The 72,089-nt window shown below is 42.5% G+C and overlaps 2 protein-coding genes across 6 annotated transcripts in view; one reads left to right on the forward strand and one right to left on the reverse strand.

The window, feature by feature from the left end:
• Positions 1 to 17,449, reverse strand: part of LOC118301398 (gamma-aminobutyric acid receptor subunit beta-2) — a 50,251-nt gene extending 32,802 nt beyond the window's left edge. The window contains exons 1-3 of the mRNA XM_035626877.2: positions 16,761 to 17,449; positions 16,479 to 16,576; positions 15,710 to 15,777 (exon numbers count right to left, since the gene is read on the reverse strand). Coding sequence (XP_035482770.1) covers positions 15,710 to 15,777; positions 16,479 to 16,576; positions 16,761 to 16,843 — 249 coding nt within the window. The 5' untranslated portion in view covers positions 16,844 to 17,449. The remainder of the gene's footprint in view (positions 1 to 15,709; positions 15,778 to 16,478; positions 16,577 to 16,760) is intronic.
• A 4,555-nt stretch (positions 17,450 to 22,004) lies between these two features.
• gabra6b (gamma-aminobutyric acid type A receptor subunit alpha6b) lies at positions 22,005 to 53,223 on the forward strand. 5 transcript variants are annotated; one of them, XM_035626242.2, is made up of 12 exons: positions 22,005 to 22,019; positions 23,096 to 23,149; positions 27,018 to 27,063; positions 29,119 to 29,243; positions 29,665 to 29,732; positions 30,797 to 31,017; positions 31,508 to 31,590; positions 32,690 to 32,833; positions 33,191 to 33,343; positions 37,726 to 37,988; positions 44,726 to 44,982; positions 51,262 to 53,223. In XM_035626242.2, the coding sequence occupies exons 3-12, from the start codon at positions 27,035 to 27,037 to the stop codon at positions 51,272 to 51,274; spliced, it is 1,356 nt and encodes a 451-aa protein (XP_035482135.1). In that variant the 5' UTR covers positions 22,005 to 22,019; positions 23,096 to 23,149; positions 27,018 to 27,034; the 3' UTR covers positions 51,275 to 53,223. The 5 variants fall into 5 exon arrangements, with proteins under 5 accessions (XP_035482135.1, XP_035482136.1, XP_035482133.1 ...); XM_035626243.2 differs by lacking the exon at positions 22,005 to 22,019 and adding an exon at positions 23,868 to 23,972 and having other exon boundaries at positions 23,105 to 23,149; XM_035626240.2 differs by lacking the exons at positions 22,005 to 22,019; positions 23,096 to 23,149; positions 27,018 to 27,063 and adding an exon at positions 28,721 to 28,939.
• The last annotated feature ends 18,866 nt before the right edge of the window (positions 53,224 to 72,089 follow it).

Below are 72,089 nucleotides of genomic sequence, written 5' to 3' on the forward strand. Positions count from 1 at the left end.
GTTGAGACCAATAAAGTATGAAGTAGTTGATAGTGCTGCTCAGCAGAGAGTTGAGCTGTTGCAGCTACATCATCATCAAAAGCCTGCAAGAGGTGTGCCCCACTGCCAGCAGAGAATTGGGTGCTGAAAGATCATCTCTGTACTATGTGCTGACTCCGCTCACCTGGCCTGCCACCGACATACACGGCTGCACTGAGAGAGGCACCGTCATCGCCGCTCTGCAGTGGCTCGTAGCCATCGCAGCGAACGAAGGGCCTATGAGACAGGGTACACTTATTTTCCGGCTCATATTGAAAGAACAGTGACCTGCTCATGATATCGTGTCATCCTACCCCGAGCTACAAATATGTTTTCTCTATTCCAAAAATAAAACTGTTGATCGACTGTAATGTCTTCCATGCACCAAAAACAACGCGGCGCAGCGAAGCAAAGTAACGTATTGCTACTGCAATATTGAGTTGCACTGGCAAATGTAACCTATATTTAGGACAGCATGTCCTTCAAAGTTGTTTATGGGTTCAACTCAGGTCTTTCTGCTGCTGGCAGATTCTGGCATCCTTTTTTTTTAGAATTAAATCGCATGGCTTGATGTCGGGCTGATGAAATGTCGGCGTTCTTCAGCTTAGCACTCTTCAAGTTCAGTTAGGAAACTCGGCTCTGACATTAGATTCAGAAGAAAAAAGAAAAAAAAACTAATGTGCAGTGAAACAGATAAAACAAATAACACATGTAAGGGCTGGGCTGCTAAAGGGATTTCAGCTCGCCATCCACACATTTTTCGATCCCGTTGCTATGCCGCTTATCCTTTGAGGGTCATGGAGGGGCTGGAGCCAATCCCAGTTGACGAAGAGGCCTGGTACACCCTGAACAGATCACCAGGACATCACAGGTCTGTCATACAGACACAAATTACCGTTCACGTTCACACCTCCAATCAACCTGACCTGCATGTCTTTGGACTGTGCGAGGAAGCCAGAGTACCAGAAAAAAACGCAGGCTGGGCGGGGGTAAATGAAAGGCATTGGAAAGGCTCAGTGGAACAGTGATGCAAATTGCTTTTACTCTTTATTCTCCCAGCTCTTCACTTCGATCTCCTCACCTACCCCATCTATTCCCTCTCCGTCTATCCATCACAATCTCAGGGGAGCTCCTGTTGCATTTATTTGCATGCAGTATGGGGGGGGGGGGGGGGGGGGGGGGGGGGGGGTACGAGAACACACTGCGTGTCAATGACTGAGTGTCAATGGCTCAGATCATTACCACCAAACCGAACCAGCCAAGGGAGCCGTCTAGAAAACATGACAGATGTTGGATCAGTCTGAGGTGCCAGATTGGTTCTGCCAGGGCCTGTGAAAGATTTTGATTCAAATAGCTCCTCCCCAAAGCAAATATTTAGCATTTAGGTAAAAGGGCACCCATCAACCAAATGATTGATTCGCAAGAACGGACTGCGTATTTTACATTGACAAACCGATGCGATGGCATTTTGATCGTGAATAGTAGGTGTTCTTTTGGTTTTTTTTGCTTTAAATTATTTCTATAGTGCGCTGACCTTGGAGAGTGGGGCTGAATCCTAATGCAGCCTGCCTCTGCCTCCATCCTCTCTGCGTCTGTCTCACGCTCTCCTATCCTCCTCTCTTTGAAGTAACTTTAGCGGGCAGGGTAATATGATCCCACCACCACTCAGCCGTGTGTCCACACTGCACTCTATATCACCCAGCTACTTCAGATCCTCCAGAAAGCCCTCCAACAACAAGTGGTTTTCAAGTTCCTGTCTCACATTGGTCCTAATGCCGTGAGCGACAGGATATGAGGGACCTGGCACAGGGCGCAGAATTTGCAAAGAGCCCTAATAATAAACATGCCGATCCCCACAGAGCTGAGTGACATATATTCCCCAGCCTCTGGAGACGTGTGTATGGAGTCTTTAGGATTCGGCGCTGTATCTGGAACAGCTTGTGCGCTGCGTGTAGTAAATCTGCAGCAGGAAAGCACACAGTGGCTGCTGCAGGGGTTGCATTTGGCCCATTTGCTCCATAATAAATTATGCCAGTATTTTTTTTTAACTCAATAATCTAAACCTAAATCTGAATAGACTTAACACGATTTTAGAGAGTGTCAGTACATAATCAGTCCATCAGAGAGCCAAAATGAGCAATTATGCAAGACGAAAATCTTGCGTGTGTGCATATTGTCTGCACGTGCTTTAGGGATGATTCGCAAGATTGCTGGTCAGCCGGACGGTGAGTGCATGTGTTCATATTCGTGTGTTGTTCAGGTCTTCAGATTGAATTCCAACAAGGGCATTACTCTGACCCAAGCTCTTAGTCGCAGTACAAATTGTTTTTTTGTATTTCCTTCCATTAGGACCATTTACTCCTGGCATGTTGGAAACAAGATGATGGATTTCAATGAAGCCGAGTCCTTTTTTTTGGTGCTTTCTTTTACTTTGTCTAACCTCACTTTTCAGAACAGTGCTCATTTCTCTCTTTCTCAGTGTCTCCCACCCCTCTCTCCCTCTTTTCATCTATCTCCTTTTGCCTCCATACTCTTTCATCATTTACTCTGCCCCGGACAGAGCTATAGCCTAGACGTCACTGCTGAAGGTGAATCAAATTTCCGAGGAACCTAACTTAACCTTTTTTCCTTTCTTTTTTCTTCTCAAGAGTTCTCCCAAAGCAGAGGTTCACAGCTTTGCCAGTTGGCAGTCGTGCAGCTTAACTGACTGCATACAATTTATTAGAGTCGATCGGAGCATCTGCAGGCCCCCTTTCGTGTCCCTGGAGAGGAGTGGAGTGGAGTGGCAATTCAGAGACGGGTGGTGGTGGGGAAGGGACGGCCGAGCAGGACGCAGATTGTTAGGCTGCTTTTTGAACGCCACTTGAAAACTGGGGGAAATTGATGGAGGTTTCAGCCTCAGCCGTCAATCATATGAGACAGAAGTTTAGCTGGCCAAAGACGAAGGAGGGCAGACAATAAGTCCACTTACTGCTTCTCCTGCATGAAGAAATTGTGTATGATTGCATATTGTCACACACACACACACACACACATATATATATATATATATATACAATATGTGTGTTTGTGTGTCTACAAAGATTTGTTGGTGTATAACTCTTTTATGACATGCTTGCTAAATATTCAAGCCGTCTCATGCTGCAAAAGCAACGGACAGCTGTCCTTTGACTATCCAGCGCAGGCAACACACATAAAATATACACTGGTCCACTGGAGGAATCCTCATGCATTATGTAGCAGTGAGGAAGAAGCTGATTGCTATTCAAACGGAGTACCACCAAGAAGCACACGCCACATCTACACATTGTCAATAATAAGATAATGCAATATATAGACATCTGCGGATCGATTGCACATACACAGCCTGAGTGACTACGGTAAACTCGTTATCAACCACTGTATCTCAACCTCCAATTCTGTTTTTGCAGCACGTGTGTCTCCTGGTGTGTGCCTTTTTTTTTTTGCATCCAGATTCCATGGCCTGCATACAGTGTCTCCTTGAGCAAGGACACCTTTGAAGAAGCAATATCTCCTCACAGTTGGACCGAGCTACAAGAGATGCAGGGGTTTAAGAGGGTGTCAACTTGAAGATGTGTTGTGTGGGCGTGCGTGCGTGCGTGTGTGTGTGTGTGTGTGTGTGTGTGTGTGTGCGTGGCAATGACACCATAATAATATTTTTTTTATAATAGTAAAAAAGTGTTACGTTATGGTGGAAAGTAATTCAGTCAATCTTTACAGTACCACCTACAGCCTAAACACAAAAGGTGATGGATGCGACATGAAGTTGAAATGGTTGGCTATATAAATGTAAAGCCATTCTTTAAGAAAAAACAGTGGTTTTTTTCCAGTGTTTTGAACTATGTCCATTGTCCAATGGTTTTGAAAAAAAAGTTCAATGGCATTTCCTTCAAAGTGGCTTGAATGAATCCCCATGAAATCTCCAACGGAATTTTCTTTTAACTGTGACTTATGAAAACAGTTGGCAACAATGTTTGACTATTTCATGTAGAATCTGAATCTGACATTGTGGTCTGTGGAATATCCTGCGTAACATTTGACACTTACTGGCATTTACATTTCAGCTCTCTAAATGGGAAAATAAAATCCCCTTCACCGCCACTCCATTGGAGTTGTGTCAGAGGTGTCATGCAATGATTGCGCTTCAACCTGAACAAGATGTAAAACATATTTATCTCACTAAAATCAGGTCTTTGATTCTAGTGTGAACCTTGTTTTTTTATCGACAATTCTGTCCAATTTCAAAGACTAAGCCACTCTGATTGTATTCGATGATAAATCTATGAAAATGCCAAAGACACTGGTTTCTCACATGCTACAAAAAAAGTAATAACAACTTGATGTGAGCATGAAGAAGCCTTAATACCCAGAGTACTCGGAAATGAAAGAGGATCTCACACAAAGCCAAGCGTGCATCGTGAACAACACTAATCCCCGCAGTGGTATTTGTTTTTCCCAGTGAGTTGTTCCTCTCCTCGTTTCACCCTAACCGACCTCTTTAACTGGCGAGACAGACAAAGATTATTGAAATGTTTTAGTTGTTGTTTGTTTTAGTTTTTTCCATTTTGTTGCAACTGGCAAAAAAGAAAGGGAAACAACTCTACAATCCCAATTTTGCTTATAGTATTTTTAACTTTTTTGGGAAAGAAAAAAAATCCTTTCACACAACAAAAACAGATTTTTTTGTATTTCTTTCCTGAACTTTGTATATTGATCAAACAGAGAGCAATCTGGGTTCATATTGAGCAGAGGACGTAACTTAAACTGCATTGTTCTGTGTATCAATATAGAATACATTCATAGATATATATTATATTATTATATATTAATATTATATTCATCCACGAACAGGCAACGCACGAGAGAAATTAAGTTTAAACGGCAGCAAAGCATTTCAAAACTCTTGCACGCCTGCCTAACCTCTCCCCGGGTTTCCTTTTCCATCTCTATCTTTTCCTTTTTCTACTCTGCCACAGCTGACAATTATAACACTGGGAAGTATAATAGCAAAGAATACAATGGCAGCACTCGTTCTCTGCTTCATTGTCCCAGCCGTGCCACTTCGTGGAATCAAAAGGCAGACGAAGGAACAACGGGAGCTTTTAAAAACCTCGAGCCACAACGTGGAAGACACAGCGATCTGCTTGTTTTCCTCATTTTGCACTGGAAAACATGGATATTTCCACTCAAACTCAAAATATGCCCTGGGAAATGAAGACTGTGAAAATGTAGTTCTACAAAAGAAAAGGAAAAAAAAAGGCAGACTGCTGAGGAATGTGGAGTGAAAAGTATCCCTAGAGAAGAAGAAACTGCTGCATTATGCCTCTCTACCCCATTATCAGCTCTCAGCGCATGTTCAGCTGCTGTGAAAACCAATCCACACCCGCCGCCTCTCCTGTTTGGCCATCATCAACTTCTTGTGTTCTGACAAGCTGTGATAAAGCAGCATATAGCCCCGTGCTCCACTGACAGCTGGCCGCGCGAGTTTCCGACACACTGTGAAATCTGTGTCCGTGCCAGACATGAGACAAATCACGGTGACCCACTTGACCAATTATAAGGCCGCGATGACGGGACAGCGGTCATCTTGTCGGAAATTCGATTCCAGCGACTCAAGAAAACACCAAATCAATCAAACACCAAATCAAATAAAAAATACAAAGACCTTTCAAAATGCACAATTCATCTCTGTTCAAAATGGGACTTTTTTTGAAATCCAGTGAGGATACGTTTAAAACTGCTGGCCTCAATTAGGTGAGGAAATTGGCTTAAGCATTGACTGCATAAGCATTTCTATGCTGATACACTATTAAGAAGCCCCCAAATCTATCTGTGACTACTATTATTGGTTATTTGACAGCAGACAACAGACCAAATACACACACACACATCCGATTTTGACTTGGGTTAGGTTTCTGAAGGTGGACGAGTCGGAAATGAAGTAATCTCACTCAGCTCACACTTTATGAGATATCATACTGAGTGTGTGAGTCTGAACATGTTACCTTGATTAACAGTCTAAAAATAGGGTCCGAGAAAGTGATGAGTGTTATCCCCTCTACACAACAAAGAGCAGGGACGCTGGCGCATCCAAGGCTGGAGTGGTAGAGTGTTTGGATATGCTGGGAAGAATATATATATATATATATATATATATATATATATATATATATATATATATTGTATTTTATGGAGTTTATTAAAAATAATAATTGTGCTTGAACTCATCAATGACTCAATTATTGCTAAGGCTGTAAGGAAATGAGGTCAAACCACAATTGACCACATTTGTCCCCGACCCCCACTGATCACCAGTTTCTCAGTGACCAAGCGTTTAGAGTTAACGTGTTAAAGTTAAGTTTAAATTCTTCGCGTCTCGACAACAAGAGTTGCTCCTGTCTTCGGTGAAAAGGCGCAACATCGCTGCTCTCAGTTTCCGATCGCTGAAGATGAAAACGGATGACACAATACTTGATATGTTGACAACCTCAATTAGCTAATGCAATTCGTATTCATTCAAATGAAATGAAACAATATTTAACTAACAGTTTGCCTCTTCATCAACCCAGAAAGCGTATTCGCAAGAACTGCCGCAGGGACGAGTCTGAAGACACTCAGGGCTTCTGGACAGATGTGGGGGGGGAAACACTGGAGACCACGTTGTCTGTTTCTCTTCTACCCGGCTGGGAACTTTGAGCAGGTCGGCGTGAGTAGTAGCACACAAACAAATGGAGCAGGTGAACTGAGAGATGCTTCCTGAATTGGTAGCCGAGCCGATTAACCCGCTTCGATTTGTAACTCTGTCTAAACCCCCCCACCTGCAACAGCGCCCCAGCCTTCTTCATTACCAAGCAGGCAGAGAGCGTGTGCGAGTGAGACGGAGTCGGAGGAAGGGAAACAGGGACAGAAAAATGTAACAGAAGACAGTAACACTGTCAGCTTGACGTGTAGGACAGGTGGGAAAATTATTGGCCTGCGACGAGCCAATTGGAACAATGGCAATATGGCGTCAATTACCCGCGCTCCGTCCGCCGACGAGGAAACAAGATGTCGCTGTTTGAGAGTCAGACCTCCAGCTGCAGGGAATGGGGCGGCTGTCTGGTGGCTAAACATCCACTCCATCATTCACTGTCACAGGCGGCAGTGAATCAGATGCCTAACTGGTGAGCTTGTTTAACCTGGGGGAATTGATTGCACGCCGCCCTTCCCCTCGCATTAAGAGCTGTGTTACTAATTGTACAATAAGCAGTGTCTGTAACATTAATAATGATCTAAGCGGAATGCTTTACGGGGGTGTGTGTGTGTGTGTGTGTGTGTGTGTGCGCGCTGCGCATGTGTGTGTGTGTTTGTACTCTGTTAGTTGTCATTCCATTTATCAGTTAGATATTGCAGATTATGCTGAAGGCATCCAGAGTTTATTAGTAGCACAAGACACAAATAGGCGGTGTCTATAATTTCTGGCAATTAATCATACAATGTGGTCTAATCACATCTTTGTATGTGTTTCGTATGTACCGCTTATGAGATTTTGACAGCACGAAAAATATAAAAACTGTTGGTAATCTTGTCATGCCGACAGCTGCTCCATGTACCTCCCCTCCCTCCCCTGCCTCTAGTTCCTCTCACTATCCACCGTGTTCCGAATACTGACCCCCCTTTCAGATGTGCCTCACTTGCCCATAGCCGTTTTCTCCAACTATGGGCAGCTATGCGGTAACCCAGTCACCTACACGCCCAGTTGTGCCTCATCTGCAATTTGCTCCAGTACATGTCTGTTGATACTTTCCATGTTGCCTTATTGTTCTAGCGTTTATTCTGTCCCTCCCCGTCCCTCCTTACACAACCACCTGCCTGCATTTGGACTGACTGCCTGTCACCACCTTGGATGTGTTTGTCATATCTCATTGACTTGGTTTTCAACTGTTAGCATGTCTATGGACCACATAAGGACTTGGTTTGGTACCAGAGTTTTGCAGTTGCTGCAGTCAAGTGTTAAAACTCTCTGTATGATCATTTCTGTGTCATAATAAATTATTATTAACAAAATGCCAGAGAGGAGAAGAGGTGCAGTTGTGGCCATCCCATCAGAGAAGTTAAAACTGAAATGGCCCTTAATAGGAGAAATGTTCCACACCCCTGCTGTACAGCAGATACATCCTCAAGATGATCCACCTGTACAATATCCTAAACAAAAGTTGGCCCGAGTAACCTCCACACATAAATGTTAAATCAATAAATTGTGCATTTTTACTGCAATTACTGAATTAGTACAGGTTTGGTGCACTAGTGAGCATTAACAGCAGCAGGACAAAGTAACAGTATGTGGGAACTACTCAAAACGGCAGTACTCATGTTGACTGTAATAAAGAAATATATTACCCACAGTGGCTCATTTGCATATTTTAATGATTTTCCAATATAGGTGTTTGGCACAGAGGGGGAAGCTAGATTTGATAAGGCCTCCTATGTAATGGCTCCGGGATATAAACTATAGACAATATTAACAACGGGCAACTTTCAGTCCTGCTGAGAAAACACTTGCCTCGTGTTGCTCTGATGATAATGCATGTACAAAATGTGTGCTTGCACGTTCTTGTACATCGTTCTTGCACATTCGCCTTGCAAAACTCACACCCAAGCCGGCAGGGAATTGATGAAGTGCTGTGAAGTACGCACAACTTCAACTTGTGACCACAGTAGGAGCAATGGAAGTTTTCTACCTGAACTTGCCATGTTGGAAGCGGGTACTCACACTCATCTAATGTCCAGTTCTCTTCATATGAGGGAATAGGCCACGTGTTGTTGCTTTCATATACTGTACATCCATCTGAGTTTCCTTTTTTCTTGTTCATCTTTCTCCACATGAGGAGGGTTACAAAAATGTTTTTCTTGTTCATCCCCTTACTCTATCATCATGATCATCCCAGCGACACAAACGTCACCTTCATCGTCATTTACATAAGGTTAATTGGTTCTGCTAATGAGCAAACACCATATGTGATATATTTCCGCGGGTGACACAAGAAGCCTCCTGTCAGTATACAGCATATGCGAACCATTTAATATATTTTTTACTGCGTTCCACTCGCACATGTGTAATCTAAATGGATTGCTTAAAATTCTATAGGGAGGCACGCTGTATGTATCTAAACCTACCATCATGAATAATGCAAGTTGGAGCTTGGTTTGTTTCAGTGCTCTACTCTCTCACAATTCATCCACTCCCTCCACCGTCCCCATGTGATTTGCCTATACACAAGATTTTTGTATACATATGTATGTATGACAGCTATACAATTTCTGTGTATATGGTTTTTTTTTTATCAATTTTTTTGCTGAACTTGTTGATAAGTGTAGAAGGTTGGGAAAGACTTATCACAAATAAAATGACTAAAAATGTAGACAAAGACAAAAAAAGAAGAAATCCCTGCATATTCTAATGGTATGGAGTGATTGGAATCCACCTTTGTGTAGATATTTGGTGATATTTGTTCTACTGACCTCCAAGTCCACTGGGGTTCGAGATACTGCACGGAGAAACATATTTCCGCACAGGGCAGTGAAGAGTTGAAGTAAGTTCCTTTGGTTGCAATTCTTTACAACAGAGAAAGAAATCCAGTTTACACGTCTGGCCTCTCAACTACACTGTGTGACAGCTGTTGTCCAAAAGTGTGCTTCCACCATGCATATCTTTCAGCCCATTGTTTTAGATGTATTGCCCACCTAAACCATTGCTTAAGTCCAGCCCCTCCACACTATCCTCTTTCCAGCTGCAGCAACCTGTTTTCAGAGAGAGAGAAAACAACAACCCTGATAGACCCACTGGATACCAAACAGCAAACAGACAGATTCACTCCTGATGAACATAATGGAGTCTGCACTTAGCAGCTGCAGAGCCCGACACCCCCCCCCCCCCCCCCTTCCCCCCCAGGAGTTGATTAAATACCAAAACAGGGCTGAAAGTCGAGTGAATATTGAACATACATTTCATTCATTTGATTGCTTATAATGGGTGCTTTATTTTGTATCTTCTAGATGAGTAATGAGGCAACAGATGTCGACTTTTGAGAGGGGATGTGTGTGTTCAGGTTGCTCTTCCATCTTCAAATGGCCAAAACAATCAAAATCAGATATTTTTTCAAGGTGGGTTTTGTGGTCAACACATGGTAAAAATGACCACTCCATTTTTAAGGAGATCACTATTGTTTATAGCTAATGTTAAATAGTAAAGATGAATAGGCAACAAAATGTAATTTCATTCATCATTCACTCCAACAGTTGTTGATGCTTTTGCAAAGAACTAAAACCAGCCTATTAAACGTGGAAAAAGCTAGTTCATCCACAAAGCCAGTTGGAAATGAAAGCTTGCTTAACTACCTTTTCAGACATTAGACTTTTCATTTGCACGACAACAGGTAAATGACATCCTTCAAAACACAAAGTTGATTGAATCATTTTAGTTTGCCCTAAGGGCTTAATACCATGGTCCTTTCTACCCATGGTATCGATGTTTATCTCACCGCCGCGTAATATTTTTCAGACTAACATTTAGACTGAAGTATTTCAAACATTTAATCACACGTGCAGTTAAAGTCGACTAATGTGTGCAAACCGGCCCACAGTAGGAACAGTGGTTACGTGACCTTCGCGTCAAGCAACAACTTAACCGTGCACGTCTGTGTCAAGCTAATTTTTAACAAAACGATCCTAAAACAGAGGCCCCTTAGACGAGTCTACAAAGTCTTTTTAAGCCAGACGGACCACCTATTCCTGAGTAATGGAAATAAATCAATACTGTTACCGTTAGAGGCTGGCCTCTCTTCATACATTAAATTGCACTCTGGTTCTCTCCGTTAGAGCCCGCGAGTCAAATCCTCACTGAACCCTGGTTGAGTTTGTCTGTGCTGTGTCCATTACGTAATTCGAACAGCAACTTTCCCGGCGGCTATGTTGGGATAGCAGTGTATGAGAAACCATGACAGAAGACTAGTCGGGGATTAGGATTTGTGTGTGTGTGTGTGTGTGTGTGTGTATGTACATGAGAGACGGAGAGGCAGTGTACATCCTCACTGGAGACTTCCTAAGAGTACAAGTACTGTATGTCCATGTCTGACCCATATGCTAGCGGTCCTTATATACAAGGGGGACACTTTCACCGCATGTGTCAGTCCCAAGGACTTTCAGTAACAAAAACTTTGAAAGCAGTAGTTTCACAGCCCTCTCATTCATTTATATCGTTCTACTTGTTCATATGATGAACCACAGCGCTGCACAGTATCCAAAACACAATATCCAAACCAGCCAACTGCAGCTCCTGCGTCCATGTTACATTAATATCTTAAACTGTACTTGTCTGCTAAATTCTTAATCACCTAGGATTACATCTGTGGACTGAGGTCAATCCCCACTTGCTCATTAGCTTGTTATGAGTTACAAATATAGTGCGGGGATCATTTTAACGTGACAGTTCAATTTTTACAATGACGAACAAAGTTGGAGCGTCTTAATAGAATCCTCGCACTTCGACTGAGTTGAGCACATTACTTATTTTATTTATAAAGATGTTATTCAGTCTGTGAGTCTTCACACGTTGCCTCTCATCACTCATTAGTCACCACATGTGCACGACGTGCACGGCGTCGCCATGGAACTGGGGCTTGGTGATAATTTGAGGACTGACAGAGAGTGCAGTGATCAACTCATCTTCATAAAGCCGTGACTAAAGTGAGCGTGCAGTCACTAAGGAGACAGTAGTGTCATTTAAATGAAGCTGCATTGATTGTGTTGAGATCATTTATGTCATCACCCATTTATTGGTGAGTATCATTAACGTTTACAATGCGGTGGTTGAGGTTCAGTTTACCTGACCATCGCCATTAAATACTGGGCATTAAATGTTTAAATGCTATGAAAACTTGTTTAAATAATTTCAAGTCAGCTTATTAGCTGATGTCAACTCCATATCAATTTACAGTTCTGCCAACATCAACAGCGGAATGTGGAAGGCAGCTGTTCAATAGAGTCCGACACAAGATGCAGACTTAACTTGATTGTGAAGCTCTCAGGTCTGAATGAGATATTATGCAATACCGCATAAGCGCTTCCACAACTTGTTTTTCCCTCTCATTATCAAATGGCAAGCAATAGATCCATGGCTGTCAGCCAACATCCATTATGATGTCTCTTATCTTTATAATGTAGAATCTAGTCCCTGTTTTCAATGCAATCTTGATGCATTTGCAGCAGACATCCCATCGGGTAGATCTTCTGCTGAGAGCTGGATATAACTGGGTACTAAAATGTGGGGGGCACTGAATGCAGTCCTTCTCCAACAATCAATAAGCTCTTCTTGACCTTTATGTGCATCAATAATGGTATTTCTGCCTTTTTGCCTTTTGGATGAGGATAAGAACTTCAGTTCGTCCTCAAACAGGAGTATTTCTTCTCCCCCTGTGGAAACTGTTGGCTTAGGATTCAAGTGCTCAGGAGCTCAACCAAAGGCAAATATTGAGACTTCAACAGCAGTGCATGAAAAGACTTTTGCTAGGAGAAGAGAAAAAAGACAGGATCCAAACAGTGCCCCAGCATGCATTCATTATATTTTCCATTCTTCCTTCCTTCCTTCCTTCCTCGCCAAGCAACCTGCCTTGGGGTGAATGTCTAACATAACATTGGTATTCAGTGTGTGTGTCCCTCTCTGTATGTCCACCTCTGCCTTATGCAGAATGAAGCCTCAGCAGCACTAGGTACATGACCTTCCCTCCAATACCAGCTCCACTGCTGGCTCCGCACGTGATAACTTGTTAGTCCGAGCTCTCTCTCTCTGTGTGTGCGTGCGTGCGTGCGTGCGTGCGTGCGTGCGGTGGAAGATCTGACCCCTAGGTCTCACACAAGCTTATTCTATTTGCCTTCACCCTCCAAGGTTTGGGACTTTGGCCCCGGAGCAAGTGACCTTTCATTGGAATGTAATGAACACCAGCCACGGCCTCTTCATTCCGTATCTGGCTCCAGGCCTAAGTGACATGTAATGTTGGTATTCCAATGTTCTCCCTACATGCTATATGACTCAGGACAGAACAGAACACCCGATATCATTGGAGGGAACACGCATTACAGCTAAACAGTCATCAATTACAAACTTTTCCCCGAGGCTGGTAAGAGTAGGGTGGAAGCTTTGGGGGGGGGGGGGGGGGGGGGGAAGCCCCGCACTCTTGCCTGAATCCCCGCAGTGCATTTGGACTTCACAACTGATTATGTGACCAACAGCAGAGAGGACTTCACGTCCTCTGGGCCACTCAGGCTCGAGGGCTTGCATTCATACTTTGGTGACTCATCTAAAATGAGTTGAAGGCCTGTGTTGCTGCTTAATGGGTTTCTGCTCTGTGACCTTGGTAACAGTGATAAAACACATGGTTTAAAAAAAACCTGTTTACAGTTTCTTATTATAATGGCGCCTCCAGAAAAAGACATTTTTTTACAATGTCATTACAAGCTCATGAGTTTACTTGTCATGTGAGAGCAGCAATGTGTAATAACGATAGAAGAATATATATTTTCTTAGTGTAAACTAAATCTTGAATGTCCCACCCTGTCCTATTGGCTAATAGGGCGCCGCCGGACACATTCCTCAGTGACATCTCTCCATTATCCACAACCCGCAGCCCTATCTGTTCTCTAAAGGAGAGTACACAGGGCGGCTCCATCCTCTCACCAAAATAAGTGGCAGACAGGGAGCCAGATGGGGGAGAGGAAATGGAAGAAAGGAAAGTGCTCCTACGCCAGCTGCTATCCTGAAAAGTGGTTACACTTATAGGAAGGGGAGCAGATCAAAGATGCTGAAAACCATTAGGCGCACACGTGGCCTCCTCTTTACAAGAGACTCCAATGGGTCAGGTGGCAATGGCTCCCCTTTCACATTTTGAGGGTGTTTAGCAGGCCAAACCTCACAAAGGGATTGGGATGATGAAAGACGCTGCGCAGCGCTGGCTTTGTGTGTTTGGATGGAGATTCTTTTCTTTTTTCTGTGGCCATGTGTGTGGGTGTGTGTGAAAATAAACCCCGGCCCCTATGCACTTCTGGTGAATACACTTGTGTTTTTTCCTGAAAGTTATTACCCTCAAGGCGATGATAATAAAAGGAGAAAATAGTCAAAAATATGCACCAAACTCTGGGGCGTCCCATTGGCTCAGTCGTAGGACGCGTACTACTACTACTACTACTACTACTGTACATCATATATTTGCAACAACATGGCTTAAAGTCTAGCTTGTTTAGTCTTTTGTCATTCTTTTTGGGGGGGATATCAATCTGCTCTGTGCTATCTAAAAAGTGCAATTACCCCATACATATCAACATCCAATTGTTGCCTAGCTTCAACTGAGTGAGAAAAGCTGCATGTGAATGGGATCAAAAAGCTCTTCAGCATCAGGTGATGTGGAAGTTAATACAAGTAACATCTTATATAATACTTGCGTTTGATTCCTGGAGATATATCCCATGTCCCCCCACTTACAATAAATACACGCACACACCCACAGCTACAATGTAACACGGGTTTCAAGCCCTTGCGTTGTATACACAGGGAAGATTTTGCCCTTAATTAAGGATTCAACGCGACTGTGGAGGGCTCTGTGGACCTGCATTGTTTATGCGAGTGCGTCAGTGGCTGTGCGGATCGTCTGTGTAAATACATGAAACAGACATGGCATCGTCTTGTTTTTCCTTCATCTTTACTCATCAACATATTCCACAGGAGCGCAAAAAGATAACAACATGAGCAACGTGCCTTTGGGGTGCCGCTGCCAAAAATACACCCGGCATGTAATCATTCCCTGATATCACAGCATGACTCGCGTCATGGAAACACCAAGACCACTGCAGCAGCAGCAGGACACATCTGTGCAAAGCGTATAAAGGAGCTGCACATCTTTAACATATGATAACTCCACAACAGTGCAGGTCCAAGAGACACTGATGCAAAGTAATAATGGATACAATGATCGTTAACCTTTCGAAATCTCCCGCGTGAGCATTTGCTCGGCCGCTCAAGCGCAGGGCGAGTGCTTGACTTGACCTTCCACAGTGGAGAAATGCAGCTTTGCGTTCCTCTGTCAACGTTGGTGCAATTCTGACATCTCATCACTAGGAGGTGCACTTGTATGAAGCAAAACTTCCCCTCCACTTCTCATATGCAGGTTCCTCCACTGTCACTACAACATCTACAGAGGGATGGGGGCACGGGGCTGTGGTTGCCTATCCCCACTTTCCCTACAAGGCATTCAGGAGACGAGTGCACATTTGACCCGTCTTCCCCCTCTGAATGGATGATTTTGAGGAGTGTAAGCGATGCCCGTCTGTGTATGAGCAACAATCAGAGCATGAGACCAAAGACATTTCCGACGTCCATCAATCGATTTCTAAGAACCTCCAGGAGAGAGAGGTTTCGGTTCATAGCATCCACCCCATAATACAATATACACAAGAAAATGTGTGTGTGTGTGTGTGTGTGTGTGTGTGTGTGTGGGGGGGGGGGGGGGGGGGGGGGGGGGGGACACGCTGACACAGAGCTGCATGTAGAGGGGGTTTCCCCCGATGCCTTGAGAGAGGGTAGTTCCCCCTGGTAGGTGATGCACAGCGGGGGTCATTACAGCGCAAACGGGGGACTACTTACCATATTCACTTCTGACACCATGTCTATACTGGCTATGTCTATATTCATCCCCACTCCAACCGGACGACCTGGGACAGATACAACAACAACAACAAAACAAAAACAAAAAACAACAACGGTGAGCAAGAGGAACACCAGATCGCAGCCTTTATCTCTACGATGCACTGAAACGCTTACGAGAATCGGTGTGTGTGTGTGTGTGTGTGTGTGTGTGTGTGTGTGTGAGATCGGAAACACAGATTCATTTAGCTGTCGTCAGCCCTAATAATAGTTTCCCGGGTGGTATTAGATGCGCTAAAAAACAAAAAAAAGTTGTTATCATAAAACCATCCAGCACCTACACAAGTGTACCTGAGACGGAGCATGGACTATAAACAATATTATGTGCACGTGTTTGACTATACTCCAAAAGACAGTGCACCGGGAGATGACAGACACCCCCCCCCCTTTTTTTTTTTTTAACTGTAGTGATGTTTCATCCAGATCATCCTAGAGTCCCGTCAGTCAGACGTGTCCCCCTCGGGTTCTCCGGGCAGGTCGGACCCACTGTAATTCTGCCTCGACTGCATCGCGCAGAAGAGGCAGACCCGCATGCAGCCGAGAAAAGAAAACCAACGTCTCCCTTCTACTTCGCGAAAAAAAAAACAACAACCCGCAAACCTCACTGAGTTATATATATATATATATATATATATATATATATATATCCCGCGATTGCCGTGGCGCGCGGAACACTTGCGCTAGTTGGCGAAAACACGACTTCGTTTACCTCCGAAATCTGGCCTCAATCGTATGTCATAGCCTTTCAACAGTCTATCCACCGTTTCTTTGACCAAAGACATATTGCTCGGGTCATTGGCACCGACACTATAAGAGAGAGAGAGAGAGAGAGAGAGAGAGAGAGGAGAGAACAGGGAGGATATCAGATTAAAACAGGAGATATTGTTGGACCACGAAGTGTCCAAGTATGTTCCATGCCGCCTGAAACACGGTCACACTTAGTGAGGGAAAGAAAAAACCGAGTGGAGCATCCTCCGACCCGTTCACTTACCCCAGGGCGCACACCGCGGCCACTACCAGGGAGAACAAGCAGACGCCAAAACACCTCATCCTTCGTATTCTGAACACTGCCATGCTTCAGTTGTGCGCTTTTTTCTTCACCCCCCTCTCTCTTTTTTTTTTTTTTTTTTTTTTTTAGTGAAGACGGACGGTGTCCAACTTATTCTTTCCAGTGCAGTAATTCCAATGCCGGGCGCATGCGTATTCCCGACCACAACATCCAGGAGCAGCGCTGCTGCTGCTGCTGCTGCTGCTGCTGATGGCAGTGGCAGTGGCAGGGGTAGTACCCGGACCAGGGAGATTTAAAGGGGAATCGAGAGGCTACAAGTTACTCATGGGGGGCACACGCGCGGTGCTTTCCCCGGTTCCATCTGTCCTACCCGGTGTGACCGTTCGAGAAGCGGCGAGCGTGACGGGGCAAAGTCGGCGGTTCGAGTCCACGGAGGCGAAGTGGGAAAATGTGGGTGTGGTTGACTCTCTCTCTCTCTCTCTCTCTCTCTCTCTCTCTCCGTTCGCTCTCCGCTCACCAGTCAGACCAACCCCCTGAGCAAGGCACTTAACCCCGCTGCTCTGGAGTCTGGACTTCGCGACGATCACGCTACTGTAACTGGACGCAAGGCAGCACCGGAACTTTCCCCAACCATGCTGTCCGAGGATAGACCCCCACCTCAAACTTTCACTTTGTGACTTGAATGCACATGTGAAAGGATAATTAATAGCCAATTAAGGGTATGGCTTACTGTAACTGTGCGCTACGTGGTTCTTCTTTTTATTGCGAAATATCAAAAGTCAAAAGGCAATAAACGATGTCAGGTGGCCGTGAACTTGCTGTTCTTTTATTTCAGGTGAGTCGGTCACCTCAGGTGTGAACAGGCGCTTCAAATGTGGACGCAGGCGCATCGCGCGATCTCTCTCTCTCTTTCCCTCTCTCTCTCAAAGAAAGAAAATGGAAATGAACTCGTTAGTTACTGACTCTGTACATGGTGCTGAAATTCAGTGACTTCCTGTCTTTCACACAAAAATGGGGCTTCCGTGCCATAAATGCATCACTGCTGCACCAACAGTTGCTCACCCATCGATCCCCACGCACTCGGGCCTCTGACGAAGGCGAGGAGCGTGGCTGAATGCCCCCGAGAGCCGCGGTGCCAAGCGCAGCGCCTCGGGGCTGGAAGCGGGAGTGCGTAAAAGGCAGCGCAGTTTAGCCAATGCACTGGAGCCCGTACACACTCACACATCTCTGGCGGCCATGCACGCTTATGTGGCTCCACGCAACGGTGAGCAGGATGTGCGCTACACTGCGTAAACTCTGACGCGAATCACCGTGGATGCGATGGGGATCAGAGGCGAGATGCTGGAGACAGGGAGCCCCGCCTGGGAGTCCGACAGCGGCTCTACTGCCCGAGGGAGCCGCTGCAAATGCAGGCTGCTGTAAAAGCACAAATTAAAAAATCCATGTTAATCCACTTGTCAACATTGCATTGATTTGTTAAGATTGACATTTGGAATGCACTGTGTTATTAAAACATCATTTACCCAATTTGACCTGTTGGGGCGCTGCAATTAACTTTCAGAGAAACAAATTGGTTATTTATCTGCAGGGGGTGGATATGAAATTGTTGAGGGACAAAGATTTGTTTGGCAGCTGCATTTATTTTTGGAGTTTTTTTAATCGGCCAACACAAATGTAAAATAAATAAATAATACAATTAAAAGTTTGGAAAATTTTCTGGCATCTCACTGTCTTGAGATTTTTTGTTGTTGCATTGTGGCAGATGTGACCAAACCATCTGAAGTTTCTTCAAAAAGCTTAATGCACAGAAATGTACTGCTTCATCTTAAAGAAGCACAAGCTATAGCTTGGCGATGCAGTGCCTCCATCACAGACATCGTCGTGGCTTTGAAGTTGGTTTTCCCTGACATATGAACTCATTATAAAGTTTTAAATTGTGGCACCGTCGCAAACGATTTGGTCCCAATGAAACCCTGAATACTCAAATATGAACAGAGCTAAAATTACTTTTTAGAAATTGTTTGCATCAGGTGTCAACATGTAAATGAGGTTAATGTAGTCACAAACCACTGTTGATGGGTTCCGTCTTTGGGTTTTCCTTTGATATAAATTATTTATTAGACATTTCAAAAAACATACTGCATCATAAATGGTCTGAATTTCACTGATATAATGCTCTTATGGAATAAGTCTGTGTATCATCAAAAACAAATTGTGCCACAACATTACTTTTTTGGCCCTCAGTGGCAAATAAGCTATATATATATATATATATATATATATATATAGTTTCTTTGCTGTGTGGCGGCATATTTTCTTGCTGGGTGAGGCTGCTGCCGGCGGAAAGTGCCATTGGGAGCGTCTGCAACAATGTTTATGTGGGCGGTTTGTGTCAAAGTAACACCCAGATGAACGGTGGGAGCTGAGCGAGGTTTCCCCCCAAAAAACATTTCATTACAACGACATGATCCTTGTTCTCCAATTCGCCTGCCAGTGGTTTAAATGTTGTGGCCAATCAGCGTACACACTGCCGTGGTTTTGCAAGCAGGGACTCTCAAGTGGGCTGCAGAGAAGATTTAAAGCACAGATTCATTAGAGTTCGGAATAGCGGGCGCGCGCACACATGAACAGAGTGTTGTGCGATACCTGCCCACCGACTGGCGGGAACATCGAGGACCCTGCTGTGTTCCCGGGCAAGTGCCTGTGCTTGCCCTGGGGGCATGCGGTAGGATCAGCACCATGGATAGCACTCATGACATTTGCTACATCTACTCCTAATGGGCCTGCCACCTTGTTTTATATCTCTTATGTAATCAAGCCCCCCCCCCCCCCAAAAAAAAAGCTGGCTACCATGAGAATCAAACTCAGGATTGCTGCTTTGCCTGCCGCACAGATTTTTTTTTTTTTTTAGCGACTAGTTGTGTGGCGCATGGAGGACATGGCCACTGTCAATCAAGGGTTTACATATCATGGCTTCTTTTAGCCTTTTTTCAAGTATCTCACTGTCTCACCCCATTGGAGCGCAAACAGATGGTGGAACCGCCGAGTACTTCGCCAATCACAATATAGTGAGTGTAGAATAAAACAAGTTGTGTTATATCCCTTCAATGTCAGTGGGTGGATGTTCAAATCCCTTCGAAACTGGCACAGAGTCAAGCGAACAAATATTTTTGACCCGCTCTGCTGTGCTTGATGCCTGATTGCATTGTTTAACATTCCCAAAAGGGCTCGAGTGGCTCTCCTCTTTCCACTCTCCGTGTACCCTATGTCTTTCTGCATCTTTGCACTAAGAGAAACATAATAACTGCCCTTCCGAGTCTCTCAGTAAATGCCTTTTGTCCAGTGCAATATTCAGGTTGCCCTGTGCCTGTGCCTATAAAAGGACGTCCACAGTGTCTGTTTGAATAAAGGAAGGGGGGGGGGGGGGCATTTGTGTTGTGTCATGGCAGTAAACAGGGCTTTGTTTGCTGGCATCTTGGCAAGATGGAAGTTGATGGAAAAATGTCCATGTGCAGGGAAGAGTACACAGATAACACATGTCACTCCGTTGTCTGCCATGACATTGACTTTTGTTTTTGCAATAAACATGATGAAAACACCGGCATGTACTGTCAAACAATGAGTGAGTCATATTTAATATGATAGATGTGGTGTGTGTGTGTGTGTGTGTGTGTGTGTGTGTGTGTGTGTGAATAATTCTGTCTTAACCGATTACATCTCATTTATAAATGTTTGTCCTCAATTAAATCTGGTGAAGCCGCCGTAAGAACCTCGCCAAATACTGCCAAACTAATAAATCCGGCGCTATCAGCTCTTATTCATTTACACATTCCAGGCATGAGGGATGGTAGTGTACAGGAAAGGGTGGATTACTGTGCAGCGCTTTATAAACCTCTACAGCTTGTGGTCTTACTGTGGAGTGTGCACCTGGTCTGTTCTCAGAAGGTGACACCTCCAACGGATCGACTTGTCTGATTTCCATCCAGCCCCGCGGAGATGGAGCGGCAACTCGCCAGCGCACGTGGCCAAAAATACAGTGGCATCATTTGGTCCACTTACTGTCAGGAATGTGCCTTGGACACTGCTGAGATGCCACGAATGAATCAATCTCCCCAGCTATACTCATATATACCTATCTGACTATCAAATCCTAATATATTTTTATAAATAGCAAAGGATGTCAAATCTAAAAAGATCAAACATGTGCTCCGACGTTACACTACCAGTTAAACATTTTAAAAACTCCTTTTTGATCAAAGTTCAGTTATAGTTTAGACACTCCTGCCTTACCTTGTAATTAAAACGCCTCTCTGTATTTCTCTTTTATGTGTACAGCAATTACAGCACTGACATCGCTGATTAGAGCTCCTTAGCTTAACAGGAGGGCTCTATTAAAGGTCTGTGGAAGGCACACCGAAATTATGGCCTTCTAATTATTGACAAGGGGAATATTTAGGTCAATGAGACACCAAGAGCATCCCGAAAGCCCAACACCGATGACCAGCAAAGTGCGGTGTTATTACAGTTGACAAGGGAACGATTGATTTAATTAATATATTCATATCTGGATAGGAAAAAAGCTGGACACCTAAATATACTCACCAATTGTCCCGTTTCCTCAGGTCATCTTCCACATGGTCATAATTTTTCTCTACACGTGTTCATTTTGCTAAAGTTCACTCACTGCACCGGGCTTGTTTGTGTTAGCATCATGTTACAATTTTCACCAAAGCAAATAAGTAAGTTACAGCAAACACACGGCCATGAGTCAGTTTACTTTATCTCAATTACATTTGGAGATGTTTAACTGTGCGTTTCCTTCGGTCATACTTACCATTTGTTTGTTCCTTTGTTCAGAGCCACCACGTGGCACTATTGTTTGAGAGGGGCCCGCCGACAACTTCCTGGTTTTTGTGGTGTTGTTGGTGATGTCATCGCTGACATCATGGGTTAAACCAACTGGAGGGGGGAGGGGGGCGGGTCCTTTTTGTTGGGAATGTTTAGTTCGATGGTTTATTGTTTGTTACTATATTGTATTGAGATACTTACCTTTCATACAGTGAATGAGTGATGTCATTAGCTTGGGAAATGAATTAAATAACAATGAATGTCTCCGGGTATTGAGGTCACTGTATGTGTCAACCCTCAGTGAATACTAGTATGGGCTGAAGTAGTGCAGGTGTTAGTTGAACACCCTATATATTCAGTTGGACTGTTGCTTCTCGAGGGCTGGAGAAAGAGGTAATGCTGTGCTGCGGTGAACATGTTTTTTTGTTTTTTTTGTGAGTTCATATTGTTAGTTATTTGCTTTGTGTTTAATTTTATACATATAATTTTAATTTTATTTATACGTCTTTTCACTGAATTACAAATGTAATGGAGAGCACTGTAAGTGAATATTCACCTTTGGAGAGTCAAGATGTCTGCTTAGTCTGTCTACCTACCACCTTCCTTGACATTCGAGCCAAGCTATTCTACAAGGTGCAATACAACAATGTTCAAAATACTTAATTACTATTTAAGGTATTTTAGTCAGATCTGAAGTATTTCTGCAGAACAGGAAACATTTAAATTAGCAACATTCAAAGCACAAGTGGGTGCAGTTTTATTAGATTTGATTGACAGCGTTGGCAACATCAGCAAACAACACACTTGTAAAACTGTATTTTGATTATGATTCATATATTGCTGAACTCAATTTGTGTCAAATGATAATAGAAACTGTAAAAATGTATAGAAATGTTGTTCTTATGTCGCATCTTAAGTTGATCAATGCGATTTATTTTTAGCACCTTTAGTGCTTTCTCTACATCTGGTTGCATCATAAATAGTTTTGTTCATTATTTCCTGGCCCCCTTCATGTGGTTTTATTAATGATAAATCAGAAACATTCATCAATCCTCCAATCCAGATACCAACGTCAGACTTGTTTTTGTTCTTCCTGAAAGCAAGTCCTTGATATCCTGACGCTTTCCACCGAATTATTTTCATGAATTTGTCACCGCACCTCGCAGAAATGATCCATCACTGTTCACTTACTCGACGTGAAACAGCCCATCAACTTTAACGTTTGAAATTCTTTGGCCCTGGATGCGTCCTGTTGTACTGAAGTGTAGGTATTGCTGGACAAACCAAGTCCATCAGCCAACCTGTTTGCCTCATTGCTCTCCCTCTACCAGAGGAGGCACCACATGCCATCTTCAAGGTTGCACTGTCCTTCCCAGCCTGGCTTGCACCAAAACAGCTGATAGTTGGTCAGTTCCTTGCCTCCGTCCAAGCGCTCTTTCACCTCATCTCTTCCTCTCTCCGTCATCCAGTGTGTACCGACAGACGTTGATCATCAGTGCCAGAATTGCTGACAGGATTCCAGGGTGAGTGTCAGCTTTAGCCACAGTTGGAACGGGTGGAAAGAAGGAGGGAAGGATTGGAGGATTATTTGAGAGCCTCTGCCAAAAGCCCCTCTTTTGGTGCCTTGGCGTCAGAAGTGATGATTTACGCGGTGACACAGGATGATGACACAGCAGTTGGCCTCTAGCGTTGCCCTTCTCCTGTGCCACCTGCGGTTCAATAAGATCAAGAGCTGCTGTAACAAAGTGAGACCTATACTCAAAGAGTCACTGTGGTTTCAATATGGGATGCCAGCCAGTTAGATAAGGAACCCTTCCTCTTATAGAATATATATTTTGTTGGCATTAAAAACTAAGACCTACTCTCAAATGTTACTTCTCCTTGTTTTTAACATTTAGTTAAAAACTCTTTTTAAATGTTTTAATTCTCTTAAGCCCAACAGGCTGCACAATTGCGCAGTATGACAAAATTATATATAGGGAATAAAAGCATTTTCTCCTTTAGATTAACCAATCCCTGTATAGTATGTATTAAAGAGAATAAGTTGTAACCTTGACAGCCAGCTGTTCCGACCGGGTCAAGCTTAATCGCATCAACTCTGTGTGAAGACTCGGCTCTGGATGGCCAAGCACCACCTTTCCGGGCTTGCTGACTTTAGCTCGACATTGGCTCTTTTTTTCCATAACTATAAGAAGTGTGATTAGAGACTCAACACTAATGGTCCGACCCATGTCCCCGCAGTTGGCCCGACCCTTCCGTCCTTCCACTCCACCAGAAGTCAGCATCTGACCACCCTACGTTTGAAGGGCTGTTTGAAGTGGTTCCAAGGGGTAGATAACCCAAGGGGTACATAACTCCATATTCTGCTGATAGAATTATCACATGCACATGCAGCAATGTTTAAGAACGTCAGCACAAATGTACAACTGTTTTGCAACCAGTACAAACATACCGTAAATGAATAGGTGTCACATGTGCCGTACCTATCTATCATACAGAAATACATGTAACAGATGCATCACCTCAACATGTTTATATATAACCTCGATGTTGGTTGTCTTGCCCAAGGGCCCTTCAACACGGAGGAGTCGGAGATCGAACCACCGACCTACTTATCAGTGGGCAACCCACTCATCTATTTTTATCGATACACAAAGGCAGTAACGTTTTTTTTTTTATGGCCTTTTCCCCTTTTTATTTGCAGGCAGTTGGCAGTTGTTGTTTAGCACAGTTCATTGCAAAGCTTTTGGCTGCAGTCAGGCGAGAGGTCAACCGAGGCAGTGGGGAAAACTCTTTTCTCATAATCAACATTTATTTTACCTTACTATGATATGGTTTGGTCTCCATGGAAACTGCAGTGGATATTTTCTTTTTTTCTTCGACAGCGAATCCACTAGAGGTGGTGCAGCCCATCATGTCTTAAGGAGGAGAGATTTTGAAGAGCTGTTTGTTACACTGTCGGTATGTGCAGCTATGGGGGTAGAGAGAGAGAGAGACAAGACTTTTGTATCACTAACTTCACAAAAGTTTTCAAACCCCTTAGTTTAATGTAGGTCTGTAGTAATCAGACTACTGACGCAGACACATTTACACATACATGATCTGTGTTCATCCAACCTTTAATCCATGCACATAGAAAACCACTACATCTTCTAACCAGCATATATTAACTCATTCCTAACTTTGGACCTTCAACTCCTAATGCCTAAAAAGAAAACATCCCCAAATTCTAAATCTTCAACATGTCTTGACAGTTGACCAGAAAATCCCTCACCTCTCCATTCTTGCAAAGACGTATTTTCTTTTCAATAGTGCAGAAATACACATACCCGCAGTCACACACACACACATGCTCAGTTTCTCCTACTGTAAGTGGTTACCATAGATACCACACGATGAGGCTCATGAAGTACAGTGGGCCCATTTCACGTGGGAGATATTGTGTATTTATAGAAGCACTGTGGTGTGGCCAGAAATTAGTTTAGACAATACTCTTTACTTTTTTTTTTGTTGGTGGGAGGGGGTAATAATAAGCAAGTGCTGTATGGGGTGAGAGGCACTATGAGGTATGGTGAACTAGTAAGTTTGCATTAACGTTGCATTTAATATGTAGTAGATGTAGGAAATATCCATCGTGCTGAACAAAAGATGCACAGTAAAACGTTCAAAGCATTCACAGGTTGTTCTCCTCCCCCCTTTCTGTTTCTGCACATTCTGCACATTCCCATACATACACAAAAATGTGTATTACTAGAGTGTACGTCTCAACGAACCCCCCCCCCTCTGGCTGTGCCATCTGACAGCTCCTCTTCCCTCAAAAGGTCGGCGAGTTTTGGAAAGTTTCTCGCAGTAATGTGCCAACTCTGCACCCAGCTGCCTCGGTGCCTGCAATATGTGTTACGGGGAATCAAATAGAGAGCACATATCACGAAATGTTTAATTAAATCCTATTTTGTTGAATAATGAACTAATTAACAAACTCCTTCTGAACTCTTTTTTTTTTCCTCATCAAAAAGACATTGGATTTCGAAGTATGTTCCCTTATCTTCCCGAAGTAATTGTACCTCCTAAATTGGCATAATTGAATTGCAAACCATCCTGGAATATGAGGTGTATTGTTCTCATGGAATGAAAGCATCCCTAATTGCAATCCGTCATAATCACGGGGCCTTTTCATCTCTTTTCAGACCTTAAATCAAATGAATGGTTGAGTGATTATCGTTTGTGGAAATATTTTCTATTAGATATAATGGCCTCCCATTATTTGACATTGTTTATTTGACATAAGCCTTAAAAACCTAATGACCAATTACAGACAAGGTACGAACTGGGTCGAGAATGAGACGTGAGAGCATGTTGGCTACGGCAGGATAATCGATGAGAGGGGTAAAATAATTCACCTGGGCTGACTATCTACCCTTTGACTTTCAGGTTGTAGATTAATATGTGGATTAATATCGCTTTGATGTAATTATTGCCATTAACGTAGCTCCCGCTTCAGCCAGCGTAGCCATCTGCTTCTGTTCTCCCTGCAGTGCTTATTGGCTGGGTGACTGACGGAGCTCGCTTTCTTCAAGTCTTGGCACGCGGGGAGACAGTGATCCAGTCAGGAAGACGGGCATTACATTTTAATAGCTGTCTATAAGCCAGTCAGTCAGTCAGTCAGTCATCCATCAAGCCGTTTAGGAGATGCATTTGGGTACTCGGCCAGCCGTTTGATCAACTGGCCATTTAGCCAGCCTGTCAGATAATTGATCAGCCAGCGAACTTGTACGTCGAGGAAATACTCAAGTCCGCTGCTGGGACATCAGGTGGGAAACAGACAAGACACAGACGAACAGCAGTATGGCCTAGAATAGTATTGGTTGAATGTGCAGAGTTTAATAATGTCTATGTACAGTAGGTGTGTCCGGTGCACGAGTCTCAAAGGTTCCGGCTACAGAAGTGGACAAAAGACTGATGGCTCGTGTCTCTGTCATGTGACTCATGTGCGTGTCTTGCTCATGAAGTCCGAGGCCATCGCATAGCATGCTAAGCACTACGAGGAAGAGGATAAGTTCATTCTTGTCGTGGCTCATCCTCGACCAGTGTGAATCGGGTCATGGGGCCTTTCATGGTCAGTGCATCGTGGTTGGCTGCTCAGATGAGTTGACCTCATAGGTTGATAAGATCAAGTTGATCGCAGCATTAGCGTCAAATGTTCACAAATGATATAAGATTCATTCTCATTTGCCAGTGCAACCACTTCTAATTCAGTTTAGTTTATATTGTGCTTACTGCTGCTTCTGCTTTTCCTACCATTGCAACTGCTACTACTATGTCTACCATGATGTTACACCTGCCTCTTGTACTCCTACTTCTGCTGCTACTTAATCTCTCTTCTACTACTAGATGGTGAGTAGAAGAGAATGCAGAGGGGAAAAGAAAATATCAAAAGGTATGTATCAAAAGGTATCCCCAAGACACCCAGGAAGTATAGGAGTATGTTTTTATCCCCATGAACGACAGACCATACCAACCAGCTCCTCTTTTCAAAGTGACTGCTCTGAGGACTACATATGTTCTCTGTTCGTGTAGGAAAGTATTTGAAAAACACGTACTCCAGTAACCTTGTGTACACTTGAAATCCTATCGAACCTGCTGTTTTCACTGCGGATATTAATCTACCACTAAACAGAAGCCTCCAGTGAAAACAGGCGAGAGTCTTTCTACTCATCAGAAACATTACAGAAGCGTCTCATTGACGCACTCGAACTGAAAGCGATCCATTGTCGCTCGCATTACGATGGGAATCGTATTTTTGGGATCATTATATAACCTGTTCTGAGGAAAAAAAGGAGACCGGGTTTTTAAGGATTGTGTTGTATAATCAGTCTCCACATTTAAATGCTGTCAGAAGAATATCCTATTTTGATGAATTATTGATAACGTGACTATGATGACACTTGTAATGAAAAAGTAATGCTGTGCTGAAATAAAGTGTTCTAGTTCATTGATCAGTGGAGACATAACAAAGAGAAGACGCTCACTGAAGTCGGAACGCCAGAAAACATTTGATCTGTGATTTTTCTTTTTTTCTTCCCTGGCCTATTACATGATTTCCTTTTGTCAGTTTAAAGGTCAAGTTAGGGTAAGGTGAGTTACAGTATGTTCAGTGCAAGAGTTGTAAGGATCTTCACAGGGGGTAGCACAGTCAAAACATTCCTCCCACACCATGCCTGCTATCTTGCTTGTTAGCCAATTGTTCAAATGATAATCATATCGAACGGAGCGCTGGTGTCATTTTTTTCTTCCATCCAGCCTTTAACAACTGAAAACAAAATCCACGTTTGCACTTGGCCGGCAAGGTTTTGCATCGCCTCAGTGTCACAAACCCGCACAGTTGATGGTTGTGCGTGCACACACTGCTCGACGTGCCGCTGCGAGCTCAACTTTAATGGGCACCCGTGAAAATGATGCAATTTCTTGAATTGCGTTTGTGTAACAGAAATGAACTCATGTCAGCCCAAAGGGGGGGGCTGACTTTGACAGTGTGCTGTTGTTTCCCCCTTTTACTCTTGGTCTATAGATGTTGTGAGTTTGGAGTTGCACTAAATGTATCTACCACCCACTCCACTCAAACACTATATGAATCACAGCTCATCATGTTTTTTTAATATATATATATATATATATATATATATATATATATATATATATATATCTATAGTAGCCATTTTCTGCCTTGGTCAATCTCTCTCTCTCTCTCCCTCTCTCTCTCTCGTAGCAAAATAATATTTAAAAAGTATGCTGCATTCAAATGGTCACTACGGTCCATGTATATGGTGATCACTGTATCTGTGCATGCTTCTCCCTCTACTCCCCCCTCCTCTGTGTTTCTGTTTCTCTTCATCGCTGTTCCTTCTTCATCAAAAAAGGCACAATAACCGTCATTATTTCCCCCCCACCATAAAAAAACAACATGCGCTTGCGACCACCGCGTTTCTTGTATATATATATATATAAAAAAAAAGCAGATGAATCCTTGTTCGGTTGATGTCAAAGCCCCCCTCGTCACTCTCTTTAAAACTCTCAGGCGCCCGCCTCAGCGATTCAGGCTGAGGCGGGCGCAACCGCACTGGAGGGGGGAAGTCAAGTCGTGCTGGACTGGCGCGATACCCTCGCACGGTGCACAACTCAAAGAGGACCCGACGCGCGACTAATCATGCTTTTAAATGATGGAACATGCTGATTTTAAAAGTTGACCAGGGATTTCTAGTTGTGGGGTGTTTGCGAGGCATGGCTTTCATTTTAACTTGCTTATTGCTGTCATGGTGAGTGTGGCAACTCTTCCTCCTCTCTCTCTCTCTCTCTCTGCCTGTTCTCCCACTTTTACGCACGGCGACCAGAAGACCGTGCGGATGGATGTGCGTTGTAGAAACTCTGTATTTGTCAACTCTTTCCTTACCAGTGTAAATGATTTGTTTTTGTCATCTCTGCGTTTGTGCTTCAGTTATAGTGTGAGCAGTGTTTGGGGAAATCAACCCGGAGACACCAGTATCTATTTGGATAACATCACGCGCATATTGGATAGATTATTGGATGGCTATGACAACCGGCTGCGACCTGGATTTGGAGGTATGCTAATGACCGAGTGATATCACTATTTATATAATGTTGCCTTATAAATGATTGGATCCATCTTCCTTATTTTATTTTTTTCTCTGGGGATGAAGTTTTACTCCACTGGTTTATTTTGCATTAGTCTTAGTGCTTTGATGGTTAAATGTTACAATATATTTCTAAACAATTACCAGTGAACTATTGTAACCTGTTATGAGTTTGAGAATCAACTTAGAATCAACTCATGTTCTGCTTTGTTGTATAAATTAATTTGATTTGCAGTGGCCATTTTGCACTGTGTATGGGCTACACATTAAATATAGCTTTACCTTTGAGTGCTTTATATTCAGAAAAAAAAAAAAAACTAAACTTAAAATGCCTGAACCAAAGTTATTTTGTCGTTGTGTCAAAGCAACTACTTATCTTTTTGCTGTAGGTCCAGTTACGGAGGTTAAAACTGACATCTTTGTCACCAGCTTTGGACCGGTTTCAGATGTCGAGATGGTACGTGAACCACACCGAGCGCTGGAACACTGACACAGGGCGAACAGGCTATATATACTGATCTACACGTACATACATTTTATTTACATCACTTGTTAACAAAGTTTTGTGAACACAGAAAAAGACAAGATGTACATTTCGTCCACTGTGCATATTGCTTCAAGTCATGCTTCTCCCAGGCTTCATTATTCCAGCATTTGGGCAGGATGTCATTAGTGCAGCTTAGGCTTTTTAATCTGGTTGACAATCCCCCCCCCCCGTCAGAGAGGGAGAGCGAGAGATCTGGCTGATGTCGGGACAGGATAGGCTGACGACTCCTGTCATGGGATAGGCTGAACCCTGTATGTCTGTTGTACTGTGCAATGTTTAGGCTTTAGGCTTTAGATACTGTTTCATTGCAGCTAAAGCCTACTTGAACCGCCATGTGATATGCTGGTGGCAGTTCTATAGAGAGGCGTGTAAAAGGCTCTTCAGAGCAGCGAGGGCATCCATTTGGTCTAAAAGCATCCAGGATGGTATTGTACTGTAGACTGCATGCTGACTCTGCACATGAAACAATCTGTATTCATATTTAATGAGTTCATCATCTATCCGTTGATTAAGTAATTTCATTTCCAGACCTGTTTGTCCATAAGAATAAGATTTTTAAAAATATACGATAACCTTACAACATTGAAGAAGAAAAAAATATTTTGAGCTTTGGCTCATTTGGCTTATTAGAGGTCTGCGTCCCACATGGAGTTGATTGTATCAAAAATTCCCATAAAATAACTATCCTAAAATAAAAGTAAATTTCTTGATTCATTAATATTCACAAACCTGACTTTTAAATTTCATTGGCACTGGTGGCAATAACAGTCCAGAAATAGAAGAAAACAAAAAAACAACTCAGTCACATTGCCAGTGTTCTATTCAGCAGGTTCCAACGAAACCGTGGCTCACAAACCCATCTGCCATTCGCTCTGGGGGAAGAGGCGATAGTAACGGCAGAAGCAGCACCATTGGTAGGAGGGGTTCTACTTGTAGTAAATAAACCCTTAACCCACACTCTGACCTCCATCCAGGAATACACCATGGACGTGTTCTTTCGTCAGACATGGATTGACGAAAGGCTAAAATTTGAGGGTCCCATCGAGATCCTGCGGCTCAACAACCTGATGGTCAGCAAGATCTGGACGCCGGACACCTTTTTCCGGAATGGCAAGAGGTCGATCTCGCACAACATGACCACCCCGAACAAGCTGTTCCGCATCATGCAGAACGGAACTATCCTCTACACCATGAGGTAACAGTGCTGGACCGCGAGCTCCAAACACAGCCAAAACCGGGACAGAGCACAGACCTGGAAAGCAAATCAAACAAACCGGCATCCAAGATTATGTACAGACATTAAAAGAAATGAGGAAGACCATTCCAAAAATGTGCCGTCTGATTCTGAAAACAGGCTTGGAAAGCGATTCAAACAAACATACTCTAGCTATGTTCCAAATGGACATATGTAGGACAAAAAAAAATCTTATTTAGATGGAAAGATGGATTGACTTGACTTGAAAACTTTCCATTGAATATTCTTACAATCTGTATATGCTTAACTTTGCAATAGGTACAGTTACATTTTCCTTTCCAATGTTCTCCTTTCTTTTGTTTTAGTTAATGTGTCGGCTATTGTACAACGTGCCCAGCATGAGTCCAGCTTAAAACATTTATATCTTACGCCGTAACAGCGTATCAAATATAAATCAAACATGTCTCTCGACCCTCATCTATTCTGACAGATTAACTATAAATGCCGAGTGCCCCATGCGTCTGATGAACTTCCCGATGGACGGCCATGCCTGCCCGCTCAAGTTTGGGAGTTGTGAGTTTGTTTTTTCCCGTTAAGCTTCACTGGTCTGACAGATGGTGTCAATTTCAAATGATCACGCTGCCACTGCGTTGCTGACTGCCTGACAGCATATTCAAAATTGAAATGTCGCATACCGTCACACACTGCATACATATACACACAGTATAAAGAAATGTAGATACCAGTTCCTGCAAGTGAAAAACAATAGGGCATTTTGTGGAGAGGATAAATGAATTACTGTTTGAAGTATTGATGGAAATTTTGGGTTCCTACAGGGAACAGCACTGGGAAACAACTAGAGTTTGAGAATGACGGTGTTAACGGCCGAGTCCATGTAACTAAAAGATTGACAATAGCCACACTCACATCGCAGCCCACATATAACTGTATAAGTTAAAATTCATGGTGCTCATTAGCAAATGTTATCGCCGGTGCGTGGGAGAAAATATGGTATACAAAATTGGAAGGTATTTGCATGCACACTGCAGAGATTTATGATCATGTCTTTGACTTCACTGTATGATCTGGAGCAACAACAAGTCAGGAGATGAGTCAGTTTGTGTGAAAAAATGACCCTACATGCATAATTGTCCAACACTGCAGCAGCTTAGAATGGGTAGACATGGAGTAGTGTTCTTGAGCATAATTATGTATGGTTACTATTCTCATCTGAGGTGGAAAAACTAAGAAAAAAGGAATATAATAATATAACCAAAATATAAAATGAGGTCTTACATAGCTAATATTTAATGTTAAGGAGGAACCGAGCAATCATTATTATTTTTTTCCTGATAACACGGTGAGAATAGGTTATGTGGGCTGTGATATAATGCGTGGCTGCTCTCACTATTTCCTTTAAATTACACAAGTGGGATGTATTACCAAGTGTTACTAACAAAATATTTGCCATAAGTTTCTCATTTAATATATGTTGGCGTTTAGAGAACCAGGCCAAAAAAGGTGTGCGTGGATGTTCAGTTAATTTATTAGGTTTTGAGTGTCTTTGCTCGCTACACCCCAAATTAGTTCCAAAGAAAAGAAAGATAAGGACACTTTTATGAAATGGTGGATGTCCATGCTTTGACAAAGTCTTCCTCTCCATCCCGTCTAGACGCTTACCCCATCAGTGAGATCGTTTACACGTGGAAGAAAGGTCCCCTTTCCTCTGTCGAGGTGCCACAGGAATCATCCAGTTTGCTGCAGTACGACCTCATTGGTCAGACGGTGTCAAGCGAGAGGCTGAAGTCCAATACGGGTGAGCAGAGAACTCCAAGAACTGTGCTGGATCTGGTCCAGCTGGTCCTAGGATGTGTTGAGATTATAAAACTCTATGAAACTCTAACTTTAGCTTTTGACATGTGTGATTTCTTCTTTTTTTTTTTAGGAATGTGAAATGTACAGCATGTTCCTGCAGGGTTATGAGAGCGTCTGTTCTAAAACAATGTATTATAATAACTGACTAATAAAGTACAGTGTTTAAATATCTTTGCAGTTACAGTGGCTAGTTCACATTTTTGGAAAGATGGGAGATGAGGCAGTTCTACTTTTGTGTCGGTGAATTTCTCACCGGGACCAACAGTGATACAACTGTCTTTGGTGTTTGCTGTTGCAGGTGAATATGTGATCATGACAGTCCACTTCCACCTCCAAAGGAAAATGGGCTTCTTCCTGATCCAGACTTACATTCCCTGTATCATGACTGTCATCCTGGCCCAAGTCTCCTTCTGGATTAATAAGGAATCGGTTCCAGCTCGGACTGTGTTTGGTAAGATTTCTTTAATTTCAAGTACCAATGTGGCTTTCTGGCTTATTTTCAAAGTGTTCCAAATGCAAAGCGAGGACAAAGAACACACGCTGCACATTCGATCACTGCTGTTAAGGTAATTGCAACAAATAGGTCTTGCAGGCACTACTTTGTTGATGTTGTGGTTGTTGTTGTCATTTTGCATGATTGCAATCACTTAAAAAAGCAGTATAACGTGGGGAAAATGTCAATGAATGAAAGAAGAAATCCGTGACTCTTGTCACACAATCCATTGCAGTAAAGTGTCTTTCACTTTCTTAATGAGTCACAGTTTTACATTTGCAAGAGTCCATATCAAGTTTTTGTTCTCACCAAGTTTTGAGCTCTCCAAACTCAACTTTGTTTTTCTTCACGTATCTGAAACTCAAATTTAAATTTTCTGTATTTATTGACTCACCACCCACGGCTTGACCCCAGTGTGGATGTAGCTCGGGAAACTTTAAGTAATGCTGCATTTTCTGCACTCTGATTGGTTTAAACCCAACAGATTGGCCCTTAAAAATATCCTCTTCTGCAGGAACACAAAGACAGACACAGTCATCACAGTATGTTTTAAGCTTTATTCATGATCTCCATTCCTCCTCCACTGTGGTGGAGCTGAATTAATTGGCAATAAATGTCCTTTTTGAAATTGGTCATGGGAGGGCAGAGAGGGGGAGGATGTTTACTTGGCCTTCTTCCGAGCACTCACAGGTTCCGCTCGCTCACATTACATCACGCTACAGTTGCCACCAAGCTCTAGCCTGAGGAGCGGGGGGGGGGGGGGGGGGGGGGGGGGCTGAGAGACACCGAACAAAGACATGGCGAGAGAGGGAGAGTAAGAGAAAAGAGGGAGACAAAAGAGAATGAGACGAAACAAAGAGGGGGGGAACAAAAATGAGGAAATTGCGAGGAACTGTGTAGACATTTCCAGCCTCTTTAATTTGGATTCGCCGCACATTAAATGTCAACAAGCTGCAGCTGATCAGAGCGACACTGCTGGCCCTTGTAGATCACGGCTCTGTGGTCTGCACTCGTGATTGGCAGCGCGCCGGCGCTCCAGCGTGTCTGCTCACCTCGTCGCAGAATGGATCCCGATCATTAGTGTTCGCGTGGAAGTTTGAGGCCCCAATGTGGAAAGCACATCTGTTGCAGCGCATTGACCTCACTCAGTCCTGCTGTTTTCCATTTCGCTCTATAGTGGGTGTACGATTAAAAAAAAAACCCCAAAACAGCTCATTCCCTGGATCGGCTGTTGTTGAACAGGAGCTCTGGGTGAACGCCAGGCGTGCCGGGAAATATTAGAAGAGGTGATATAGAAGAAGCAAAAAAATCGGACACCACAAATTGGAATTTGCCATATTTGAACTGATGTAGTTTGTTTCCAAATGTACAGCGCCTTATGAGAGTCCTGCTGGAACTGGAGTTGCAGGATGTAGTTGCATCGTAGAAGTGTGTTGTCCGACTGAAGATTTTTCGAATGCTGTGGATGGTTCAATTGAGAGTTAGAACTGAGGGAGAAGGGAAGGGAAGCGATGAGAAGGGAAATTGCTATATGGAGGTGCACCGCCCTGACAGTACATTAAGCCATTGTATGTCGTGCGCTGGATTGTCAACAACTTCTCTAAGAGCTGAAAGTCCCTTGAGCTCAAGTCTCACAGACTTAATTGTGTGTGGCCTAATTTGTAACTTGCTTTTTTTCCCGTAAAAGCACACAAATGCCCCGAGCATTTAATTTCTATCCTGTCTTTGTACTTCATCCCCTTCCGTCCTACACCCGTTTCGTTCTCCCTTTCTTTCTCATTCTCTTGCCTCTCCCTCCTAACCCCCCCGACAGCTTTTCATCCCGTGTCCCTCCTCCCCTCCGCGATCATTTAACTTGTGCCTGAGCTTGAGACAGTCGGGCGCTGGTCGGGTTTTGGAGGAGGTGGATGTTTGAGAGTTGTTACCTTTCACCGCTAAAGTGGTGTGTTGACAATGCTTTTGATATATTAGTGGGTGCATTAAATCCCCCATGAGGTCCTAATGAAAAGTTCACAGCCACAGCGTATATTTTAGTTAAGGCATGGACAGCAGTTTTAAATGGCCCTTTCCCTGCTTGCCTTAGCTCGATGAAAGTGAATTAGATACTGTACGTAATTTGTTGATTGGCCATAAAAGGGAGATGATCATTGTCAGCATCTTTATGTGACTTAATAAGGAAGGAATTTGGGCAAGGCTAAAATATGTTTTATTTATGTGGCCCACTCTAATTTGAAGTGGTCGTATATCAAAGACAAGTTATGAATGACTTTTAAATCTATACAGTGAGCTTTTCTTGTGTTTTCTGCTTTGAGGCTGAGCTCAAAGAGATGTTGGCAGACTCATGGCCAGAGCTTCAAAAAGCCTAGTTTACTTCAGCTGACGGAAATATCAAAAACCAAGCTGCTTTTTAGGCTCTCATCCTTTCCACCGATACATCCATAAATGTTTCTTCCTTTTACCTATTAAATTAATCTTTCAGCACATCTATTCTCTGGTCTCTTCCTCTTTCCGTCATCTCACCCGCAGCCCATACTTTGTGAGACTCTTAAATGTTACAGATAAACAAATGTTAGCACATGGTTTGCGGCTTTTTGTGTGTTCATAGTGCTTCTCTCTTCCGTCACGACTGTTTACACACATGTGATCTTTATTTGTGTGCCAGTGTGGGGGCACGGCTGAGTCTGCTAATGGACAGAGTAGCATCCCCTCAAGTGACTTTGGACAAACCTTACTGAGCTGAATTGCCACATGCACTCACATTCTGGTTATGTGTTAATATGCAACAGAGCTGTTGTTGTCAGTTGAGTACACACTGCGGTGCATTGTTTTTTACAAAAGAAATTTCATATAAAATCTATTCTTACCCTGTTAGACGAAATGCAGCTCATGCATAACGTTGTCAAGGCTACTTTTCTTCGCTTGTCTCTATTTTCTGTACCACAACAGCATTAGGCTTATCGACACAGAACATGCAAAGTTTCATTTGTGCGAAGCTGCGTCACCCGCCCCAGCATTCCATTTGACAGAGTTTACATGAAAATTCAAATGCAGCCCCTAAAATACTCCCAACAATGCAAGGACGTGCACAAAAGAACACCCACAACAATCATGTAACTGCATTAACTGGAATGCTTCACTTTTCCCCCCTGCATATTGTTCTTCACAATATGAATAATGTATTTTTGAATAGAGCCTTTAGACATTTTAAAACATGTTTGTTTGTTTCCCACAAATTGAAGATATGACTACATCAGTTTTTTTTAAAACACACACATACTGTATGCCATTGATTGACTATGAGACCTCAAAACGAGCTCTGTGTCATCTCTGCAGCGCTGATTAATCTTGCAGCGCGAGCGCTTCAACTGCCGTCATCCCGGCAATGCTGAAGTGATCAGGGACGTCATTTTCCAGATGGCAATATTTTGGTGAAATAGTTGTAATGGTAATTTCTAAAGAGATACTACAGCTTTTGTCTGCCACTTCAATGATAAATGACTATTGCCTTGCTCTGGATTCTCCTGATGTATTTATGAGAATAGACAGTTTGACGTCAAATGGTGATTTTGATATCATGATTGATCGTGTTTATGATCTACATCTTGGATTCCGACTACATTTACAAACCAACAGCATGATTAGCCTACTAGATGCCTGCTGACTGGCCAAATTACTTAATTATTGAAAAATGGACGTAGTCACCGGGACAGGTAAGTGAAGCCAATGCGGAAGTGCCTGAAACGTGTATTCTTTTGAATGACCAGCAGAGGGCGACTCACTGGTTGCAAGCAGTAGTCCGTTTCTATACGTTTATGTCTATAAAAAAATGATTCTTCTCATTACTTGACGTCAGTAAGCATTTCGTTCTTTCACGTCTTTGCATTAATGTGATAGGACATTAATACTTTCCCCTCCCATCACCATAGTGTCACACAGGGAAAATGTTTTGGAAAATATGCTTATTCACTGCTTCAGTGCACTAAGTATGAATTTAGGTACAGGTGATTAGCTCAACTTGGCATGTAGGCAAATACCTGTATGCCTATCAGCTCCTCTACAGAATGCAAATGCGCAGGTTATATATTGTCTTCACACATATTTGTTAAATTTGGTGAGAGCCAACCTTTGGGCGCTAGATCTACATTAAATGCACCGACATGAGAGAGGTAGGCTACTAATTTTATAATGTAACGCTCTGCAATGAAGCAATATTCCATAAAATCTTATTCCTTTGGCGAATTTAAACCAAGACACTGCCGCAGCACACCAAAACATTAAAAGTAAGGATATTGTTAGGCCGGACAGCATCGTTCCAACTTCTGTCTCATCCCTGTATGCAGGTATCACCACCGTCTTGACCATGACGACGCTCAGTATCAGCGCCCGCCACTCCCTCCCCAAGGTTTCCTACGCCACGGCCATGGATTGGTTCATTGCCGTTTGCTTTGCCTTCGTCTTCTCCGCCCTGATTGAGTTCGCGGCCGTCAACTACTTCTCCACCCTGCAGGCCAACAGGGAGCTGCGGAAGGCGGCGGCGATGAAGGCGGCGGCTCAGGAGGCAGCGGCTGCAGCTCCGGCAGCAGCCACGGGGAACGATGGAGAGGTAACCTCAGTATAGCATAAACCAGTCCACTCTTTCTTTTTCTATCTAAAATCTGTAAACCTCACTGTGTGAGACTGATAACGTTTATGCTTCTATGTCTAATGTAACACGCGATCAGCTCTTAACACCAAGCTGAGCTGTATCTATCTATATATATATATATATATATATACCAACATCTTTATGAAAATCTGTCAATGCATTAACTTCTTACCAGGCATTAGCTGTCAAAGGGTGTAATCCTACACCGTGCTTTTAAGGTCCATTGCTGAAAGTGATGCCAGTACTCTGGCTGATCTTGGTTTTCGAACTTTGTCAATCATGTGATTAAATATAATTTGTATGTAGAAAGTTTCAATACAACTTACCAACATCAGATGTTGAGACAAACTTCAGTGAGCTAACCGCCCACACTATCGCAATAATGTGCATTCAAATGGATTGAAGCATGTGCAGAAAGTGGTGGATTAGTTTCAGCAGAAGCTCAATGCATTAATATGATAAAATAAAGGGAGAACAACCCTATTTCTTTTCCTGCATGGAAGAGTCACATCTGTCTAATGTGAAGCTATGAACGACTTTTGTTTAGATTTTGGAGAAATTGTGTCATGATTGATTGATGTTTTACATGAAGTTACTGGTTGCACTGCAATCACGGGAAAGAGTTTCCAGCAGTATGTGTACGATTTATTATGCATTTTGGTTTTGACGGTTATGACTCAGAGGGGAAATGTGATTTTTTTTTTTTTTATACAATGTGCATCATTTTGATGTGAAAGAAAAACAAATAGAAATGAAATAACAGAGAATATTGCCAAAACAACTGACGATATGAGGTAAACATATAAACCTTCTGTTATCTCTCTCTCTATATATATATATATGTATAAAGATAGCAGGATTATGACGCCATTAATATTTCTTATCTTTTGTGCTTTTGAATTTTAGACTTGATGACTGATTCGATTTCATGTAGTCAACTCCATGAGTGGTCACGACCTTGCTGCCATTCAGACGCTCCGCTAGTTGAATTTCTCAGTTGAGCGTTTGTTAGTAGGGCACTTTGCTGAATGACTCATTTTCTTTGAACCGTTGTGTTCTGAAATCTTTTTGAAAGGTGTTCTTCAAATGCTCTGATGAATGCGACTGGTTGCACTAGTCTGTGAGGTGAAGGTCACGGCTGCTTCTATGGTTTTGTATCCACCAAGCACTGATTAGTCAGGAGAGCCGGATGTTTCAATTCCTTTTGTTTCTCTTGTGTAGGATTTCTTGTCTACTTTTCTGACTTGATACTCAAGTTCCTTCTGCAACACCTCCTCTCCCTCCTCTTCACCTCTTTCCTTTGAAATCACACATGCAAGCGTGTGCAATGTCAACAAAACACAATCTCCCTTTTATCCTCTGCGTCAGAACCTGAGAAAATCATGATCTTGCTTACATCACACATACCTCCGTCCCTCCTTCCGTTCTACCCCCTCATGGGCACACACAAAAAAAGCAACATTTAACACCATCCTTCCTTTTGAAAATGTATTTTCATGTCCGTAACCTCCTACTGTGTTCTTCACGTGCACCCTATTTTCTCTTCACACACACACACACTCTCTCCCACTCAAGCGCACACACACACACAAATCTCTTGACCATCCCTCTTTAGCCTCTCCTCCTCTATTTTTACTTGAATGTAACTACATACACGCGCCGAAACGACACAATCTCCACTTTATCCACGCTTGTCCGAGTATTTCCCACACAAGGACACACATCCACACATAATCTGCAGCACACAGTCAAGCACATACACAGGCCCATGTGTATATTTATATATATATATATATATATATATATATATATATATATATATATATATATATATATGCGCACATGTAATCTGCAGCAAATGCCCCTCACATCCATACAATCCGCTCTATACTATGTCTTATCCATCCATCCATCTACAGTATATCTATCATCCATCCCTCTCTCCTGGTCCTCTATTCTGCCCTGTAACTGTGTGATAACCACAGAGAGCGACACGAAGAGACAGCCAGTGGCCCTGTGAACGATGTTGCTACAGATTATGTAAGAGCCATAGATTAAGGGAATATCCAGCAGATCACTGCGGGCTCAGAAGCAGGACGGTAGCCACCACACTGACGAGGAGTGGGGGCTGAGAAAGCTGGCCCGGCCCTTTTTTATTCATTCTTTTTTTTCTTTTATATGGAGCGAGATGGAGGGATGGATGCGAGGGGCGAGTGCGGTTTGTTTTTTGTGTGCGTGTGCATGAGAGAAAAGTTGCACTGAGAGAAAGAGAGAGTGGGAGGGATGCATCATGGAAAATGACTGCTTTCACCAGATATGTAGGAGGGAAGACTTTTCATTACATAGAGAAAAAGGGAGAGAAAAAAATAAAACAATGGTGTATCACAACAATAGCTATCCCTCAGCCACGATTTAAAACACTACGACCTGTTATGACTGTCGGGTAAAGCCATTACAGGGATGAAAATCTCCTAACAACACTGGTTAAAAGGTTCAAATATAGAAAGTGTAAACACAAAGGGGAAGGGGGTGTTTATCAGCAAGTGTGTGTGTGTGTGTGTGTGTGTGTGTGTGTGTGTGTGTGTGTGTGTGTGTGTGTGTGTGTGTGTGTGTGTGTGTGTGTGTGTGTGTGTGTGTGTGTGTGTGTGTGTGTGTGTGTGTGTGTGTGTGATAAAGAGAAAATAAAACAGTCGTAGGAGGAAATGAAGGAGAAAGAGAGAATGATAGAGAGAAGGGAACTGTATTTATCGGCCCAGGTGCAGATTGCTGATCACTGCTCGGGTGGAGGAATTCCCTGATTAAATTGGAACAGTTTTGATTTCCATGCATTTCTCCCGGTCTCCTGATCATTAGACTGAATGCATGTTGGGATTTACAAGCTCGGGCAAGATTGCTGACAACGGAAGGTGTCATGCACTGTGCTGCACGCAGAGTGTTTGTGCGACCAGGTTTACATTGGCGTGTGTCATGCTTGTGTGTTTCTCGTCGAAAACACATTGTATCCTTGTGGCCCGACGGATGTGTTGATGCGCTCCCTTATTCCTATTAGCAATGTCGCTTTTGAAACTTTGCATATTTACATCAGCTTGTAGTCTTTCTCTCCACTATTTGGTGGCACATTGTTACATGTCTTAAAGAGGCAACTGACGGCGCTCGTGCCAATAGTGGTTCCAGGTGGTATTATTGTTTGTTTGCATCTTAAAAGCAATTTTTTCGGTCCGCTCGGGTTGAAACAAATGTTTAAATCCAATATTTGGTCATGACATTACTTTGTACCTAGGCAACCATTTTATCATAACAAGAGGACATATCTGGTCTGTTTTCATTTTTCTCCTACAAGGTTCCTGTGGAGATCACTAAGTAACCTAATAATATTTGCTGATTTGGCAAGCAGGGTTGTGTTGTCACCAGAATTTTCAGAGCACTATTCCCTTTCTTTATACTTCCCCCTGGATCAAGTCACGTAGCAAGTTGGTGGCTATATTTCCATCAGTTCATCAAGTTGCAATGTACACTTATGTACTGTAACTAGGACGCGGGAGAGCATGATTAACATTCCTTGAATTCCTTGAATGTTAATTCACAAACTACAAACATTGCTTTTCCATTGATCAGTAGAAAACAGTGTAATATCCAGAGGGTGTTGTAGAACATTTTTCTCTTGCAGGTCATCAAGTAGTCAGGTTACGGTTACGGTTGGGTGTTGTCACTTGTCAGTTTTATTCTATATTTTACTGGTTCAGCTTGTGGTATTGCAGGACATGTGACGAATGTAGAGCATGACACACAAACAAATAAGAGGATGAGTATTTTGGGTTGTCAACCCTAACCCATGTCATTTTTATTCTCTTGAAATGAAACAAAAAGATCCACGGTGGTTATATCGAGGATACTTATCGCCGCGCTCCAAATACACAAATTCAACATACTACATTTACATGATATCCATCTCTACCAACTCCTAATAACCATCCACAAGTGTGCAGTATGTGCGCCCACTCAACACCCACGGAGATGAACCTGCATGCAAAACACAGTGATAGTGCACAGTGATAGTGTGACCTTATTTCTAACACTCTGTACGAAACACACATACATGCAGCTCCCACTCCCCAGCCCCCACATGTGAATATTCACACCCAAACGCCGACCATATATCCATCACTCAGTGTACATCCTGCCAGTGTCAAAGTCTGCTGCAATCTAGAGCAGTGGATAAAGAGACGAGGCGCTGATCCCTGTTGGATTTGACCAGGAAAAAGCCAAGCGGGCCTGTTATCATAATCAAAAATAGCTTGTGTATCGGATTATCCGTAGGTCCGTACGTACAGTGCGCCGCGTGACACGCGGCAATGCATGCAACGTGAGGGGACCATGATAGTGATAGGTAGCAGGCGTTTGAAGCTGTGGCTTCAAATTCCAGTTCGAGAACAAATCCTCAATACTCAAATTAACTTTTACCTTACAAATGAGCAGCGATACAACACGGGGGGGGAAGCCTCGAGTGCCTCGGTCCAACAGGGCACGCACTGTAATTCACCGATGAGTGAACTTAATGTCGCGCTGACCAGCTGTTGGGTCTGCACCCACTCCGTCTGACAGCTCTTCCCACTGTCATGTTGCTAAATGGTTTAACAGGTGCTTAAAGGGGTAGTAAGCAATTTTAATCCCATACACTTTTTGTGAGTGTATTGGAAGCTCTCGGTTCTGTGTGTGCGTTGAAAAAGAATCCGGGTTTTCGGTGACTCAGGGTTTTTTTTTTTGGCCTAGCGGTTAGCGCGTCGCTCCCCCATACCCGAGGCTACGGGCTCGAGGCCCGCCCAGTGCAGTAAAATCATCAACAACAACGAAGAGAGAAATGAGCTTTCTCCAAAGCGCTTTCTGCCCTTTTAACCATTGGTTTTATTACCTATTAATGACCGCATGCCTTTCATATTGCTATTATATTTTTATACCCTTATATATCTTTCAAAAGTGAAAATGCAGATAAGCTTATTGTACTGAAGATCGCAGTCTCTTAACGAATATTATCACACGCATTAAGCCGAAAGAAAAATCATAGTGCAGTGTTTTTGTTCTCCTTTCTCTGTCACACTCTGTACTTGGCAACTGTCAGTGCTATAGCACAGTCAAGGTCGATTTTGTGTTAGGAATTTTAATAATAAAAAATTTAAAAATGAGGAAGGAGAAGGAAATTATGTAGTCGAACCATGATTATGAAATTTTGTCAGGTGGTTTTATATTCTGTACATGATAAAATGCCATCTACCCTTCAGTTCAGGTGTACAGTTTGTTCTGTTCTGTTTCAATGGTTATGCCTCTGACATCAGACCTTCAAACACAATTGGAATAACAAGGATGCCTCAACATAATCAAAACCATAGTGTTTGATGGTCATTTGAATTGTACATTCCAACTGCCACAGAACAACTGATGACGTTGTTTTGAAGATGAGCATCAACAAAATGTCGTAGAAAAAAAAAAAAATTCTGTGCACATATGCTGTGGGATGAAACCTCTGCATCTATACAAACATATTTCAGGTTTTGTGAAATTAATAAGTCAAGGACTCATCTAATCTTATTTACGCCACCATGCAGTTTTGGAAGTTTTCCCCTCGATCAGAGGATTGTAACAGTTTAATAGTTTCTCAACCTGTAGAAGAGCATGTAATCCTGCGGCCTGACACAAATCCCAGCCTAAATCTCGCAAGATCACTTTTTTGCTCCAAGTTTCTAGTCTGGGGGGAAAAAAAACATCCACTATGTACTGGATGAGTCTGAACGGGTCTAACAGCGAGGCTGAACCAGTCAGTGAAGTGTACTATTACATGACAGTATCGAACATAATTCTGCAGAAGTACGGTTTATTTCAGAATCACATGCAATATATACATTGCATGTCCCTATGAAGAATATAGCATTGCAATCATAAGGTTTCCCAGAACAATCTGCTACATATTCAATTATGTTGCTCTTTCTCGGTTCCCGACATACAACGTCGTAAATCAGTGGAGCCGTCAAGAAGTGACTGTTCTATTTTTGCGCCGCTTCTGTCGATCTAAGACTTTATATAATTTCTTTGGATAAAAAGAGGATTGTACTCTCATTTAGTTTCCCTTGCTACCTACAAGGCAACACGCTGTTCTCTGAGCCATTTCCCACATGTGCATTCCCTTTCTCTTTGTACTCCTACTGTATTTGATTTGCCGGCATTGGAGCAAGGGAGCATGTGCTGGGATCACATTGGTTTACTGAGAGTTGATGAGGCGTAACAATAACCATGTGTCAAAATACCGTGAACCTCTTTTGTTTAATGTTTTGTTTGCTTCCCGCAACTGCATCAATCTTAATGAAGCCGGCTGACTGAAATCACATCAAGTCAAAAGCAAAACAACATTGATTTCCTTTGTTGGGCTTAATTGCTGTGGTCCTCATTGGTATGCTAGACATAGTATTGTGTGCACGCACACACACACACACACACACACACACACACACACACACACACACACACATTCCCCACATGCACTGATCAACTCACAGCTGTGCAAATATGGCACCAACATCAGGGTACAACAGCTCAGAACCAGTTTCATTATTAATACCCTCATATTGCAACATGCAATATTCTCTTTAATGTGAATTTCTTCTCACAGTTTCTATATTTTTTTTTCCCTCTTTGCCTCGACCAAGGCCGACGCCACAAGCGTGCTGAAGAAGAGGATGAACTCCGCTCCACTGTTTGACCGGCCTGCCAAAACGTTTCCCAACCCACCTGTCAACGCCCAAGCCTTCCTGCAGCAGGGTTCAGCTGTACCCGCCAACAACGTCCTGACTGGCACCAGCATCATCGACAAATACTCCCGCATCCTCTTCCCCCTTTCCTTCGGCGCCTTCAACCTGGTCTACTGGATCGTCTATCTCACCAAGGACACCATGGAGATGTCCAGGTGAACAGATGGCATGGTTGCTACAAACAAATCCAGCATTTGTTTTGTTGTTCATGTAGAACACCGTGGTATTAATTGTATGAGTCAGACGGCGATGCACAGGGGCTATTTCAGTGCAACTACCTCCTCGCTGAATATAATTTGTTTTGTTAAATCTTACACACCCTCGGGCAGCATACAGAAAGCATGTGCACAAGTTCTGTGTGTATATCAAACAGGTTGGTTATGAGCCATTATTCACATAGGAAATCCGAATTAGTTTAGGACAGCCAGACGGTTGGACATCTAGCAGATGGGTTTCTGCTGTCCGTTGTACGGAATGAAACAGATGCAGACTGTTCACTTCCAAATCTCACGGACAACATATTTTTATTCATTTTCTTTTACAACATACTGATAATGAAAAAAGTTAATGGCAATGGCTGAATGCATGGCCATTAACACAGATTATAATGGATTGTTGCCAGAGAACAAGTCTCAAACGCTTATTGACAAAGTTAGTGTGGATGTTAATACCTTTGTGTATTGCTGTTGGAGCTAGCCACTTGCCACTCCACTTGTGCAAGGACAGAGGAATGATGCAGGTAATCAGAATGACGATTTCATTTTGTATCCAGGGACAAAAAAGACCACATGACATACTGTAAATTAGACTGCACTGATGCTGAGCACGATAATCCATATTAGGAAGATGCTTGGCTTATATATATATATATATAATTTTTTTTCATAAGCCATATATCAATAAAGACCAGGGTCTACCACAGCAGACAGGACCTCAAGTGCAGGCTGTGAATGACCAGGCTAAGATCCTGTGGGACTTACAAGATCCAGACTGATAAACTCTAACTAACCAACCAGCAAGACATGGTGGTGGTCAACAAACAGAAGAAGGCAGTAGTGATGGATGTAGCAATTCCCAACTGACAGAACAACAAGGCGAAGGAACACAGGAATCTCAAAAAAATAACCAAGGTCTGACAGAGGAGCTAGAAAAGATGTGGACAGTGAGGGAAACAGTGGGGCCTGTGATCCCCAAACTGGCAGAGCAGCTCCATATTGTCTCCATTATATGTTTAATACTTTATGTTTTTTGAATACTTTCATTTATATGCGTTTGCCAGTCTGAGATCTAGATATATGGGATATTTTATACAGCAACTGCACACAGCTCTCACACTGTCAGCTATACTCATTTGCCGTATGGCTTTTGTAAATGTATCAGCAGCGCTCAAGAGTGATCGTTGGCTTTATACAGAAGGCGAGTTATAATTGCAAAACAAGACCACCGGGCAACGCTGGCAGTCTCTGTATTTACCATTCAATGTTTTGCAATTTGTCTGGCACTTAGCGGTGCCAATGAGCTGCAATGCTCATAACCTGTAGGTGTATGTGCTTCCCACACAGTGAGCTATGGCCAAAATGACGGCAAGGAAATTTACACCTAGTTGCAGTGGACTGCACATTATCTACGTGTATGTTTTTTTTGTTTTGTCCATCAGACTGGACCGAAGCACAGCTGCGCCTTGCCAAATGCTAACCCCAGCCTGCTTACAATGAAAATGTTAGAAGGGTAAAATTTACAACGGTGGCAATTTCAGCATTTTAGGCAATGCAGTTTGGACCAGAGCAACTGACTGACAGCAGCCCCCTAATTCCATGCTGCTAGTGTGGAAAAGTAAAAAAAAAAAAACATAAACAAAATTGTCTGATAGCTAGCAGTTCATTCTTCAGATTGACCTGATGGGCCAGATGGTTTGTTTAATTGAACGATCTGGGAGGGCTAAGTTGGAAACAGTTTGGGAAAGGGCAGAAGGCTTCAAAAAAAAATTCCTTGGCAGGTGATTGGATCAACCATCTGTCTATCGCCACCTATCACGGTTGCCAAAGCCAGTCAGGAGAAGAGCAAATACATATACATACCCGTAGCGGTATTTAAAAGTAAATAAGTCCCATGTTTCAATGAGACAGACATGTATTTAATTTATATTTCATATTCTATACCAATTAGGACTCGAACCCGTACTTTCTGCATTCTCAGTCAACTCGGGCGGATCTCGGTGGATCAATTAAATAGTATTAAGCCTTAACTCTACCTACCTTCCGCATTCCCCCGACGAGAGTGGGCCGCTGAACGATTTCCGTCCGTAATATCTGTGACCTGGTGTATGATATTAATCCAAACACCCAGACAGCTGCTGTGGTTGTCGGCATGAATTGTAAAGGCTAAGAGGCACACTTACGTAGTTTTCTCAAATGATTTCTTTCAATCGCATGTGATGAGCTGAGACATATACATGACTTGTAATTTTTACTGATAACAGATCGGTACAGTAGTCTTCGAAATGGCATTTGTTATTGCCAAAGCAATATGTCAACAGAAGAAAATCATGCTGCAGTGTTTCGATGACATGTGCTCATTACTGCGTCTGATCCTGACGGGTTTGACACTTTGACAGATTGCTGAGGGTTATACTTGTTTACAGAGAAATCGCTCTCTGTGTGTGTGATCGCATCTGTGTGTGTGTGTGTGTGTGTGTGTGTGTGTGTTATCTGTCCCAACATTTTCTAAACGGATGCATACGCCTGGTTGTGCATTTATGTCCACACTATCGATGCTCACCACCAGTCTTTGGGCTTTTTTCAACCGTGCGAGTTCGGCTTCTTTCATTCGCTGCCTTGCTCTTTCTCCAAAAAGACAAAAGCCCAGAGGTCTGAACTGAGACAAGTCAGATGACATGGAAGTGTTGGCAGGCATTGGGGCAGCTCCGTGTGACTCACCCTCTCAGTGACACTCTCTGAACTGTTTCTATTAATTGATGGGGACTGTAAGCAGCAAGCAGATCCTGACAGACCGCTTGCAGGGGAAGCAGCGGAAGCGGTGGCCTTGAGGCTCTGCGAATCAACAAGAATTAAAAATAGAGAAATACCATAATATGAATGTATGTGTTTGTGTGCACATACAGTATGTGTACAAAATACTGTAGTTTTGATACATGACTGAGCAAGTGCAGAGAGTGGAGGCGATAAACAACACAGATTGACCCTGGGCTGATAACTGAAAATCCCAGCGGTGTTAGTACGGGCCAGAGCAAATAACACGTACAACCACAAGCTGTCACTGTGAGGACATGTGTTCACATTTCACCCGCTGTAAAAGTCCACATATCGAGGTTTGATTTGCTGACGTTTTTCAGCATTCCTGGAGGCCATCAAAGTCAATTTGCCATTTTCCAGCAAATATTTTTTACAGTGTTTGAATTTCATAATATGTTTGAGGAAAGTGTTGATACTCCCAACATGTACTGTACAAGACGTCGTGACCACCAGCCCATGATTTCTATTTGAAGGCTTCAATAAACCATAGCAGAACCATAATCCACTGTACAATGCTTCACACATTCACAGTTAACACATTACATTTCATTACTTTTTCTGTATGGCACCACCCACACCAGTGACCCCTTCGTTCTGAGTAAGATCTACCTTAATCCAGATATCACCACCAGCAAATGAAAGCAGGCAGTCCTTTTCACTCCAGAGAAATAAATATATGGCTCCAATGACCCCAACTGAAAACAGATAACTGTGTATGCGACAGACCCCTTTTTCTCTCTTTGTAACTTTGCTTTGATTATAGAAAGCCCTCCTGCAAAGATGAGCTGGACCAGAAGAAAAGAGTGTCTTTTAGTGTGCGTGTGTGCGTGCGTGCGTGTACAGGCGTACAACCGATAAATGTGCCATTTCAAATGAATAGCGCCATTCTGGGTGAGCCATGGAGGAAAGAAATTCGCTGAAAACACTTCCTTCCATGAAGGGCCCCAGCTGGTTGGCCGACTGGTTGCCGGCTGGCTGGCAAGCCGACTCGTGTATGTGTGTCAGAGTAGGTACAGCAGGCGATAAGCCCTGCTCCTCTTCATTGCCCATCAGCGCGCCACGCTTGAAAAACAACTTCCTCATTGTTGCCCATAAATCAAAGCCACTAAATGCTGTTTCCAACCCAATTCCTATTTTCGACTGTGGGGCCGTAGCCATAACTTTGGTGTAATGATCATTCAATTATAGGCCACCTAGTCAGGAGGCAATGAAGACCGATATAAACAGCGAACCCCCTATCTATCATATTTCTCTCTGTGGCCTTGTGGGAATTGCCGCGTCCGCCTTTGTCACCCAGTTTGTGTGCTTGCATGAGTGCATTCCTCACAGACACCTACCTGAGCTTACACGAGCATCCATGTGCGCACTCAAGCACGGACATTTATAAATCCTCATAAGACAAATTGCCACCACACAAGAAAACTGCTCTCAGTCCCTGACTTTCTCTTAACATATACATGCTGTTCCTCCCTTCCCTACTATCCCTCACACTCAATTTCTCCCTCTATTTCTCACTTTATCTCAGTGTCACTCTTGCAGAAACCCTCTCTTCCTCTCCTACCCCCTTTTCTGTATCTACGGTCCCCCTCCACCCCATCTCTCTCTCTATTTCCCCTGGTGAGCCGCCAGTACTCTGTCTCCTCTTTCCAAAGACCGGACAGCCCGACAGGCTAAGCAGAGTGCTTTCCCTCTACCTCATCTACTCAGCATCATGCGTCCAACCACATCAGAGCAAGGAGGAATCCTGTTTCTGTAGGAATGTGCTGTCTACTAGTCCCCTTTACTGACCCTATAGATGCATATTGGCCATCTGGTTACTTGGGGAAAGTACAATTAATGTAGCAGGGCAGCCTCTTCTGAGGAGAAATGGTCCCATCACCAAAAGGTCACAAGTTCAGTCTCCCCGAGAGCCAATGCGAGTCCGTCATCGGGCACATTTCCTGTCAGTGGGCCTGAGAGCTAGGGGGCTCACTTTGAGTCACGCTGGAATACAGTTGTGACTTATCACTCGCCAGTGTCTTAAATACAAGTATTAATTACTAATATTTGAGAGCCTTTCAACAGTAAAGATTGGCAAGTGCATTGAAATTGTGTCCAGCTGTCTCTGAAGGGTCCTTCATAAAAGTGTACAGGTTTTCTTTGAATTCAGTAATAAAACTGCTATCAACATTTCTTGTTTCATGATGTGTTATCGGTAAAGTAATCCAGATACTCTTGTATGTATGTATCAATGTTTACATTCTTTTCATATATCTGCGCTGTATTATTGACTCTGTTTAACAGCATCAGACTGAAAAAAAAAGAATAGCTAGTCAGCCGAAAAATTAATGATTTGATTAATTTTTCATATCAATTTAGACATAACCATGTATGAAGTGCTTTGGATAATAATATCATATCATTGCACATGGACAAAGATGTTTTAAAATGTTCATTTAAATACAGCAATTTAATTTGCACCAATGCAATCAATATAGTGTCCTCCCATAGTATTATAATTATTTGACACTGATGGTTGCACAGATCAATATACAATATTCAGCATGTTCCCATGGTGCCTATTATTCAGTTGAATTGTCACAGTCCAAAACATGCATGTTATTTGAATCTACAATTTAGTGCTAAACTTAACATATACAGAGCAAGAATTTAAACTAAAATATAATGTCAGTGCTCTATCCAAAAACAAGCCTACATGCCTACTCCAGAATACCCTAATTCAATTGGATTTACCATAATTGTGTCCTCGTGTTTGCGCTTTAAAGTACATAGACGGTGCCAACGTTGTCCCCAAATGCCTTATCACCTTCACGAAACCCAAACACACAGTAGGCTGGCATTTATTGTCATTAATAATGTTATTTATTTTTGCCACTAGCCATGTGTAAGTCTGTAAAAAAAAAAATGCCTGTCAAAAGTATCCCCTGCATTAACACATCAGGCGGAGGACGTAGAGGTGTGAACTACCTGGCAGGGGTTCCCAGACAAGTTTCACAAGATCTTTTTGAACACTGACCGCAAGGGACTGAATTTATTTCTTTTCATTTACTTATTTATTTTAAACCAGCCTGAAATGAATGCCAACCTTCACAACGAGACTGAACAGCAGCTCACTCTTACATCACACCAGTGTTTATTTGTGCTCGTGTGCAGGCAGATGTGTACAGATGTGGAATGGAGTAGGTGTATGTGTAGGTGTTTGTATGCATATATTATGTTGTTATTTTAGTTAAATATGATAAATACATTCCATGATTCTGAGAAAAAAAAAATCTTTATATACACAGGGCAGCAAAGCAGGGTGCTCCTCTTCCTCTCAGTGTTTCTCCTTAGCATGCACAGTTGCCATCGCATTTGCCTCTGATTGATTCTACCTTTGTTTCTCTTCTTTCTGTCTTACAGGGATACCATCTAAACCAAGAGTTTGTCATCCTGGAAATCACACACACACACACACACACACACACACACACACACACACACACACACACACACACACACAATAAATAGATGACAGACAATTGCCAAGCACTCTTTCATGCCGCCTCAGTGCATTGTATTTATTTTTACATACTCTCTTCGAAAGTGAGTGTTTCGAGAGCAGATGCACCAGCTCCTATTGCCAGCTTTACCCGGGAGCTCACAGCCTGTGGGAACCAGGCTCTGGAACTATTTCAAACAGGTAGTGCGTCTCTCTTTGTCCCTCTCAATTCTTCCACAGTATTTTAAAAAAATATATAAAGTTAGATGCTATGACACTTTTTCAGTGTCCGCCCTCTGTCCCCTGCCTGAATGCATGGGGGGTGGTATGTCAAAGTTAAGCTAGCTAGGCTGCAGAACCAGAGGCAGAACCACTGATTTGTTTTGTGTATTTATTTCTGTGTGCAGGCAACAAGCACACAAGAGCAAATTTGCACGTGTCCAAAATGACACATTCCCTTCTCTGACATTTAGAGCGCATTTGAGGAAATTAGTGCACCGGTTGCTCCGAAAGAGTCCAGTGTGACTGACTGGAAGCAATCTTGTTCATCTTTTTTTTTTTTTTTTTGGGGGGGGGGGAGGGGGGCGTTATTGGCTTAATTTCCCTCTGCTGATGGAGGACAGTGAATGTGAAGGTAAATCTTCAACGTTTTATGTTTAGTGTGTATCACAGATTCATCATTTTGGTTGACATACAGAAATGTGCACATTAATATATCAGAGAATACAATAAAATAAAATAAAATATAGACATACTGACACTTAATGCACACATGCATTTTATATTTTCACTATAAGATGATATGTCTTAGATTTCTATCGACAGAAGTAAACTTTGACACATCAGTACATTTGAAGACTAGCATGCAACCAATGCTGAAAGCTGTGATCCATCTTCACAAATCACAGAAATATACAGTACCTGCCTTCAAGAACAAGCAAGCAAAGAAAGAAAGAAAGAAAGAATACAGTTATCCCGCTTGAGGTTGTCCTGGTAATAACCTGTCTTAGAAGAGATTTAGGCCTTTTTTTAATGATAAAACAAATATGTTTTAGTTGTTCTTGTTTTTGATTGTTTGTATGTATTGCAGTAAACTCAATTGAAGTTAAAATAATTCATGCCCAATTAAATTCTTGAGATGACAGCTCCGGGTTAATAAGAAAGATAATAATAAAACAGCAAAAAATAGAAAGCTAAAGCTATCATCATCAATTACACAAAATGCCAAAACCTATTCATTGATAATCCACTTGGGTGGATTTGCATACGATTATGCACTGTTTCCAATTAAGGAGAAAGGGTAACATCTTAATGCCATGTGGCGTCTAAATATAAGCGGTGGTGTGTTTGCTTCCTCATGACATCCATCATCCATGACGATGCTCTCATTAAAGGCGTCTCTCATTAACACAGGCACCTTTTGGAATGAAAGGCCTGCACTGGTGCTGCCAAAGGATTACAGTAGTCGTGGAATCTGTGCACTTATTCTGGTTCTTAAGTTGATGTTTTAAAAGAAAATTATCCCACAAACTGTTGAAAAAAACTTCACAACTGCTGTTAGGTGCCCCTGTGTTCTTATTCAGTTTTGCAAATTTTGAGATTCCCAACGATCGATGGTGTTCGAACAAGAAGTGACATAGTTATGTAGTTCTTTAATACAGTATTGTGATCCCATTTGGGACATAACTCTTCATTTGTTGTAATGTAATTAGGGTTTACTTTTTTTGAGCACTTTAATTTCTGAACAGAGCAGCATGGCTCTCAGCATCAGTTCAACACTATTGATATATCACTTACAGCTTATAAAAAATGTCCATGATTTTTCTTTAAGAATAAAAATATGCAATGAAATAAAAGAAAATAAAAATGCAATACAGACTCTGGTTGGAGCCTCAAGGATGGGATCCATTATTTAAAAGCATATCCTGATGTTGCAAACCTTTCACGAACTGGTTCCAAATTATCAACTCTATTGCCAGACAAGAACATCAATTCTGTAAAAAAGAAAAAAAAGATATCTCCGATTTCATCCAGTGCCAAGGATTTTTAATATTCGCTTTCTACAATATCTGTGCATGGCAGCTATGGTGTAGCTAAGGTATGTTAATTGTAAGGCTAGTAAAACTCTTAAGAGGTGCGGGGAAGGTCATGGCCACAGCTAAACACGGGAAATCTTACATGCTTGGTTTGGACACACGACTGTGTTAAAAGTGACATATTACGCAAAAATCTCCTTTTCAGTGTTGCACTTACAGTGTGCACATAAATGTGTGTATCTGTGGAGCTTGCCAGCCCACAAACTGTGGAAAAAAAGACCACCCTGTCATTTTTTCGTGTGCTGGCTAAACCCTACAAGGCTGGCTCTGAACAACTGGTTCAGATTTCTCTCCCACTGTGATGTCACAGTTGGACTCTTTGTGGAGTAACCCCGGCTGCAATCTGAGAATCTCCACTTTTCTGCGTGAGGGGGCGTGACATTTCTTATACATTTTGAAATCCGTTGACCAGTCACAACAGACTGGGCTGGCTGGCTGGCCAATCAGAGCAGACTGTGGTTTGACGGGAGTCGGGGCTAAAGGGAATCCAGGCGTTTTAGACAGAGGGTGAAGGGAGGACCTGCGGGAATGGGCAGTATGAGAACACTGATGTCTTTTTTGAACATTAGAGCACGTAAACCTTTTCAAGTGGTCACCCAAATTAAGAGTACAAACCTGAATATGGGCATAATATGTCACCTTTAAATCTGTGTTCAGTCGACTTTGAACTGTAAACTATGGCCTTGTGTTGTCGATTACAGAGTGCAAAGGAGTTGATCATTTTAAGGCCTGTTATTGCATGTCTTTTTTTTTTTCTTTCCTTCTTCTACACCAGTGGACTAAAGATATACAACAAATAACAGTGGTGTCAGACTGTATGAACTGTCTTTGTACCCCCCCCCCCCGTCTTTCTCTGCTCCATTCATCACCGTCCCCTCCTCTGTCTGTGAGGCAGAGGCCGAAGAGACGGGGCATCTCAGTCCTTATTGCCCTGTATGTCAGCCTCTGTTGTGGGAAGAACCTGACCGCCAGTGAACTCGGACTGCTACAGAACTGCTGGCTCAACCCCAGCGGAGCCTCAGAAAACTGACGACCTCCCACCTCCCAGCAGTTGTGTGTTTCTGCAGAACAAACTTCAGCTGAATAGTACAAAGGAAGTAAGCTGCCATGACTGTGTGCGTGTGTGTGAGGGTCGGTGTGTTTGCGTGAGTAGGTCCTTTTTAAAAAAAATATATATATATATATAAGACTGAGCTCATTTGCTTTTATCAGTGACCCGTTTGATCTGCCCTCTGACCCTCAGCCTAGCTGCTCAGCTCCATCGCACCAGTGGGAAAACCGCGTTTGCATGACCTCCAACCCTTTATGTGCTTGTTAGGGTTGTTGAATGTAGAAGGTTGTGAACTCCATAGAATATAGAATTCTATTGCTATGGTGACTGCGGCCATAAACTGTTCTCTGGTCCGTATGTTTCATGTCGTTTCACAGGCATGAGCTTTTGTTGATTCTTTCATTTCGCTAATGTTAATCTAATTTTATGTTGTTGTTTTTTCATCTTTACACTTTCTTTTGCCGAGACATTGAGGACACAATTTAGAAGACGAGGAATGTTTGACATTCTTATTTTATGTGTATATTTTGTGAATATATTATTAAGTATTTCCGTAGGTCGCTATTTGTATTCCAACTGTATAACCCTGCTTGATGATCAGCTGCACTGCATTAACCATTCAGTGGTTTGAATGGCAAACCGCAACTTTTGTATTTTAAGAGTTTAGTCCGTGCTCCTCGTACACATTGTTCACTGCTAGTTTTTAATGTTATGATGGTAGCCTGCGTTACTGCGAAATATTGGCAAATTCAGGTGTTTAGTCACCTGAATTGAAAAACAAATCCTCAAAAATTGAATGAAATACAATCCCACAATAAATCCCCCAAATAAACCCCTACTCACCTTTCCCACAAAATTGTATATTACTGTATTCAATAAAGCCAATTATGTATTTCCCTCTTGCGACTTTTTTGTAATGAACCACCACTGTGCACTGATAAAGATATACTGTATATACTGTGTTTAACGAAACAATTGGGCTAGAGCTGCGACAGTTAACCGATTAATCGATTAGTATTCGACTACCAAATGAATGGCCAATGATTTCGATAGTTGATTATCGGTTCAAGTAGGGATTTTTATTTAAAAAAAAAGGTCAAAATTCTATGATTTCAGCTTCTTAAATGTGAATATTTTCTGGTTTCTTTGCACCTCTATGGCCGTAAACTAAATAACTTTAGAATGTGGACAACATATATCTTTTGATTTGGGAAACATGATCAACATTTTTCAGCGTTTTATTACATTTTACGGACCAAGCAACTAATCGATTAATCGAGAAAATGATTGACAGATTAATCAATAATGAAAATAGTAGTTGAAAAAAGATTCAGTTGCAACCCGAATTGGGGCTCTGCCCCATGTGGGATTCTGAAAACACAATCTTTAATGTAAGAGTGTGAATATATTATCATTGCCTTTATTTGTCTATTGTGACGAGAAAAAGATTTGATGAAATCGAAACAAAAACACAGCATTTCTGGATAATTACTGGACCCTGTCTTCATAAAGGCGCTCATAGTTGTTTAAACTGATCCAGTTTCATTTGAACCACGCAAATATGATGATTCTCATTTCACACATGAATGCTAATTTACATTGTGTGTGACTCCCTTTACTTCTAATTATCATACTAAGGATGAGATATGAGGTGCCGTGTGTGGTGAGTGACTCACACATTTATGTCATTCAGTCTCATTTGGTTCCTCTCTTTGAAATGGTTACACTATAGCAACCTACGGCTTATGTGTTGGTTGACATTTTGTTAATTTTGGCAACTTTGCACATATACACAAATAACCTTTTCTTTTTTTTTCTTTTTTTCCTCTGCTGTACTGTGTATAAAGACATGAACACATACACAGGGAGCGCATGCCCTGGGTCAGTTGAGGCTTTTTGCCGTGGAGGAATGCATTTAGCCCTAAGGGGAAAGTGAGCCTCTGTCCTCAGCAGTGTCAAGGCGCCTTTCAGCCACCCAAAGTGGTGTAACCCACATCACAATGTCCCCTCACTCTGTTTTCATTCCTCTACACTAAGAGCAGCCGGCAGGCAGAAACAACCAGAGAACTGAAAAGGAAAAAGAAACAACAACAAAAAAAAAGGACAAGTTATCACCCAACTTCCTGTTCCGTTCTGCCGTAAAACGCATGTGCTCCCAGACCTGTCTCAGTCTGGGTCACCATAGCCAATCACAAAAGGGTAGAGTGCCACCTATTGGTGCACAACCTGAATCCTCTCTCCTCTCCACCACCACCTATCCAATTTCCCTCCTCCCACAGACACACTGGCACTCAACTCCCACACACTGACTCACCATATGCTTTTACACATGCACAGAGAAAAATCACAGTTTGAGCACACACTGTCACCACACGCAACACACTGACTGACAAGCAGCGATAACCCGGTGTGTGTGTGTGTGTGTGTGTGTATGAGCATGCACGCAGATGCTCATGCATGCACTAATATGCACATAATCAAAGCAAACACATTAATTCCAGTGTTGAAAAAAAGACAAAACCCCGACAAATAATCACCAAATCCATTACATGCGCAATGAATTTGAGTTGAGTAATCAGCGCTTCGATAAAATTGCACAGCTAAATAATGTAACAAGATTTATTCAGCGTGATTGTGTCATGCAACCATGAACCACAATATCCCCAGCTGTCTCTATGATATTGCGTTCATTTTGGTGTCTAGTTGTATTGATTATTTTAAAAGTTTTCAGGAACACCACATGCGTGTTTCTTTTACTTAATCCAGTAAAAGTCAACACATTCTAGAGATGCTCAGTGTAAATTAACAGACTATTACTTAACTTGAGCTTGAAAAAGAAAGTGGTTTTTGTTTTGTTTTTTTGCAGTGCAAAAGTTGTGCACATTATTTCCTGTGGTAACAAGTTTATACACAGACGCTTCTATTTTACCCACTTTTTTTTTTAGAAATGATCTTATCCACAGCAAATCATTGTGTAATTTGAGCACGTACTGTATTTTGTCTCTCTTGAACCAAATTTGTATTTATCCAGTGAGGGGGTGCTTGGCGTTCACAGTCGTGGTGCTAAACTCTTGAAGGAATAGCTGTTAGAGTGTAGGCAGGGACAAACGAAGGCGGCTTATTCTGCTGACCTTTGACCGCCAGGGAAAAAACTGTTTAAAGACACACACACACACACACACACACACACACACACACACACACACACACACACACACACACACACACACAGAGAACATGCTCCCCCAACACAAACACAATCAGCCGAGTGAGTGAGGGTAAATGTCTCACTGCTCCGCCACTGTTAACGATTTCCACAGCACTGTCAGCAGGCCCCATATTAACTACATGGCATCCGCTCAAATGCCAGATTGTCACATGCAGTCTGATTCTTCAACTTTCCACACTGTCAACCCCAGGAGAGGAGAGGATAGAGAGACCGAGGGTGTGTGCAAAGATGTGGAGGCGAGGGGGGAAAAGTCAGGAATAAACTAAGAAGTGGAAAGTGGGTGTGGGGGGGAAACAGACGGCGTGGGATATGATAAGTAATACAAGGGAAAGGGAGGTAGAGGATTTAAGAGAAAGAGGAATAAATGAAAGGGGTACACCAGCTCCCACGCGCCTGACGTGTTTGGGAAGAAACGTGACACCAAGAGCCACAGCCACTCCAGTGGTGGTGTTTTTTGCGTGGAGGTGCCGACTGAATCTCATTTCATTTGGTTCCATCTCCTTTTTCCTCTGTTGGATGTAACGTGTTGTCACGCACACAGATCTCCAATTCCATTTGCTGCCCGGTGGCAGTACAGTGTACTTGAAACAGGAGGGTTTTTTTCTTGTTCACTTCATGTGGAGAGGCACTATCATCAGGCACATTACATTTCAGCTGTTGAATATAAGTACAGTATATGGGAAAATATGAGCGACGGAGGGCTTTGAAGAGCGTTGATCCAGCAAGGCTTCTGTGGTCCTGGCGCAGTCGATCTCTTATCGACCCAAGGAGAAATTACTTGAGTTGAATCGCAAAAATGGCAGAAGAAAATCATCACAGCTGGACAGACTTTCTATCAGTTTAGTTCACACTCCTGGAAATGTTACTTATCTTTGTGTCCTGCAAGATAAAAGACTGATAATACACGAGGAGGGAGAAAGGGCCCCATACCTAATCATGTCCATATCCTAAACTTCCTAGTGCGGGTTGTTTATGAGAGTGTTCCAAGTTGGACCTCAGGGATTATTCTACATTTTTCATAATCTATATTATTGCTAAATTACAATGATGAACAGAGACACTTTCAGATTAACATTAACACAACAACATGGACTTTTCCTTCTTTTAAAAATATGACTTTTTCCAGTAGGAAATGACCAATAACCTCAACCCATTCTGATACCGAGCCATTAGTGGAGAAAATTGCAAAAACTCCACCATGAGTTGCATTTGAGGCCCAGAAACCCTCCAGTGTATTCAAACCTGCTACATCATGGTAAGGGTGCACGTGCAGACCCTGGGTCTCGTTCCATGAAAGTATATTTCCTGGTTAATTTGATGAGGAACATCCTGCTCTGATTAGACCTGCACACGGGGGACGGGTAAAAATAACCCCAGAATCAGTGACAGACGACCTCTTTCAATACACCCCAGCGGTCCACACACTCCTGGAACGGAAACACCGTCCTGGGCAGACGAGGAGCTTCAATGGGTATTTCAACGTAAGATCCAACATTTTTTTATGGACTATGACAAAAAAGAACTTACTTTGTTCTCTCAAAATACGATGGGGAATATACTCAGCACTTCATATATTATTGCTATATATTTACTTTAAATATATATATAAAATATATTAAGTTATGAAATCATAAGCTACAAAACAAACCCCACTTTCCCCACTGTGTCTATGAGTTTGGTATTTACTAAGACACAATGTAGTGTGTCTTAGTAGTGTGCTGAAAGTTAGTCTAGTCACAACTGGACTAACTTTCAGCTGAAGGGTACAAAGTGCTAATGCATGCTTTTACAAATCCATACAACTGGGCATGACACAAAGCCAGTTTATTACTTTCAGAATACTCTGTCACATAAGCTATTCTTTTGTGTTGTTGTTGTTTTTTGTCCTCAAATCTACATATATATGTTTTGCTTACAAAATATACAATTCAAAATAGAAATAGTAACATTTTGACCGAGGATAAAACACTGAACTCCGACCCCACTGCAATGAAAGAAAAATGGAGTGTCAATCCGTGAACAGTAAAATCTCAGTCATCCAGGTCGTGACAGTTGCCTCTAAATAGCCGAAAAGCTCATCATATGCATCATTTACCACTACACATTGTCCCTATTTGATAAGAAGCTACTATTGTGCTACGTTACATTGTACGTGTGTCTGTGTGTTCTACTTTGACTGAGTTATGACTGGTATAAAGGTCCAGGCAAAACATGTCAATCTGGAGGCAAGGGAGAAAAAGGAATACATTAAATAAATGTTAAAGAAACATTTTCATTACATTGATTTGGTGGAACCGTCATAAATTCTCGGCTTAATGGTATCCTGTGCAATATCCATGCAAAATGGAAAGCAATATGTGCACGAGCCACCTGGGCTCCGCGTAAAACAAAGCATTGTTCTAATCACTTTTAGCAGCTCAAATAACCTATTGTCATGTCGACATGGAGATATGGTGCACTCTTTGGCTGGTCTCTCTATAGCAACGCCTGCAAGCATATCATTAAAATATCTCTTGATACCATAGCAACCATCTCTTTTCTTTTTTCTTATTGCAAGGGGTCAGTCGGATCTTGTAGAGAAGATGACAGGGTAGCAGCGGCTGGGTCTCCCACGCTGGCGGGTGGAAGGTCACATCTCAACTTCTGCACATGCTTCTGCATTGTGCTTGTTCTCTCCTCCAACAAATTACTCATGAGTACACATCTGTTTTTCCTCTTTTTTTTCTTCCACGTGTGTTACTCACATCCTACATCCTTCCCCATTTTTCCCGACACTCGTTTGCTCTCGGTCGACATTCAGACGTGTTATTGTTGTTCTCGAGTTGTATCTCGCCACATTTACGCACAACTTTTACACAAGACTCTGTACTGTCACAGAGGAGACCAGAACAGGCTAAATTCATCCGCTCCCTGTAGTTTAATGCCTCATACACTTTCTCTGAGGGTACAATTCACAAATATCTGATTGGCTGGTCCCCATGTCAATTAATTAAACCTAAAGTATCACAAATAGCCTGTGTAGGCCAGGGTAACAAAATAGCATGTGGTTACGGGGTATAACAAATTCATTTGAGTTAGGGGCAATAGTTTCATAATGAGGTTCCTGCAGTTTCTATGATGAGTTTTTATGAGGAGAGATTAATCGAGGCAGTTCTGTGGCCCGGGCGCCTAGCCAACTGACTTCTTATCGAAACCATCTTATTTAAACAACCCGTTACAGATGAACAAATCTTGGCTCGGAGCACCGTTTCTCTTTGTTTGTTTTGTAGGCCGCGTATGAGACAAAATAATAATAATAATAACCGTGAAACACCTCATTTCCTTTTCAGTCCATAATCCACTTGAAATACCTAGGAATTGTATTCTAAATTAAGTGCAGGCGCATACATGAATCAAAAAAAGCAGATGCAGCATCACTTAATACCCCTTAAAGACACGACTGGATCATTTTGCTGCAAAATGTAATGAATTGAGCCTAAAACACAGCCGAGAAGCCGAGGAGGAGGTGGAAGAAGTCAGTGGATAATCAGAGTCAGTTAGGGTGTCGGACACCTAATTGTATAAATCACATTATGGCAACACAAGTCTGTAAACGTGGCTATTATAGGGACACCTCTCCCCTCACCAGTCCCACCAGTGTGGCAAAATCAGCTTTGTTGGTGGGCAAAGTTGTACCAGAATAAAACATTAGCTCATAATGAACTCACAGAAACAATGATCGCAATGTGGAATGAAGGTTGTAGGAAATAATATTTCATTCATTCATTCATCCAAATATCCAAATATTCATCCTGACATTGCCTTTGATGCTTGTTCACACTCACACTGCAGGCACCACAGGACACCGTCCATTGTCGGTTGAACCTTGAAATAACATCCTGGTACCACCCACCATGACTCAAGGCAAATTCATCAAATTCAGCGGCGTGACCCCCGTGAAAATTACATTTTGAGAAAAAAATGTCCTCTGATGACCAAAAAGGAAACACAATTGTTCATGCTCCAACAAAACTAGGTGGACTGCATTAACATATCGCTTATCGACCACCCAAATCACTTTGGTGCCATCGGGGGTAATATGGGGGTCCAGAATCTGGCCCAAGGACACAAGTGGATGAGTCGGGAACTGAGCCGCCGACCTTCCAATTAGCGGACGACCGTCTCAATCACCTGAGCCACGGCCGCCCCGATGAAAAGAAATGGAGTTAAAGGGTCGCAGCCTCTCTATGATATAATTTATGGCATCGTAGAGCTCGCCACTTTGAATATGAGTCAGCAAGAGCCGGGTCTTATTGATGATGTGTCAAGACACCCACCCAAAACTGTGCTGATGGCTGACTCCCATGATGGTCTTTCAATGAGGAAAATCCCAGATGGGAGCATTTGAGGCTGATCACATTCATTGATCTGTGGCACAAGAACTAGTACCTAAAGTCTCCGTATGTGTTTTTATTTATTCTAATCCACTACCCGAGTCATTGTCTAATAATTCCCCGAGGAACAGTTGGTGGAACCATGTGGTTTACTAAAGGCATTTTTCAATTCTATAATAGTCTCAGTGACATATTTATTCACCTAACTGACACACACACACACACACACACACACACACACGCACACACACACACACACACACACACAGACTACAGTACAGTAAACTTACAGGGTTTAAAATAAGATGCAATCCATTACAACACTACCAAAAACCAACAAATTGACCACACAGTTGATCCAACAAGTGTCCGACTCAGTCCCCAAAAAAATCTAAAAATTAAATACAAAGCATAATTAATTAATTAGTTAGTTAATTCAGCAGTGTTGGCACAGTTGTCCCAATCGTAAATGTGTTCGCCTCATGCACTTGTGCCTGCTTTTTCAGATCTACAATGTTTGGGTTCATTTAGTTAAATTGTACTCCTGGTTGCTCGGGGGCCCTGCGATGTATGTATTAACGCTGCCCCTCTTACTGGTACACCCTAAATCCTGCATTCATTCAGAGTGTAAAGCGCACTGTTACTCCTGGAACTGCAGTTTAGGCAAAAGACATTCATTGTGAGGATTACAGCAGGGGGGAGAGGGGGAGATACAGAGACAGAGAGACAGAGAGACAGAGAGAGAGAGAGCGAGAGAGAGAGAGAGATAGAGAGAGAGAGAGAGAGGGCACATGATGGTAAAAGCCGATCTGTACTTACAGAGAAACCACTTTTATTAAGCAGCTTGGTGCGACCTCAACATCTAGATTATACATCGACAGTACCGCGGACACACTTGGCCATTAATCCACACAACATCAGTTCAGAAACTGGCTCGTACGTCACATGGGTAACGTAATGGTTTGCTGCCACCTGTATAGTTGTCTATATGCACACATGGCCTAACCTAACCTGTCCAGCACTCGTAGTACATAAACAGCTATGTCAGCAATTCATTGCACCCATACAGTATATTAGGCACGGTGATTTTTTGCATTAAAGCTCTATCTATACGTCAACTGGGTTTCCTGGCGCCATGCACTCAGGAGGAAAAATATTTTTTTTATTGGCAGGAAAACCTGCCCTCGTAGCACTTAGAACTCCATCGAAGTAATCAAAATCAATGGATTTAGCACTTTTATGCACTTAGCATTTTTCGGGGGGGCATTTTGTTACAGCCATAAAGAAGGCATGTTGAGACTGAGTGGGGCAAGGAGTGGACGGATGCAGGGAAGAGATGGGTCAGGAGCCAGTTAAGCAGGGATATAAACAAAAGTTAATCATCTCGGACTTAAAGAGGCTTGAAAGTTCATTGAATAACAACAGTAATAGTACTACAGGCTATGTAAATTAATCTGCTCTATCAGCTTAGTGTGCACCGGAATCCTTCATGGGTGTAAAGAATAGAACTTAATGGCTCCTTTATGACTTTGTGAAGCATTAACTTGTATTGGAGCGATAAATACTGTGGCCACCTGGACAGAGGTGACACTAACCAGCTTTTAATTGCAGGTAGTTCATCCCTTTCTTTATATGTAGTCACTGTCCTACAGTATGCAGAGGACAGTATGCAAAAGAATAGAGCTAACATCACAAAAAAATAAACATCTACAGTAAAAATGACCCATTCTCTCCTATTTCATGATATTTATTTTTTCCTTTTTCGTTGCAAGTCTGCATATCTTAAGTGGAAGATTGATGGCAGGCCACACGCTGTGGACAGAACCTATGCTAATGAGGAACACGGGGGACTTCCCCTGGGTTTAGAAAGCAAGCTGGATGAGAAGAGGCAACAGTGACTGCAAGCACGGCTGGATTCTGCAGGAAATAGGTAAATTCAGTGTGCGTGCGGGCCAACATGTGTGTTTTTGTTGAAGGCTAAGTGTGTTTAAGTGGATATCTGTTTAAGTACACGTGGGTGGACATATGGAAATATATGCTCATCTTATTATCAAAGAAAGGAATTGGTTTGGTGTGGCGGTGGGGCCGCAGAAAATATTAGACACAAATAAGGTCAAACCCACATTACCATGGTAACCCACCAGAAGAGACCAGCTGGCCCATCTGCTCCTCGGCAAACTTTGAGTCGGTTCTCCCACACCTCATACCAGCTGCTGTTGTTATAGTCACACAGAATCTGTGTTCTCACCGGAGCAGCAACTTCCTGCGCCGTCCGGTTTCACTGGAATTCAATTTGAGGAATGTGTTAATCATGCGCAGAGAAGTCATACGACAGTCATACTTACGTTTTTGTGTTCTAGCAGCCTCCAACCTACCTGGTTATACTTTGGCAGGAAGTATAAGCAGGTAGGTAGGGAGCTGGAAGACCTCGGAAAGTTTTTGGTGTGTGGTTCACATGAGAGTGTGTCATACACAGTCATCTTCCTCTCTCCTCCACATATTTACCAGCGGTTATTCACACGCTTCACAATTTGAAACTAAGTCTTTGGCTTACAGTAGTTATCTAGTCAAATCATCCCCCCCTAGTCAAATCACACCTGATTATACCACTCAGAACCATGTAGACAGAATGTTGGTCTAATTATGATGAACAGTGTGGCACCCAATTTGATGTCAGGTAGCATATCAGGTATAATTATGATTTAGTTCATATATTTGGGATCCAGATGTGAAAATATCAGAGTGCTCTAGCCCTTTAGCTGGTATCTGAGCGCAGTTCACTTACCCTGTGGCAATAATGCTCGTGGTTCGTGGAAACATTGGTTGGCATACAGGCAAATATGATCCCTCATTGTTTGCAATAAATCTGGCGATTGTCCATTTTACCACTCTGTGTTTTGCTCTCATCTGCTATGATGTGTACTGTCCATCTACCCAGTCTAGTCTAGAGATTCCCCTTGTGTTTTATATTGTGTTGTTCACTTGAGTATTAGGACTGACTGTAGACAGAGACTGTAAGCCTGTCAATTTAATTAAATACTCCTTGCACCTACACGCCTTTGTTCTTTGTCTGCATTTTGGGTATGCATGGACCCAGCAAACCGTGGCGATCCGCCATTTTTCCAAATAACCCCGTGGTGTACCCCTCTCTACCTCACTCAACCACAACTGCATACTGCTCACTATTGCAAGTGACAAGTGAGGCACAGTAACAACCCTCTGTTGTGAAATTAAATTAAATCATAACCCACTGCTGCTTTCCCAATCCTGCATTTAGGATGTATCCCGTGTGCATAACGTGACAGTTTAAAAAGGGCAGAGAAATAAAGCTCTGTTAATTTGTCCTGTTAATCAACAGCCTGGCCTTCTCTGCCCCGCAGTGACTTCACTTCTGCAGCTCAAACAAACCAGGGTCAGGGTCGCATAACATGTGCGGCTGGAGTTTCATCTGTCTTTGTGTCCAATGGATTTTTTTTTTTTCCTGAGTCATTTCCCACCATGGCAGCCATTCTTATAATCATGCGAGTGAGTGCGGGGTCTGAGCAGAGAAGCTAATGGACTGCTCACACAAAGTCTTATGCCAAGGTTGTCACTCTTCTGAGAGGGGGGAAAAAGCACACAGGGCATCCATATCAGCTTTGGAGAGAGAGAGAGAGAAAGAGAGAGAGAGAGAAAGAGAGAGAGAGAGAGAGAGAGAGAGAGAGACAGCAATGGAAAGACTTGAGAAACAGATGGCTGGCTATGGCTGGCTGGCCGGGTGGATGGGTGAGTGGATGGATGATGGGATGGGAAAGGAATAGATGAGTGGATGAATGGATTCATACATTTTTGTACGTATGGTTGGATGGTTTTGTTTCAGATATCTGGGAATTGTGAAAACCAAACTGGCATGTAGAGTGTGAGCGGGAAAGCAAGATCGAAAGCAAGATGGTAGCCTGTCTACAACATACTGTATCTGAGTAAACCTGGTCTTACAAAAGTACATGTACACACTACGGAAAAAAAACAAACCTCCAAGTGAATGACGAGCCTGACTCAACAATTGTGTCACGGGGTCAAGGCATCGGTCGCTTCGGTTGAATGGTTTTGCTCGTGTGCCTGAACACGTTCAGCACCAATTGATTGCCAAACCATGATACAATTGACAAAAAATGATGTCATCTCGAAGCCACTGCGGATCAGGTACAGAAGAGACACAAAGCAAAATTACAAATTACAACAAGCATTGGGCATTTGTGTTGCCACCGACCTGCTGCCACAAATACACTCATTAATACATGTGTACTTCCTTAAGGATACAGGACCCTAATCGTCATGGTTACAATGAAAAACATGCAGCTAAGGTTGTGGAATAGGTTCACAGAAAAACAACGGTTTAAAAAGGGACTCTGTTTTCTCCCAACCCTGTCTCCTGAAAATTACCTCTCTATGTGACCTCCCTGCCAACACCAAATATCAATATTTTTTTCTATAAATTTAATGAGGATGTGCTGTTAATTGATGTTCTTGCCATGATTCCAATATCCACTTGTAGTGAGTAGGCTACAGCATCATTTAGCTTTTTATTGATTACTCACTCGCGCTCACATCACTTGGTAATGCTTAGGGGAAGATTGTGGTTGGGTTAAATACGGTGAAGGGGAAACCAAATGGGTGTTTTCTTTTACCACCCTCATTACATTAAATGAAACAAAACACAAATTTGTTCTCGGCTGAAACAAAAGAGCAATAACTCTTAACACATCGTGGATCTCATGGGGTTTAAGTTCATGCACCAAAAGATGTAGCTGTGGTGTAGAGTATGTGAGTGAGTTGAGCTTAATCAACATCATCGCTGATTCCTGAGTATTTGCTCAAGGCTATGCAGTCGATCTTATGTAAAAGCTGTTTGTTTCCCAGTGGTGGGTGGTTTTGCATGACCAAGCTGAAAGCAAACCAAAATAATCCCTGTTGAGCTTACAGTATGAGAGAGATTGATTTTTTTCTTCTTTTTTAAATTTTTTTTTACATTAATTAAACAGCTTTTTTTTTTCCTGGCAATATACTGCCTGTCATAATATTTTCCTTAATGGACTATGCTGCAAAAACAGAACATTTTTTGATAATGTTTGATGGTGAAAAAATACCAGTTTCAGAAACCATTTATGAATCATCCCCAAACTAGTTTACTGAAAAAAAAAAATAAGGCAATTTGAAGATTTTCTGTAATGAGGAGCACATAAAGAAATGCTCCCATTATACATTTAGCAATGGTTTTAATGAAAAAATTCTTTTAATAATCTCACTACCCCAAATGAGACTCTGGAGTGCACACTAGGGGGCATGTTGGATTGAAAGAAAAGGACAGCAGGGGGAGGGAAGAGAACGGGGAATGAGAGAGATGTACATGTCATGTACATGTTCGAGAAAGCAAGAGAGAGGCTGGCAGTTGCATTAATAGATAAGAAGAAATTAAGGGGTGATGTGGATTGATGAAGAACACGAGACCTGAGAGAATTGGAAAATGGACAAAAAGGACGGTAGGGAGGTTAAAATTAGGACAGAGGAGGAGAGAAAACCCAGTCAAGGAAAGAAAAGTTGGTAACAGATGTTAGAGACGGGGTAGGGAAGGCAAAATCTAGTCTGCAAGGGAAAGTGGGACAAAGGGATTAAGGCGGGGGCAGAGGTTGTGACAAGTGCAAAAAAATTGAGAAGGAGGAAAGATGGAGGGTGGAGAAATGAAACAGGAAATGTTTCTTTTTGTGGGGGAAAAGGCATAAAAGGATCATGCTCTTGTGAAATTTAAAAAAAAAGGGAGGGGACAAAACAATGTTGTGGAAAAAGACGCAGGAAGACAAACAATGGAAATACTGAAAGCAGAGGGTTGTGTAAAGAGTGATTGGGAGGGGGGGGGGGGGATTAGTATATGGGCTGAAGGAGAAGGCAGCAGATGAGAGACACTACAGAACAGGTGAACTCTGGATAAGGGATGGGGGTGCGGATGTAATGGACACTGTTGGAGCAAGATAAGCTGGGATTGGATGGATGAACGGATGAATGTGCATGGATGGATGGATGGAGATTGTAAATATGATAAATGGTTGATTGGTAAACAAAAATTATAATGATGATGACGTCGGTGTTGACGCCGTTCCTCTTGGATGTCAAACCTCTTTTTATCTCTCCTCCCGGCATGGATGGCCTGCTCATCAGAAATTGCTTCCAATAGAAATACACCTCATGACTTGTGCAGCTCTATTGTCCATCAACCAGTTTGCAGCCCGGTCCAATATGCTGACGGTGCTCAAGTAAATACCTGCTCCAAGGAGAACCTCCAGGCCAGTGTTGAGTTGACATATTTCACATCAGCACATATTCGCAAGCCCTGACGCTCAACGCAAACAAAAGAAAACATTCCTTTCCCCCCGTTGCTGTCGGAAGCACGGCTGTCGTCCCACAAAACCTCAGCGAACAACAGATCCCCTGAAAACGATTACTTCCTGGCAATTTAACTTGTAACGTAAAGGTCACAGGTGTCATACATTCAGCAGTGGGAATTCTTTTTTCTGTGGTGAACTTCATCGACATAAAGATATATCATGCAGTGGTTTGTTTCATCAATGATTTGCTCAGTTTTTGATATAGCTGTGGCACCTTTAACTTGTTTGCCACTGGAAAGCCCCTAGGAACTGTGCTGGACTGATGTGGTGTTTTTTTTTCTCCCTAGTGGCCACAGCCAGAATTGCATGCCATGTGATGCACACTGGTCTGTGTTGCAAATTAATTTATTTTCATGCATGTGTGTAGTGAATCAGCTAGATGTCAATCAGAGAACACCTCAGAGACGATTTGATTGGGATATATGGAGTGGCATAATTGAACAGTATCCAGTTCTCAACAACAACAACCATACTCTGCAGCCAAAAATCTCTACTTATTTGAATAATGTTTCCATGTTATGATTTAGTTGGTGTTATTAGCGTAGCTGCATGGTGTGTGCAAATTGATGTGGTTACATACTGCTGATTTTGGTTTTGGTTCCCCTTTGAGTATGATGGTCACAATACAATACTCTGGTCCAAAGGTTTTGACATTAGCACCAACATTATTTCCAATGAGTAGTTCCCCCATTTCATTTCTGCATTGGACATTGGGATGACCGCTTAGAACAGCATCATCAAAACTGTCTCTTATACATGTGAAAACTAGGAACTCCAAGGAAGTTTGAATTGTTTGGTCGTATTTATTGAGAATTAATCCCAAGGAGCAGCTCTGTCTCCAGGAAATGTTTGTGTAGCGAAAAGTCCAATCTGCCGTCTCAGCAGCCAATGTGTTCCCGCTGTCACTCTGTCATTAAGCAAGACACTGGACCATTCCCTGCCCATTTTAAAGAGCTCTGGGTGAGCACGAGCTGAATGCCAACATGTAAAATAAATATGGGTGACCACACCTCCAATTATGTCCTTAAAAAGCAGTTTCAAGGGTCAATCCATACTTTATTACAGCAATGTCAAAGAGGTGTGAAGTAAAAAGCGCCCATGACTGGATTTTAGCTGTATGAGCCTTGGTTTTTGAAGTTGCTGTTGCATGAAAAATACCTAAAAATCTAACTGTTATCACCATAACTAAAGAGTAACGGTGAAAGATTCCAACAGCACTGCCTAAGACAAACTCTGGCCGTCAACTCGGAAGCTAAGATATAATGCCCAGCGTCTTAGAATTTAACCACCCACTTTGACACTAGTGCCATCATCATCATAAAGTGGACAGGTCATCTTAGCAAAGTGAATGGCTCCAGGTGTCCAACACAAATCTATTCCCTCTTCAGAGATTGATGTTTTGACCCTGGAGGTCAGAAAAGGCATTAATATGACAATTCCAAATCGGCACCTGAGAAATGCCACAGGTGCAGGGGACACTTGGGGGATTACAATTTTGCTCCAGGGTCCATGTGATATATGTTGAGTCAATCACCCTCTGGAAAAAGGAATACAACCACCCCACAGAACCAAGAGTTCCTCAAATGTACATATTTATAACTGACACAGGAGCAGAAAATGAATGTATCATGAGAAGTTTAGATATCATAGACATCAGCACCAGACTTTGCCCTTTGTCTACAGAAAATTGGAACGTTTATTCAGAAAAAAAATATGAACATGCTTTGACAAACTATTTTTCAATATTTTAACATCAAACAATGTCAAAATATTGCCTCCAAACCAACTTCAGTCAAACCTGCCCATTTAATTAAAGCAATCAAAGTCATGCACACTTTCATATTTAATTAATTGTAGAGAACAAATCCCCAAATCGCTGTCACCAGGAACTGTTGTCATAGACAATGCTGTAATACAGTTTAAATGGCAAGCTTAACTCTAATGAGGCGTTAAAATACAAAACACACAAGCTAAGTGTGATCTAATCCCCCAAAATATACACTAGGTTTAATGTTACATCATCCTACCAAGGCTTAATAAACACACCAGATCAGATTATGGAGGGACCTTCTTCCTCACTTGTTCCTCATTCCTTCTCCTTTCATTCGTCATCCTCACACAAGTGAACAGGTACAAGGTCTTTGCTGTTACAAACCCATATATTCTCTATAGGAGTGTCTTGCTAACTGTTTGAAAGGGTAAGAAACAAGACTGAGACGCTCAATGAAGAGTGGCTTCATTTGATATACAAGCGCTAACAGATTCTTCAGCAGTATCACTGAGTATTATGTCAAGACATTTTAAATATTTCTCCAGATATTGTAGAGCAAGAGCTTCAATTTGTTGTTGTTGTTGTTGTTGGGATGCACCGGGAGCCTGCAAAGTAACATTTTTTTTCAGTTTTCAAGCTTTCTGAATACATTAAGGCCACAGGACTGACTCTCAAAATGCCATAACCTGTGAGGTCTTAAAAGTTGAAGTGCTTTTTTTGCGAAAAAAGGATTGATCCTCGAGACAATGTGAACCCACATGAGGCACTAACGCGTCCACTGCAGCTATCTCAACCACCATCACACCTTATTACCTCTGAAAGCTCCAGTGGTCACAGCTCCCTCACCAGTGTGGTCGTGTGCCTTTCATCAATCATGGTCAACTAGCTATCGAGGCTGAATAGAGGCGTGGTGAGGGTTAGGAAGCGTGTGGCACAACCGAATGTAGCCCATCGCTGCAAGCACAGTCGTTATTTAAACGCCTGTACAGCTTCTTCTTTTTTTTATAGAAAAAACTCAAAAGGGCTATTTGCACACATTTGTCTGCCGAATTTTTTTAGTAGGACTTTTTATTTTTTTCTCATGCATGTTGACACTCACCCGCAACGCTGCAGTGTCATTGCTGTCAATTTAGGTCCTCATCACACCACCATCAATCATCATTACACGGCACCTGACCTTGGATGTGACCGCCCAAGCATGGATGATATCAACTAGCACAAAGCCAGAGGGCCATTGTGCACTTACTTGGGTGTGTTTGACACTAAGGGGGGGAATTTATATTAGCATTTGTTAGTGTAGACATGTTTGAGGGATGAATATAGATATACAGTACATTATAAATATACATTACATATATATGTAATTCTGTAATCATACACATATTGTGTCTTTACTGCGCAGCGCTGCATTTTTGTCACAGCAGAACTCGTTTCCTCGCTTCTTCTATTATGGCGGCACCAAAACAAGGGCTGCAGTGTGTGTTTTGGTCACTGATGAAAATCATTCATATCAGCTATGTGTTTATTTAACAGTGTCTATTTTTGACGGCTCTGTATGAGCGGCATAAGCGGCAGGTGACATTTGCGCTGGAACTAGATGTTTGTACATCAAGATTCCAAGTGCCTGCAGCGGGGTCATCCCGCAGTTGCTCATAAATTCAAATAAGGGTGCGAAGGGTGTCATTTATATGCCAGTGATTAGACACATATATAACTCTCTACAATTTGAGCAGCTGTAGTGTGCCTCGTCAGTATAAGCAATACATCCTGCAAACTGTTTATCCTAAACACAGCTACATCACTCCGGTTC

Source organism: Scophthalmus maximus, chromosome 2 (genome assembly GCF_022379125.1).
Source record: "Scophthalmus maximus strain ysfricsl-2021 chromosome 2, ASM2237912v1, whole genome shotgun sequence".
NCBI classification, from domain to species: Eukaryota; Metazoa; Chordata; class Actinopteri; order Pleuronectiformes; family Scophthalmidae; genus Scophthalmus; species Scophthalmus maximus.

Coding starts and splice junctions, on each gene's coding strand:
- gabra6b (XM_035626240.2), top strand. CDS start 28,851: ATGCTGATTTTAAAAGTTGACCAGGGATTTCTAGTTGTGGGGTGTTTG. Junction 33,344..37,725: donor TCCAGCTCGGACTGTGTTTG/GTAAGATTTCTT, acceptor CCCTGTATGCAG/GTATCACCACCGTCTTGACC. Junction 37,989..44,725: donor CCACGGGGAACGATGGAGAG/GTAACCTCAGTA, acceptor GCCTCGACCAAG/GCCGACGCCACAAGCGTGCT.